At 33.3% G+C, this 72,089-nt stretch overlaps 2 protein-coding genes across 2 annotated transcripts; both read left to right on the forward strand.

Moving 5' to 3' along the window:
- Positions 1-11,636: 11,636 nt before the first annotated feature.
- FEZF2 (Fez zinc finger protein 2) lies at positions 11,637-20,280 on the forward strand (the record flags this gene model as incomplete). The annotated part of the gene is made up of 3 exons (XM_012940989.2): positions 11,637-12,440; positions 14,970-15,114; positions 18,790-20,280. The coding sequence occupies 3 exons, from the start codon at positions 11,637-11,639 to the stop codon at positions 20,199-20,201; spliced, it is 2,361 nt and encodes a 786-aa protein (XP_012796443.1). The 3' UTR covers positions 20,202-20,280.
- Positions 20,281-37,291: 17,011 nt separating this feature from the next.
- MS3_00001688 (uncharacterized protein) lies at positions 37,292-45,275 on the forward strand. Its single transcript, XM_012940988.3, has 4 exons — positions 37,292-37,360; positions 39,291-40,390; positions 40,984-41,751; positions 43,493-45,275. The coding sequence occupies exons 2-4, from the start codon at positions 39,311-39,313 to the stop codon at positions 44,429-44,431; spliced, it is 2,787 nt and encodes a 928-aa protein (XP_012796442.2). The 5' UTR covers positions 37,292-37,360; positions 39,291-39,310; the 3' UTR covers positions 44,432-45,275.
- The last annotated feature ends 26,814 nt before the right edge of the window (positions 45,276-72,089 follow it).

The following is a 72,089-nucleotide window of genomic DNA, read 5'->3' on the forward strand; positions in this document are numbered from 1 at the left end:
CAGGTTTTCAGTGGTGGTCTAGCTTAAATCTACTCATGAATTCAACTATTAAACTATATTTTACATTTATGAAAACTTTGGGACGATTTATAAATTTACAGGAATACATTGTTTTAACAGTTTCTAACGATCAGTTAGTAAAATATCTGATCAATCGTTTAATTGTGCTGACGATAACAATCACAGAATTATCGATTATTTTTCATTTTGTAAATTATCTAATATAGTTGGATTGAAAGCACTACTTTAGAATGTTCCCAATTTAAATCAGAGTCCAATGTGTTTTTTATAAACGGTCAAACATACAGTTTTCTACTAGTAAAGAGTGTATTCTTACTTAAAACATCACTCATGTAGTTATCTGTTCAATTTTCTGTTTAAAATGTGTATATACATTTATCATGTGAATAAACCTAAAGATTGGACAATTTTATTCATTTCAAGAAAAGAGAAAATCACCCGCATTCCTCTTATCTATAGGCTTTTAAACTAAATATGATCAACTTATTTCTTTTATTACGATAGTAATTCATCACAGTTCTCGCCCTTAGGCTTAATTTAATAATTATCCCACATACCATAACAATCATTAGTTTTTGAAGGCTACCGCCTATGCGTCTTTATTCACCATAATATCATTACTATTATTTCTATCATTACAAGCTTTCTACACTATTGAAATTCTTTTGTCAATCTATTTAACATTTAATTGTGGTAATGTAAAATCAAAAAAATATATGTAGATAGATGAATAAACTTTTTTTAAATTGCCGTGTTTCCCTTTATTTGTCATTTTAATTCACCTGAACCTTTTTCCTCCGTGCAAATTTTCCTCTTTCTTTCTTTCTTTCTTTCTTCCTTGTCATTACTTTTCACATCTTTATTATTAGCCTTCATTTTTCTGTGTTCCCTTTTTTGCCTGTTGCCACTGTCTTTATACAGAAAGTTTGCAGCTATATTGGTATTTGTATATTCCACCATATATATATTCGTTACTTAAAAATATCTAAATAATAGCAACAACAGATTTTGTTCCAAAATGCTTGTTAATAGGTAGTTGTTCTTCTGTTGATTGACAGCTCTGATCAAAGAAAACTGGTTGATTTGAAAGTGGCGCCGAACAATTTGTTGCATGTTTAGAAGTTTATTTTCTTTTACTAATAAATGAAGTTGTTGGTATTTAAGAGCCACATGGTGGTACTGATTATTTGTATGACAAAAGTCTGAAAATATGAACTTAATTAGCTTTGAAGTTGATCAAATATATAATCCTTAAAATGTCAATACAAACACAGAGATAAATTTGATTTGGTGCTTCATCGATCCGAAGGTTAGGCATTTATCGAGTGACCTGAAGGTCTCGGATTCGAGACCCGGTGGGGTCATAGGTACTTGCTCCTAAGGGTCGCATACTGGGACGAAACAACTGACCAGTGATCAGTGGTTGTCTAGCTCAGTTAAGTCCTTGCCGTAGACCATAAGATTCAACAATATCCATAATTATATTGACAATTATAACTTTGCCCTTCAAGAGGATAGTTTTATACCGTTTTTCAGGAGAAACAGACACCATCCAGGCTTTAGTACCACCTGAACAGCACAGCTCAGTTCTGTGGCGCAGTCATACATATTATAAGAACCCTGATGGCCATTAGCGCCATATTATTACTAATATTAAATATTATTTCCTGATGGTGATCACTTCAATAAATAATACACAACATAAACAGGCCAATTTTGACCTATCCCGTTTTCATGACTGTCAAACTCATTATTATTAGCAATACAGATATTCATTAAAAGATCCAATGAAAGTGACATTTGGGAACGCTGGCAGAAAACCACCAAGATCTGTCAAACCAGTCACCTAGCAAAACAATTTCGCATATGAATAGCTAGTAAAACCTATCACAGAAATGTCAAACCATCCTCAGTATTCGTAGTGAGCCTCCAATCTTATAGCATAGCTTAAGTTCTACATATCTATATAGCCTATTTTATATCCATCAAATAAGATAGGTTGGTAAGCAAGGCAGCCTAGATCGAAGTAATAAGTTAGAAACGCACTTTAAATTTATTGCCTCTTGTCAGTATATGATTACCAAACTACCAAGATCATTTTTACCGCATTTACGAAATTTTCATTACTCGAGTTTTTAAGACTTGAGCTAAGGTTAGTAGTATCCGCCCAGCTTACAAATCAGATTGTTTGTTCATGAAAGGAAGCAACAGGCTGAAGAAATAATAAATTATTCTGAATATTGTTGATTTTTCTTTCAACTAAATTAAGCTATGTTACGTGGATATTATAGTAATTTTAATAGTTGAGTTCAGGAGTTAGTCGAAGCTAGACCATCATAGATCAATCAATCAAAAAAATTTCATTTTATTTCTTTTGTTTCTTTGGTCATGAAGATTGACTTCAACACTTTAAACATTACTTTAAAAATTAACATGAAGTTTAATGTGATACATTTGAAAGTCATATTTGAAACGGCGCTGAATAATTCGAAGGCGATGTGCTGTTTGATAATTTACAGTGACTGATCTATGTTTTTTTGCATTACAAGCTTGCTTCTTACTTACTAAACTACTTACTCTTGTTTACTCTAAAAAATTATGTAACCACTGACAAAAAAGTAAGGGTGAAGAAAACATTTGAAGCAAAATAAATGAAAGAACTATTTACCAAATGGAAGAAAGAAGGGCAAAAAAAGAAAAAAACAAGAGGATTAAATCCTCAAAAGAAAATATTTGAAGCATATCAAATCTTTTAATTACTTAATAGTTAATTCTTTTTCATCTTTTCAACATGTGTTTATTTGCGTGTTTATGCATACACATATGCAGAATATTTATGCTTGGAAAAGACAAATGATGAATGTGTTACTGTTGCCAAGTGTAAATAAAATCTATTGTTCTTTGTCCGGTGTTACTTTATTGGTGCTAATAGTAGTAATAGTAGTTATTGTTGTTGATCTAAGATATTTTCGTTGTGAAGGCGTTGTTATTTTATTTGTTTTTAATGAAAACTAATCAACCACAATGTTTATTTTGTATAAGTAGGCTTTTTTTCCTATTACTTGTATACATGACTGTATGGTCCATTCTATTACTATTGTTATGAATGTAGAAACATGATTATCCACTTATTAAGACCACATTTAATGGTAAAAAAAATATTTTCGTGACTAATGTTTGAGTATATTGTCGACATAGATGTATGTATATGAATGTATGTGTGTGTGACTGTTAAGCTACTTTTTTGAAAGTTTATTGTTTCTGTAGTCATCAGATTGTTTTCATCATTAGGATGATAATTATAATATGTTAATATAATTTCAAAACTCAACAATATTACCTCAAAAAATTTCATTATACTCGTAATTAGCAAACAAAATATAAAATTGATAGAAACTAGAAACGTAAACCATTGGATTCAAACTTAGCGGTCTAAAGGTAAGTAGTTTACTGTGATATCTGAACGTCCTAAGTTCAATTTCTGTTAGAGCAGATAGTTGAATATTATTTGATTAATAAACTGGGATATGTTGAATGGAAGAATGATTATTATGATTCGAAGTGTATCACATTGGTTGACATGGAAAATAATGTATATCTCTTTCGTCCTTCCAGACGTTTTTTCAGTTGAATTAGTTAGATTTCTGGTCAGAAATCCTAGACTTCTAAATGAATTCAGATAGTAAACAGAACTGGGGACTGTTGGAGATATTGAATAACGAGGAGTCAATACAGTTTAACTAAAATAAAAAATAAGAATTATTTTAAAGGAAACTAATAATTAAATGGTATGATGTTAATTACGAAAACTGAAGATAATCAAATTCACTGACTAAATCAGTTTAGATTATCCACTACTGTTAGGTAATTCTAGTTTAAGAAGAAACAGTTACATCAATCCCCTTTGTTATTCAATAATTTTTGTAATTTCCACCAATCTATTCATTTTCATAATTTAACTTATGCGACTGCATAATTAGTCAACTGCTTTACTATTAAATAATGGCTGTTATGAATAAAGTGTACATACAATAGTTGGAATATAGCTAGCAGTTTAATCCATGATACACGTCTCGTCCTATTTGGGGCCCGTCAGCCAGATGTGCCTGCATCCCAAAGTTATTGTTCACTCCGGAATTCAAACCCAATACCTTTCGCTCCCAACCCAAACGCGTCATCGGGACTCAGTAGCTAAGTGGACTGAGCGATGGTGTTTGAAGCGAACAGTACTAGGTTCGAATCCCATAACGAATATCAAATCCAAGGTGCAGATGCATCCAGTTATTGAATCTGAAATACAACAAAACTTGTATCCTGAATTTCCTTGCCAGCCACATTCCATCTATCCTACATAGACTTGTGTCATAGAGGTTATATAGAGGTAGTCTACACCGGATGCACATATGTAAGCTAAGACTGATCAAATCTCAGTCAAAATATCAACATTGGGATAATACAAACCATTACAAATTAAGTTACTACAAATAAACTTTTGAAAGGTGGTAGATATAAACTTCCCAAATCACAAATATAATTATGAAGTCATATATAGAACAAGCACTTTCTCACATAAATGAGACAATATCGAAAGTTTGTGGAAATTGCTTTTGTGAAAGATAGTTTCACGCCACGTAATGGCTTTATCTAGACGACCTCTAAAAACTATAGAACATATGATGGTAAGTTCATCTCAGCTTGTCACTCATCAACAGAGCAAATGGATGCTCTCACTTTGGATAGACCCCAGAATTAACAGGTTTCATATCAAGAATGTTACCTCCAAACTCCTGGGTTGAAATCGAATGATCCTCATTTTCAAATTTAGTCAATTTGTGATATTACATATGCATTTGAAATTTGTACCGCTGGTCACTATTTTACTGACTTATAAGGGACTAGTTTGCAGTGAGACATGAAGGTCCTAAATAAATTCTCTTATAGGGTAGTACGTGACTACTACAACGGTTTTATAAACTAGGACTAAACAGCTAGTCAGTATTCCTTGATTTCCAATATTCATCTAGTTAGTTTCAATACTGTTTGTAAACTACAGTGAAATCTAAACAAAATACCAAGTTCGGCTAGTTTCAAAATAGTTCGCATTATTCATCAAGATTTTTTGTTGAAAATTCATGTATTGGTTTTACAATTAATCTGATAGACTTCTTATTGTTTGACTTTGTATAGTGACCCAATGAAGATGCATAATTTATGGTCATTTAGCGTATATAGTATCATATACTGACATTCTGTTGTGTCGTTAGCATAATGTTTCAAAGTACAATAACCTGTTGGATTAGCGATTTCTTTAGAGTGTATGATATTGAAATATGCTAAATGTATTTACTTTAATATAAACAGAAAATGAATTCGATAATAAATGCCATTCATAACTGTAGATACATTTGTTGTTCACAAATTAATATTAATATTAATAATGGCCTTATTCATTATTATATTTTTGGTACAATATAGAATTCTCAGCACAAAGTATTTCAACAAGTTTCCCTTTCTTATTTCTTGATCGATCCTTGAGATAAATATTGGGTGATCATCAGTTAGATGTTAGCAGTTCAGAAATCGACATTTAAATTCTATTCATTTTTTCTAATGCATATTACCAGCTACCATGATGTCTCTGATTGTGTATTTTTTAACTTGTACAACAAAAGTTTGTTAACTTTTCATAAACGCTCCTGAATAGGTTATTGGATTAGTAGACACACAAACAAAAACAGATAACTTGTGGAAACATTTAGATGGTAGGAACATGTAGCCCAGATATTCAAGCAGGCCACCAAAGTTCACTATGTATATGATACCAAAGCTATTTACAGCATCTGTTCTCCAAGATTTCTGCAAAAACGGAAAACAAGCATTAATCTAATACAACACATGTAAACTATTTTCATTATATTATATATTACTCTTCAAATGTTGTTATGAAATTCAAATTTCAAGTGATTTATGGAAATCTATTCATCTAGGAGATAATTTTCATCATAAGCTGATATCAACTAGAAAACAACTGATGATTAGAGATTTCTAAACAAATTATTTCATCCTAGTTTTTAACTCCTTGTGAATTATTTGAAGTGAGCAATTTGCATCATCTAATTTCTAATCAGTGGTTGAGATGTATCTTACTCGCTGATTAATAGATTGGTAGTGATTTTAACTGAACAGTATTAAGAATTTAATAACTAAGATGAAACGTATATTTCACAACTCCTGGATTTTTAGTTTTTATCCAGCTGCTTTTAGTCCATTATGAAAATTAATGTCTAGTATTATAATTATTCATATGATATTATCACTCTCTATCAAACAACCTAATCATGAATTAACTAACCAACGAACCTTATATCATTTCTATTCATTCTTATCATCAAAAAGTCAATACCTTGTTTCATCCATATATGTTACTTCAATTTTTTTCTAGTTTTGTTAAGAAATAACAAATGAAATTAATCATTTAGGTGGTGGAGACTACAAGGGTAATTCTTTAATTAACATCGCAACTAGAAAAAAATTTGTTGATTATATTGCACTGGCTGCCTTAGCAACTGCTATCTCTATTCTTTTCTCTTAACCAACTAGGATTAATAAATTTTTTTAAAAAATTCTAATGTGTTACAGTTCTATTGCTTACACCATAAATGAATTAAACCCTATAATTAAATCATCCAATGTACAATCTCATCAAATTATGTATGTGTTTGTGTGTATATGTCTATATATATATATATAAGTGTGTGTGTGCGTGTTAATGCTTGCATTCATGCATAAATGATTAAGAATGGGCATCCAGAAAGTGTTATTATAAGACACGTAAAAGGATATAAGATAGACGGTCAAATAATGGCCACTTTTTTTTGAAAATAATAATACATTAAATTTTATCAAAAAGAAAATTAATTATTATGATCTTATTTGATTTATTATTTCTTTTTCTTAAAATGAAAGTGTTCACTAATTCAGTCATCTTTAGATCACTTGTTACATTTAATATAATGTTAAACAAAAGTATTACTTAACCATGATAATTATTCCGAATTTTTGTTGTACTTATTTATTATCAGAAGGTGTTTTGTGACTTATGGCTGATGGTAGCTTAATTTCGTGGATTGGTTGAAATTAGACATTAACACCGTTGAATGCCAACCGGATCAGTGGTCTAATGGTTAAGCGCTCGCGCGTGAGACTGATAGGTCCTGGGTTCGAGTCTCATGGGGGGCGAGATCGTGGATGCGCACTGCTGAGGAGTTCCATACTAGGACAAAACGGTCGTCCAGTGCTTCCAAGTTTTCCATGGTGGTCTAGCTTCAACCGACTCATGTATTGATTTATATAAAATTCTCATGAAAATCTAGTATTGGTCCAATTTTTTTTATTGTGAGCTTGCTCTCTCATTCTCTTAGTCTAACTACTCCCATAAGGTTAACTGAGGAAAACTTTTGGTTAAAAAAATAATAATAAGGGATTACTTTTTTCACTCCTCTTATTTACGCTCGTTTTCTTATTTTAATCAATTAAAACACCCATACAAAGGAAATTTTCCTCACTAAGGTATCATGTATGATGTTAATTGTACAGTTCAGCAATAAAGTGGGACATAGAAACAATACTATACATGTATGTCTGTATGTTTTAATATAATATATTTTTCGAACAGCTTAAATTATGTCACTGTGACAAAAAATTACTCAACTAGTGGGTATATAATTTTGTTCAAAGGTTTGGAAAGATTAGTCTAATTTAAATATATTTTATTTTATGGATTTACGTTAACTGAATGATGACTGAAAACCAGAGGATACTGGATAAGTGTTTCATCATTATATGGGGTTCCGTAGTGATGTACTTACAAAACCTATCAAAAGGGGATCAAAACCAAAGTATTCAGACCATTGATTTGAGACTTAATGTTTGGCAACATTAACTTTAATCAATTCTAGATATAGTATGGCGATTATTCAATGCCTTTGCTGTGAAATAGCTTAAACCTCTTGAACTCTACTAGCTACTATACCATATTAGAAATTCAGGAAGTCATCCAGAAATCAAACATCAAATGAGCATGATATTGTAATTTACGTCAGAGGTTTATAGAAATTGCAAGAATTTGAGTGTGATATTAATTTCAGATTGATATTAGGGGCCCTATTCTGAGATAAAACATTTCTTTACTAGTATTTATGTCTCAGTGGTGCTTCATGTGATCTTAATCCGTGACGAAAGCTGTTTTCAGAGTAATTTCATCATACAGAAGAGGTAAAATAGTCATTTTCACACATTTACGGACTAAATTATGATAAAACATAACTAAAGTTTGTTATTGACCTTTGGGTTTTTGCAAGAAGTGATTGTCTCAGTGAGATATGATTTCCCTTGATTTAATCTTGTTTTTGAAGTTATGTCTAATTATTATTGAATCATTTCAAATTACAAGGCATAATATATCTATTAATCATTAGAATAAATCTATTCATTTCTCAAAGCAGTATGAATCTTAAGACGCTCAATCGTTTTTGACAATGATTTTTCAGTTACCTGGAGTTTAGAATGAATATTTCCTTCAAAATATAGTCGTTTGTTAGCCGGTAGCTAACCATACTGAATTACCTTTAAAAGCAAACTCATTTTCGAGTAATATAGAATATTTGTAGATCAGGTGGCTGCGTTAGGCGTCCCAGGGTTTTCCAAGATAGATGGTTTAATTGTGAAAATTCATCATTGCTCTTAACGATCTCATCAGTGCTTACCTCATGTTAACTTCTTGAAGTAAACACTGAAGACGTTAGCTAGAACAACAACAAAAGATCAACATTTAAACCATCCAACTCAGACAACTTGACACTTAAAACACTAACCCATTAATACGTTTGGATAATAATAACAAACCATAACGCTTCGTGAATAACTTCTTTTAGAAGAAACTTCATATATCTAGTTTTTGTTACCAGAAAATGACACTCTAACAACATAAAATCTCAAAGTACTAAGCAATTCTTTCATCACAATGTAACAACGATTATTAGTTCATTTATTCTGCCATAAATAATTAAATACATAATCTTCAGATGATTAAACAATACGAATTAGCTTGCAGATAACATATCGTGTTTTAAGAAAGTGGACACTCTTTTAAAAATAACTCAGTTGTTGATAATAATCTACAATAGGTTGACTGTGACTAGCAATGGAATTCTGTGAGCACATTTTGTTCTACTTAGAACTCGTCAATTAGATGTACCTTCATCTCAGTGTTGAAGTTCATAACTAGAATGGCTGACACTCAGGATCTTTCATTTCAAACACCTAACGCGTTATCTCTTGAGAGACTGAGTTACGATACTCACTAATCTGTCCAAGCGACTCGAATCACTTTGTTGTTGGTAATTGTAACTGAATTTCGGCCAGTCATTGTTGGTTTATGTATCTTGTACGAATTGCCACAAAATAGCTATTATGTCAAGAATTATTCAAATTAGATGGAGTATGGATAGCTAATTACTAATTACTAAAATTCTTTGTATCATCTTTATGGCTAACACTGGAATACGAGTTAGTTAATCTGACAACTAGAAATTAACATTACATATGACCTACAGAATTACAAAATCACGAGTTTAACTAACATCAATCTTAAATTATGTTCTTGACTGTCATTTGATAAGCATTTTTTTCATTTTTATTAGTAATGTGAAAGACCTCTGTGGGCGTTCCAAACACAAAGGATATTGACCTTAGATTATTTAGTTTTCCAGAGGGATAAATCTAAGTTGAACTAAATTACAGTGAAATGTTTAACCGGAAATCCATTATGACCTCAGGTACCAAGATGTAAACTTATTTATAAAATGATCATATTCTGATCATCGCGTAATTGCTACTTTACTGTGCTCACTTCGAAGAATTCTGTTTATTAATATTTATAAAGTGTTTTAATTTCACTAGAGTACTCCTATGCTTTGTTTAACAAAACAGTTATAAACACTTTTCCAAATGTTGACTGAGTTATTTAAAGCGTAAGGATTAAAAAAATGTTGTTATTCAGTGAACTGAACACTTTCCATAACAATTTCCTGTGTCCCTTTTCACATCCGGATACTTATTATCATATACAAGCAAAGTAATATAGGAAATTCATTTACAACTTCAACAATACTCGGGAAATTTACACCACAAATTTGAATGCATACATATTTACAGATGATTATAATAGTAATAATAGAAAAAAGGCAGACAATTTGGTATGAAAATCTGTTAGTGGGTATGGGAGTATTTCTGCTGAAACCTTTTCACTCATCTACAATTTCTCTTATTGGTCACATTAAGTTTCATATTGTATTCCATGCCTTTTATATTTTATTGGTAGCTTATTTCAATATATTTTATTATTGATGACGGTCTTATTAATTCCATGATTGGTCAGTTTACAAATACATAGCCTATTTCAGTCATAACATATTTATTTCTGAAGTGAAGCTAAAGTAACCAATCGGATATCTATTGATCACTTTTAAGGGGTATTATTCTTTCATCCATTTATTGTATTGTCTTGATTTGGTCAACTTTTAACTTTTGTATGCATATTCATCTAAGTTTCAGACACTCACATACTGACACTAGTGAATTAATGCCCACCCTACTCTATATTATATTAGAGAATAGAGAAGTTGAAAGGAAATAAATAATTTTAGTGTATTAAATAGGATGGATTCTAAAATTAATTAGTTTAATGGAATAATTATTAAGTAACGATCAAGAAGGTGTAAAAACAGGAGGCAAATTACTTACTTTCTGGTTAGTTGATTATTCTTAAACGTACGTATTATCAGAGAGCTGTATTAAACTTCATTTCTAATTTCTATAGTTTCTCAATGTCCATTTACTGTTTGTATCAATTAACTGTTACACTTGAATTAAAAAAAAGGTTGTGATATTAAATGACTTTAGTTTGGATCCCTCCTTCTTTTGTGTGATCGCTCAATACTGTATTTTATCGTTCAATATTTTAGGGATAACGTTAGTGTCTAGCTCAAGTATTTTGATTGTATTTTATATTAGTTTTAAAATAATCTTTTACAAACAAGTGGTATATAAAAACAATGACATATTGATACGTTCAGTCAACCCTCAACCATAGTATGATAGATGTAAGTTTATTTCTTAAAGCTTTTTTATTCAAGAAAGCAACTTATATGTCCCCAGTTGGTTTAACCTGTTTATATATTATTACTAGTAATTAATTACTTTTGAAGTAAAATATATCACATGACAAAATCTCTTTCAGAAAACATTCATCTAATCCCTAAATATCATATTAACTTAATTTATATATCGGTAGACTTGCTTTCTCTTCTTCACAACATTTAACAGTGTTAAATACAAACAATAACTTTAACATTGAATCGCGGTAAATTGTATGTATATGTGAATCCAAGTTGTTTGTGTTCTGAATGTAAATAATTATGTGAATACAAATTTACTATTCTGTGTATTACAAAAACAAATAGTGATTATGATTATTATTATTATCACCATTTATTTATTTATTTGTTTCCTAGAAAAAAAAGGATCTTTATATTTAATAAACCGATGTGTGACAAATGACAACTTCACTTGGAAATTTCTCTATTGAACGATTAATTGATCATTCACAATTAACAACAATTACCCATGTTAGATCGGCCAGAAATAATGATAATCAAAATGAATCGAATTTCAACTCAAAACGATTAAACAATAATAATAAACTAGTATCTACTACAACAGTAACGACAACAATATGTAATAATGAACAAAATTTATTTGTGCCAACTGGTATATACACAAAAGACTTACAAAAATCAACGACAACTGATAATAAAATGCTGAAATCACCATCAAGTCCTCCTCCTCCTCATCATAATAATAATAATAATAATAATAATACCAGGAATACTTCTTGCAGCAATAATGGCTTAAATGACACAAAAAAACAATCAAACTATTTATTAAATGATGTTATAGATAAAAATCAACAATTCTATAATTCTGTTTATTCAAATCTTGACAATTTTCATCAGGATAATTTGAATATAACAATGAAGGATATAAATCTAACTTCCAGAAGTTTTTCTGTTGAGAAATTGGATATTAATGATGATAATTACAATGTGATGATAAAAACAAATGAACAGAATAATGATGACATTAATGTTGATGATAATGGAGAAGAGGTAGCTGAGGAAGAGTTAACGGAAGATGATGAAAATGATGAGAAAAAATCTAATTCTGAGTTTAACACATCAGATAATACGTCAACAAATAAAACATATACATGTCCAGAATGTGGTAAAGTATTTACGGCTCATTATAATTTAACAAGACATATGCCCATTCATACCGGTGCAAGACCTTTCATTTGTAAAGTAAGATATCAGATAGTTTTGGTTATTTGGTGTGTTGATGAAAATCAACATAAAAATTTAGTTTAGATAGATTTCAAAGTAGTTTTTAATCATAATCTGTATTAGATAGAAGATCAGTGAAGAGAATGAAGTATTGAGTAAATCTTCTTGCTACCTTCTCATTTGGGACTTCTTCACACGACACACTAGCTTCATATTAGGCTGAGCTTAAGGTATATACATTACGTTGGAATAACCAGTCCAAATTTATTGATCGCAAATTTCAAATTTAGTTAATCTCTAATTAGGTACAGTTCTAATGTATTCTCTTCGATACATAACTAGATAATAATAACTTATCGTGAAAAACTTCATAAACTGCATAAATTTAACGTTAGAATCACTCAGATATGTTGCATAACTTTTTTATGTCTACTGTTAACTTTTTTTACTTCCAGTTTAGCTTAGATATTATCTATTTGTTGAAACTTTAGGTGATTGGATGTAGTTGGTAGGAAAACATGAACATAGATTTTGCGTTGTTTGACACTTTTCGGTAAGATGTACTCGTAATCCTGAGGGAGCTGACACTCCGTGTGAAGTCTGGATCTTCATCATTCAGCTTCATTCTGTAAGACATTACCACTGATTTATTGAAGCTCCGACTAACTTCCTTTCATTGTATAGCCATTACCGGATTAATTGGAAATCTACTGAGAGTTTTTTTCAACTAGTTCATGAGAAATCTAATTTTAATAGTTGAGATCATTGGTCAATTGTAGCTAGATCACCATTGAAAACGTGGAAGCACTGGACGGCTGTTTCGTCCTAGTATGGGACTCCTCAGCAGCGCGCATCCACGGTCCCGCTCCCCGCGAGATTCGGACCCAGGACCTATCAGTCTCACACGCGAGCGCTAAACCATTAGACCACTGAGCCGGCATCCAACAGTGTTAATGTCTAACTTCAACTAATCCACGAAATTGAGCGACACACCCACCAATGTCTTCAGAAATTTAATTATTTGAACTATTTACAAATTAAACTTTCTTGCTTTCATCCACTTCAGATGAAATCATTTTTTTATTCGTTATATAAAAATGTGCTCATGTAATCTGTATTATGTATTGCATAACAAAATAAAGTATAGCATCTAACTTTATTATTACTAATTAAGTTTACATTATAGTGGAAAAAACAGGTCATTTTTCTTCCTTATTGTTCTCAAAAGACAGAATAAATCATAATAACATTATTGACTAGTTATGAAATGGATTATTAAGGGATATTAACATACAACAACTCGTTTGTAACGTTTAAAATCCATTCACTCTGATGTGAAGTTTTACAGAAGTAAACTCTTGAATAACTGCACAAATTTTAATTTAAATGTGAACATTCAGAGTAAATAGTACACAAACAGTAAACATTGGTATTGAAATGGTATAAATTAATATATTTCAGTTAATTCCTATGATAGTAACCATATCTTTTTAATAGGTTTTTAATCTGAATTTGAAGGGTTTTTTTTCATGAATTGATATCAACCAAATGAGTGTATATGGTCAGTAACAAGTGATTACTCATAGTATTTTAGTGATCAAACTAAGTATTTGAATCTCTTTGAGAATATAGTACTTTTAATGTATTCAACAACCCAAATATTCTAATAACAATTAAATCAAATTGAAGAGATCGTTTGAAATCACTTGAATAACAATGAAATCTACCAATTCGCATTTATTCTTTACCTTCTTTTAGTAACCAAAATTGGATTATTAGTAATTATTCAATTTTAGTTTATGCATACAACTACGCCGTAATATAGAATAGAATACTTACTACTTGTACCATTATTTATTAATGATTAATTAAGCCACATTTACAAAAATTCTTAAGTCTGTACGTACAAACACGATCATATTAAATTTTTAGCAAAGGTGAATTATTATTATAAATGTCTTCAGAATTAATATACAGTATATTTATGAAGAATGTTCAGGAAACTTATTTATCCAGTATAGCATCATATAAATGTTTCATTGAGCCATACTTTATATGAAAACTAATGATACTATCAAGTTAGTAAACTCAAAGTAGAATGAACAGTTTTCAAACTTTGAACAAAATACTTTATCCATTTAGCTATTACTCACTTACATAACTTTAGTAATAACAATTCTGTTAGACTACATTTCAATGTGAATCTGGACAGTGATTCATTTCTCAAAATGAATGTTTGTTATGATCATTGAATAACCGATATTGGATTTAGTCATTAGATGTTAGGTAGTTGTTTTTTTTGTTGTTGTTGTTGCCAATTTCTATTCGTCTGTGAATACTATTAAAATGTAACATGATGCCTGAAACGTCATGGTATCAAATTTCTTTTGAAGACCAATTTTTAAAAGGTGTTAAGAATAAAATTAACGTATCATTTCATTGAAAATTGTGTTTTTTTTTTCTCATAAACGTGTGACTGACACTTCTATTCCCAGATTAAGTTTTTAATATCATATGTTAATATTCTTTTTATTTTATTCATAACAGGTTTGTAATAAAGGTTTTCGTCAAGCCAGTACTCTATGTCGTCATAAAATTATTCATACATCAGAAAAGCCACATATATGTTGGATATGTGGTAAAGCATTCAACAGAAGTTCTACATTAAACACTCATTCTCGAATACATCAAGGTAAGATATTATAATTACTTTGTTTCAATTACGTGTGATTAATTATCTTTTTGTCATGATGCCACCGCATACGTAATATAAAATAAATAGAGAGATTGACTGATGATAGTTAATGGTGTGAACTAACTGACCATTCCGTAACATCATTGACTTCAGTTGTGGTTAGCGTTTTTTTAGCGATACAGCACAGCATGCACCAATCCAGTCACAATTGACGGAGAAGATTTGGAAGATCTAAAAACCTTTACATATTTGGGCAGCATCATTGATGAACACGGTGGATCTGATGCAGATGTGAAGGCGCGGATAATATCTGGAACTCAAAACAACTGTCAACCAACACTAATGTCAGAATTCTCAATACAAATATCAAGATAGTTCTACTGTATGGGGCGGAAGCTTGGATAACTATGAAAACAATAATCCAGAAGATACAAGAGTTTATTAACAGTTGTCTACGTAAAATACTTCGGATCCGTTGGCCAGACACTGTTAGCAACAATCTATTGTGGGAAAGAACAAACCGAATCTCAGCGAAGGAAGAGATCAGGAAGGAGAGCTGGAAGTGAATAGGACACACATTGAGGAAAACACCGAACTGCGTCACACGGTAAGCCCTCACTTGGAATCCTCAAGTCCAAAGGAGAAGAGGAAGATCAAAGAACACATTTCGCCGAGAAATGGAGATAGACATGAGAAAAATTAGTAACAACTGGATAGAACTAGAAAGGAAGGCCCAGGACAGAGTGGGTTGGAGAATACTGGTCGGTGGCTTATGCTCCATTGGGGGTAACAGACGTAACAAACAAAAACAACAACTGACTTCAGTACTAGTCGAACAGATTTGCATAACAAGAGCAATTTCACTTTATCCAATTATGAATGTAACTCCTGGAGCTGATGTCAAATAAATACGACTTTTGTATACGACTTTTGATTTTCTCTAATCATTAAAAATCTGTGTTGTATCTAATCTACATCGCTGTGATTAGACAAAAAACATTTTTCTTAAATAAATGATTAACTAACCTCAAAGAAATTAGTAGTTAAAATGGTATATGAAAATATGTAATGGCCATCTGATAAGTCTGGGCACTGAACCAGTAATTCCCAACTCTGACCTGAAGATCAATGAACAGTACTGGTTCTAATCTTCATCTTTTCTAAGCGCTAAATAGAAACGAAAATTTAAGCTTCTTTAGTAGATTTACTGAGAGCAACCCAAGAAGATGGATTCATGTTTGAATTAGTTTCATTAGAAATAAGTAATTTAATAATTATTTAGTTAAACAAATTATTAAACTTAACAATCGTTATACTGAATTAATTAATAAAACCGAATATTATACTAAACAAAAGTTAATTTAAAAAAAACAAATCACATTGTAGTAATTGATGCAGATTAATGTTATCCCATGTAAAACATAAGCTGAATTAATTAATAAGGTAAATGAATAAAAATCATACTGAATTAATAAGAAAATCAACTGAATCAACATCATATTTGGATCGATGCATAATTTCAGATCTAATTTCTTGTTAATCAGCTGATAAGAACCAAACGACATAAAATGAATTCATACTATTCTACTCAATTCTTCGTTTTTGCTCTTTTCAAGATGATAAATAGAACTATTTATATGAAATTTCTTCTTGATCGTTGTATATTGGCGATTTGACATACTTAACACAATCATGTTAGTATGTTGAATAAAAAATTCAGGAAAATCACTCTAACTATTCAATGTAGTCTCAAAGTAAAGTTATCCAAACGAGAAATGGAGAATAACTATATTGTTAACTATATAGTTAATTATTTAATTCTGTTGTTAATTTTGTTTAATAAACAATATTAACTTGTATTTTCATAAAAGGGAATGTTTAAGACCGTATAATCACCTAAACATTCATATGCTTTAAGCTTTCAAACTATATAATTTGTAGATCTAATAATACTAGAGATTATTCAAAGGTTCCTTCAGTTTATTTCATTGATTTGTAATGAAAAATCCATTTATATGTTTCACGAAATAGGCCAGTTATTTTAGATTTTATAACTTTTTAAAGAGTTAAGATTGATTATGATGGCTGATAATGACAGGAAGTCTGAAGGCCTAGAATTCGATCCTGAGTGGTGGTTGATTAACACTACTGAAAAATTCTAAATTAGCAAGGGATGACAGTTTTATTCTTCATTTAATATTAATTAATAATTGAAATTTTTTTATCAAATTGGATCGTCATTCTGTAATACATTACGAACTAACCTCAGTTAAACAATGAGTGCACTGGGAAACTGTTTGGTAGTAGTATGAGTATCCACACCCATATTGGGATTGAACCTAGGACTTTCATGTCTCGAATCGAGTGCCTAACCTATAAATAAGTGAATCGACAACTAATAGTTGCTATTTTTGGTGAATAATCCCGTATCAGAAAGAAATATATATCCAATGTTTCCTATTTTCAACTGGTTTTCTAAAGTTGATTGGTAATGTTAAACTATAGAAAAAAAGAAAATTTCCACAAATCTCTTATATTATTATTTGACTTAATTAGAGTTATCGACTAGAAATTCTTATCATTATCTCACAACTATTAAAAAAGATCAAAATGAGCAATTTTTGGCGACTTCAGTATTGCAATGGAATCCAAGCTTTGCTAATTCTATTATCTTTCAATTGATGTACGATTATTCCCCAAAGTCTATGGCCTGATATTTGTATATCTGTATATTCTTCAGTATGCTATACTGAAAAATAAAATGAAGTAGAAACTATTCGTTTGTTTAGATATATAAAAGAAAAAAAGGCAACATTAATTTCAAACTACTGAAGTGAAAGTGATTTTTTTGTCCAGAATGCAGAATGAGTATATTCTTCAGCAGCCAGAATACAAACAAATAAATTACTCATTAATTGAAGCTATTGAAATAGTTGCTTTCAGTTTGAATTTCTCTGAGAAATTCAAATTCTTCTATATATTGTTAGCATTAAGAATGATGTTTTTCGTATAGTTTGATATTTTGATCCTTATTTACTATTGGATTATCTGGTGTTGACTCATAAGAATATATATATGTATATATATATATATATAATATATATATATATATATATATATATATATATATATATATATATATATATATATATATATATTAAGAATGAGAATTTTACTTTAGCTTATGAATTAAACGTCTTGACTCCTATTAAAAACACACCGATCCTACGTTAATTAATTATGATCAGACTATTGATCTATTCGACTCTTCACAATTGTCCAATATTGGGAAATATTATGAAAAAATTAAGGTTATCCATCTCATCACTCTATGTGCTGCTTAATAAATCTCTAGAAGGAACTAAATACAAGAACAAATAGGTAACGATCGATTTACTAACTTTTGCATTAGGGCATCGTCAAACATAAAATGCAATTTCACTTAAGTTATATTATGAAGTAAGTAGCATGTTATTGAACAACTCATTTTCATAAAAAAATATCAACGTAGTAGACCAACTGATTTTGATATTTTATCTTGCTGATAAGCCCCGGAAGGGATGAAATTTTCTGTTTGGATTCCACTGCCAGCCAGCATCAAAAAACCCAATTTTCGTATTGTTTAGGAATCATCTTACTAATTATCTCCTTTTTTCTTCTTTTACTTTCTAGGTTATAAACCATTCACATGTGAAGTATGCGGTAAAGGATTTCATCAAAAAGGCAATTATAAGAATCATAAATTGACGCATAGCACAGAGAAACAATATAAATGTCATATTTGTCATAAAGCGTTTCATCAAATTTACAATCTTAGCTTTCATATGCATACACATCAAGCAAAAAAACCATATATTTGTAATATATGTGATAAAGGATTTTGTCGTAATTTTGATTTGAAAAAACATATCAGGAAATTACATCCGACTAGCATTATTAACGATGGAGCAAATTGTAAACTTGGGGAAATAATTAGAATTAATGATTTGAAGGTGAGCGCTAGTAATGATAATGTAGGCAATAATTTAATCAATATACCAAATCACACCTATTCTATGGATTATGCTGACAATATCAAATTACAAAGAATGAAATATATTTACGAGAATGGCAATCATACAGATTGTAATATACCGTCTATGGAGTTTGATCCAATGCAACTTATGGTCACATCACCATCCTTATCATTGTCATCACCATCAAAGTTGACATTGACATCAACAACCTCAACATCAAATTCCAAAATGATTACTCGATCTGCAATAAGACGAAATAATATGAACCACTTCACTTGCCATGAGACAAGTGTTAACCATACGTTAAATGACATGAAGAAATCAATTCATTTAACTCCCGTAAATTCTAGTGTTTCTCCGATGACATCTGTAAGAAATAGACTGAATTCATCAAATAAAATCGAATTAGGTGCTCAATTATTCAGTGATTCAATGTATCAACTAACAAATTCTATCAGTGATCAACCAGAAATACAACAGTATCAGTTAAATTCGGGAAAAAGCAATATCGACTTATCAATGAAGTACTTACAAAACTTATATCCAGATGTACAGGTTAAACAATTCTTAGAAAAACTGATGCCAAAACATTCATCCCCAATATTAATGAATAAGTATTCTGACTGCACAGATTTTTCTCCTGAAATAATTCCGTCATCATCCTCAACGCCATACTATCCGTCAGTATGCCCTTTATATTTATCACCATTATCCTCATCATCTTCAGTTGATTTATTACCAACGATATGTAAAATGAAATTGACAAAATCGGAACCACCGAATTATTCCAACATCAACTACTCAACTAATTTACAGTCAGTTAATGCTTACAATACAACTAACTTAACTCCACAAATGCCACCTTCTATCTTCAACAATCGAAATATACGAAACTGTCCAATCAATGCTATGCAACACAATATAGAGTTAAAAATCCAAAACTCCGAATCCAATTTACCGTTTAATTCGAATTTAATTCCTCTTCAAAGCCCATCTCTAGCTAATTCAGAAATATTTCGAAAATTTATACTTCAAGCATGTTTATCATTAAATCAACAACATATGTAACTATGTTACTTGTTCATATACCAACCTTTATTTCTAATTTTAGAGCACATTTGCACACACACACACAGGTACAAATCATTTATTGTGACCACTTCTATATTATCTTTAAATTTTATGATAAAACTTAATACAATGCAATTTGTGATTTCCAATATTACACTTATATAACTATTACTATTACAATACTACAATATTAAACTAACAAAACTATCGCTGATAAATTTGTCCATAGTTTGCTTTTATTTATTTCATTTTATTTTCATGAAAGAATATACATTTCAGTCTATGAATAAATGAGTTTTCTTTTATAATGTTGATAAAAGTAGTATCTTATTAACAAGTGGTAGTCATTCACTTTCTCTATTTCGATTAGTCTATGATTAATGGAACTCTCAAATGAAACAATCATATATTTTAAGAGTTGATTTCATGAGTCCGTTAAAGCTAGACGACCAATGAAAACTTGGAAGCATTGGGCAGTCGTTTCGTCCTAGTATAGGACTCCTCAGTAGTGTGTATCAACGATCCCACCCGCAGAATTCGTACCCAGGTCCTTTGGTCTCGCTCACGAACACTTAACCTGTAGACCCCTGAGTCAGCATCCAAAGGTGTTAATGTCCAACTTCAATCAACCCATGATCTTGCGTAACCCAATGCTTCCAGGTTTTTAATGGTGGTCTAGCTTAGATCAGCTCATGAATTCAACTATTAAAATTACTACAATCTGCACAAATCCCCGTTCTGATAATTATATATTTCACTATATGACAATATGAATAGTACAATGTAGGTAATATAGCTGATTAAAATATCTACTAGTAAAATAATCCAATCAAAACCTACAATATATTAAGTTAATTGAGCAGTATGATCAGTTCTACTGATATATTAGTTAAATTGATCATTGAGATCAATGCACCATAAAGGAAAAATTTAACGAACTACAGCGTTAATAATATATATATATATATATATATATTTAATGTTTCACCTATTAGTATACATCCTTGTTTACTAAAATGGCTCATACGATTGGTGAATATAACCTTTTTGCGTACTCTTACCATTTAACATGTTTAGAAACGAACTATAACTGATCCTAGTATACCTAACTTTAGATCTCTTATCATTAAGTAGTGTATCTGAAAACGTCTTTTAGATGAAATGGTTGAATAATTTTGTTTAAAAATAACCAATAATAATTTTTAGTGTAAACAAAACGAGTACTGAAGGAATTTTCGCAGCTGTACTGTGTAGTTGTATATATGAGGTTGTATAACCTTAACTTTTAATCTGATAAATTTACTAAGTAGACTGGTTTCTTATAGTTAAATGAATCAGTAACAATCAAGGTATCAGAAGGGGTTTTGTGGAGATTGTAGTAATTTCAACAGTTGAGATCATGAGTCAATTGAAGCTAGACCACCATGAAAAACCTGGAAGCACTGGACGGCCGTTTCGTCTCAACTGTTTAAAATCAAGGTATCATTTTATTGAGATAGTGATTCGAACATGTAGTTTTTTTATCTTTTTTTAAACCAGAAAATGACATAATAATAATAAACAGTTAATAAATACATTTGCGATAAATACTAAACCTTGGAAAGATCATAAATGACGATCATCAAGACATTATTCGTGCACCCTAACAAGTTAGCTGTGATAATCCACTTCTAACCAGATCTCAGTTCATTTATTGAACAGTTGTTAACTATCGCAACGATGAGAAACATGCTTCTCAACACTTTTTCTCAAACCCTATTACATATGTGGCTTCTGACCGATTTACTGGTGAATACGAATGTGGTTAGTGAGACTTAGGCAATACAACAGTGAATGTATTATTGCTTTTAAAAAATGGAGTCGTTTGATCTTGCTTGTTGTCTTGGCAACAAAGCAAAATATCCTTATTGTAGCACTAATTTCTAAAGACTTTTTAAAAAATATCAATTTTAATGCAATAAAACAGTTTTGTTAGACACGAAATTTGATAAAAGAATCACTCAAAGTTATCTGTCATTGAAAGCAGTGTTTTAAATTAACCACTATAATGATAACACGGTATGAATACTATTAGTTCTCTTCTGACATTTGATCCACATAACTTTGTAATTAACATAGTAATCATTATAAACTATGTTTATTATTATTATTATTATTGTCACTTATGAAATATTGATGAGAACCTTCAACGTACTGATTGACAGAAAATCACTTAATTTGTATACCATAAAGACTTATTCATTCATAAAGACAAAAGTGTTAACAACAATTCAAGCTAAAATTATGTTAATAATAAGCTTTTACTGTTACGTCTTAATAATAAGGAAAAACAATTCTAATAACAACTGTCCTTTAAAATCTACGTGAACGTTTTCTTATTCTCTTCCATCACTTTCAATAATTCCGAGAAAGTAGGATATTTAATGCAATGATTAAAGAATGTTTATTGTGTGAGCCACTATTATATAAAAATATCCTTAAAATGTTTAAGGATAAGGGGTGTAAAATTAGCTTGTTAAAATATTAGCAAGTTAGGAAGGATTATTTGTCAGCTGTATAAATGAACCATGTATAGTATCAGTATTGTTGGCTAGAAATGGCTAATTCAAAAATGTAAAGAATCAAATAAATACTAACTAACCGGTTTTTAAAGAACAACCCATCCCTAGGTATTATATCAGTAGTACTGATCACCAAAATTGAAAAAAGTAAACTAATGGATTACAGATTAATGGTCTAGAAGTTGTACGCATGCCACAGTATCTGAAGGTTAAGGACTGGATCCCTGACTTATGAGAATTTGCATTCTGGGATGAAACAGAAGTTTAAATATCCCTTCTTTATACCGGCTCTCTGTTTAATGTCATTCAATGGAGAGAAAGTATTTCCCAAAATAACACTTAATAAAAAAGACAGTTTTATGTAAAATATTCCATTCATAGGCCGTACTTAGTTGACCTTTGTTGAAAGGTAATAAAAGGAAATATAACACAAAATCGTCGTTAATTAAAAAAAATATATTTTTTATTACTATAATCTAATTTAGTTTAGCGATTTGTGAAGCGTTTACCTCATCACAAGTTGGCATGGTTTGAAAAAACATTAAAACCAATGAGTAGTTAATAGTTATTTTGTCGCAGTTTAAGTTTTCTTAATGATGCATATACACGACCCAGTCATAGATATAATATGTCTCATGGTTGCTAGTACAATCCTCTTGGATCATCCAGTTAACAGTCCGTTTATCCATATTTCTAACTTTCATCCATTCCTCATACGATGTAACCGTCTTTCAGAACCATTTGTAAAATATCTTTCTTTTGAGGAAGTTAATTTGATTAATTAATTGATCAAAAGCTTTTTCCATTTTAATTGTTCAATTTTCTGATATTCAACTACACAATTAAAAGGAAAATACTTTGTTCAGTTATTTTCCTACATGAATTATAGTGTTATTATTATTACTATCATTATTATTATTATTATTATTATTATTATCAGTAGTGGACCAATTTGATGAATTAATAAACAAATGAATACACGCAAACCCGCATTAAACAAAATAAATAAAACAAACATTATGGAATGAAACAAAACATCACAATTTAATATTATACAAGTAGCCAACATTTTAAAGGTGTAGATCTGCCATCTTGAAAATATTTAAATTCAATAAAAGTTATTACACCAGGATTCTATATTATTATTATTATTATTATTATTATTATTATTATTATTAGTAGTAGTAGTAGTAGTAGTAGTAGTATCATTAGTAACTTAATAATGACTAGTTTTGTTTACAGTTATGGTCTTTCTTGAGAAAAGAAACTTATTATCTTTTTAATGTTTACATGATTGACTACAAGTATTGTATGGTGTTTTTTTTTTGACCGAAAAAGAAATTTATAAATGGGATAGAATGGTACAAACTACTTGACCACCAAATAAATTAACCCACATACTTCAAAATGGACTTTATTTTTTATTTAAAAGAAAAAAAAACAAACAAACCTAAAATCACAAAATGTCGATTCAGCCTTATTATGCATACACACATACATACAAATAAATATCATGAAATATACATGTACTCATACATTTACACGCACATACTTATGGTTATAAATTGACCATAAAAAATTATCTACTTATTGAATGGTTACAGTAAGCGTTTTTAAAAAAAAATAATTTATTTAATCATAAAGTCATCATCTATACAGACTCCTTTTTTATTCTGTGTATTTCAAGTACTACTCTTCATAAATTGTTCATGCATATTTTCTTATTGTTGTTATTGATAATGGTGTTGTTGTTGTTGTTGTTAGTCTAATTACCCAAGATTTTGTTCCTAGCTCTCATACCTACTATCTCTTGTATACTACTGTCTGAATTCAATAGTTTTTTTCTTTACGAAAAAAATAGGAATATTAATCTCAATCAGATAAAATCGGACACATAAATATTTATGCTCAAATGCAAACTGTTCGGGGTCACTATATAAAAAAAGGAGATAGAAAGAAAAGTGTAAATGGTCTGTAAACAATAACAGATAAAGAATATATATATCGATATTGGATGGTGGAAAATAGATTTTCAGTTGAGAATAAATATCTACCTGTTCATGTATATGAGTTAACACTTTCGTAAGATTTATATTTGTCATAATTTTAGAAATAAATAAGAACATTCTTTTCTCCTAGATTTGTCTTGTACATATTTATTTCCAATTAATTTGTTTTAATGAATTCAATCATCTGGTAGGTAAGTAAAGTTTGTATTAATAATAATAATGTTGTTGGTGGTCTAGCTAAAATCACTTTGTGATTTAACCTATGGAAATTCTACAATCTCCGCAGATCTTCCATACACTACTACTATTGATAGTAATTATCATTACTGTTATCGGTAGCAGTCGGTGTAATAGAAAAAAATTGATGAATTCTTCATACCTTAACCATCTAGCTCAGAAAATGTAATATATTTGAAATTACGCATTAAGGAATGCGATTTTTAAGGACTTCCTTCTAAGAAGTCAGAACTAAGATCCATGACAATAAATACACCATTATCAATCTTCTTTTTCTTTCTCTTCTTCTTCTTCTTCTTCTTCTTCTTCTTATTATTATTATTATTATTATTATTACTATTATAAAAATGCTCACGTTATGTTAAAATAGAGCCAAAATTAACAGTGGAACTATTCCTGAAGTCTCAGCCGTATAACTAAACAACGAAATAATCTCCAGAAAATCTGAATAGTATTATTATGATTTTAGAAGAATATTAGGTCATTTAATCTAATAACAACATGTACTGAAGGCATTTTTGTATTAAAGAAAACAACTACCTAGTATTGAGTTATCTTCAGTTCGAGAAAATTTATTGTTAAATAAGGAAAAGAGTTATTGAAAGTTCAAAACCTGTTTTCATCAGTTTTGAATTAAAACAAGAGATTTCAAGTAGAATTTGTAAAGGAATTAAACAGCACTAGAAAGGAGCTACCATTTAAACCAATTGGCTTCAGAAATACGATGACAATAAAAGGTTAATCACTATTTTTCTGAGGCCACTTTCAATTACATTTACTTTTTTTCCTAGCAAATCGTGTACAAGATTTTGGAAGGGATACCTGCAAGATTTTCTGGACATATACATTGAAATTCATATTTGGAAGGAAGAAAAGTATTCAGATGACAGATGACAGAAGATATATATTAAGTATATAAAATAAGCTCAAAATAATTAAAAAGCAACTAATGCCTTTTTTGCTCCACTATGAAGAGGTAGTTGGCATCAAGCAGATTAACCTAATCTTTGTATATAGAAAGAAAGTGATGGTAGATAATTTTAGCGATGTACCTTTGTTTTATGCATACCTATTTTACTATCGATTTCAAGCATTCTACTATCACTCACTCACGACGTCAATTTTATGTCGGTTGTGCCTTGATTATATAATCGCTCATTTGTTAATTTTTCCTCTTCTTGTCACTCACTCAGTATTCATGGTAGGACCCCTTACTTTCTGTGACTTCGTTTTCAGTAAATCAATTTAAATTGATCTTGAGCACTATATGAAATACTTTTTGACTTCTCAATGTTTTCACGATTATTTTGTGGCGTTTCGAATTAACCTTCATCGATTAAAGTATGTAAAACTGTGTTTATAACAATATCACTAATAAATTTAGACATTTTTCAGTTGATGAAAGGTATCGAAATAGAATAAATTCACTTTTATTCTGCAAATCTTGTTTTTCTAACCTTATTTAAATTTTCCTTTGACATTTATTTTTAGTGGAAACCATTATTATTTAGTCAAACTTATGCATGATCATCGTTGATTTAATGAACTGGTCGCTCCTTTTTATATCAAGTAATCGAAAACGTTTGTGCAGTTGAGTTGAAAGAATAACAGTAACCTCTCATGTACTAGGATTTAGATTTTATGTACACCCTTGGGGCTTAGTGAGGAATTGTAACTTATGGTAATTCTGTCGCAGTAAGGAAAAAAATAAAAATAACCGACAGCACTGACTGATGGTTGTGTCATACCGACGACTGACTAAAGTTAATGATGTAGACTAGAAGATTTATACTCTGTGATCTGTGTTTGTTACCCTTACCGTTGGATCTGAAGATCTTGCGTTTAGATCGTCTAGGCGTACTTCATAATCAGTACCGAACTATGATAAAGCAGCTGTCTTTTAGTCTCTGGCATTTGATAGTTCCCATTTCCGTGTCGTGTTTTGATGGAAATAATTTTCAAATGTCATAACGCAATCATTATTTCAATAAAATGAATCAAAATTATAGATGCAATTATTTACACGTTAGATCTGGTGTAGTTTTTAAGAGCTTATAGTTAAAATAACTAGTTTGTATGCTTTTTTTAGGATAATTTTAACGCTTTTTGTTTTTCGTCTACCGACCCACTTTTTTTCTGAATCACTTTTGAAATAGTATAGAGCTAATATTCTACGAATGACTGATTTGTATGCTTTGTAAGTGACCTAACATAAGGTGCTGAAACTTTAGTAAACTATATTATCTAGAAATAAATTATCTGTAGTGAGAAATCCTTAATCAACTATAATTTTTAGTGAACAAAGAAATAGAGTTATGATACTATTAGTAAGTACTATATTATTATTAGAAAATTATTCAAAACACTTAGTGTGTCAGTGTCAGTTCTCAAACTAGACACTGATATTATCCAAAGGTTACTGAACATGTCAGCTGATTTTGTCATCGTTCTTTCTGAGTTTAGTTTGTAGATGAATTCAGACAATGTATTTGGAGTATATATACATATATCATATCCCTTAATCAGTTACATCGTCTTCCTTAGATGTCTATTTAAAGATCAATTCTAAGAAAAGATATATAATGACCTATATACATTCCATAAGTTGAACTGCAAATACCTATCAATTATCTGGTTGATCCTTTATTTTAGATACTTGAAAATCTATTGTATTTAAAAGATTAAGCTATTGTTTTATTGGAAGTTTACTTTGCCTACCAACTTTCTTTTATGCTAGATATAATGAAGCGTTTGATATTCCTTAAATAACCACAAATCTTTAATTGAAACTATAATTAATAACATGTTAACAGTTCTGTAGTGAACAGAAAACGAGTGGGGACAACCGAATGTATTTGACGCAAAATTACAGGACATGTTAATAAAATCTAACAATCAAATAGTAAATACGTAATTAGCAAAATGTCCTTCGATTATCTCAAAATGACTCAGATTTCATTATTCTTGCATTTTCATACAAATTGCATTCTGTTCCCATTCCTTACTATTCGATCCTCTTGTCTCTCTGCTGCCAGACATTCTGTCCCTGACTAACATCATGTACTACTTATGTCGATATAAGTAGCACACACTACAGTTCTAATGATAACAAAAAGAAATCCCAGACTAAAATATTTGTCAGCTATACTAACATTGAATATAGTGGTATTCATTTAGTACCAATCAATTATATAGATTATTATAAATTGTTTCTGATGCTTAAAAAAATATACGGGTTAAACAAAATTTCAGTTTGATTCTTTGTTTAAATAATAGATCTTGTTTGTAAACAAATTTTCTTCATAGTAATTGTTGACTATATGACTGTATTTCAATCGCTTATCTCTGAAGGTAATAAGATCATGCTAGTTTTGGTTGTACAAAATGGATTAAATAAGTCTATATTGCTCTACTTATAACTTTCAAGCAAAATAAGACATAAAGAGGGTTTTAAGATGTGAATAAATGATTTTATGACTGATGAAGAAAATGAATTGAAAGAGAAGTTCTGATTGTTAGTTAGTTTGTTTTGTTATGCTTCTAGGCAATTTCAATTATGAAAAAAACCGTTTTGAATCTAAATTTTTAAACTCTCTCTAATTCCCAGAATTACATTATATTAGAAAGAAAACAACTGACATATAAACAGTCAAATTCATTCTTTTAATGACTTCAAAATTGATGCTTTTACAGATAGCTGAACTTATTTGATGACAACATGGGTTAATTAATCCATTAATATTTGTAGAAATATTATTTATACAAGAATAATTGGATGTGTAGATGTTAAATACAATTTTTAAGCAAAGATGGATAGTGGCTAGCAATAGAATATAGGCCGTGCACTTCTACCTAATAGGGACTCGTCAGTTGGATGTACCTTCAACTCAGAGTTGATATTCACCCTGGGACTCAAACCAAGTACGATTCAGTTCAAATGCTATCGCACTATCCAGATAGCCATAGGCTTGTAGCGAGGTAAATTTTAATTCATATATATTGATTGTTTGAATCCTCTATATTGCTGTTTAGGTCTGCAATCGATCAGGACAAAACGCGCGTCCCGAATCCCACTATTAGCCACTATCAATTTCTGCTTAAAAATGCTTGTGACTTAATGGCGATATCGAGGCAATCCTCACATGATGCAGACATACCGAAAGCGAATGATCGATTACAGCCCTAAACAACAATAGAAAAACACAAATAACTAATATATGAACTGCGCATAACTGTCTTCAAAAGTTAAACTTGAAATTTCGAATACTGTTTACAAAAACTAATATGTTTCATATTCAGTAAGAAATATTAGTGGTTGGAGAAAACTATTCAGTTTAGTGGAATGGTATATAGTCACCATAATAGAAGCTAATTATTTTATTTACAAATTGAAATATTTTGTTTCAAATCTCATGAAAATTGATATTAAACATGAATCCACTTTATAGAGATCAAAAAGTGTTCTAATTTAGATAGCCATTCAAAACCTAGAAGCACTCGACACCCGTTTCGTTGTGGTATGAGACTTCTAAGCAGTGACCACCTACCATTATTTTAACTGATGAAATGTTTTTATTTGGTAAAAAATTTTTCGCGCTGTAAATTGTGAATTTCACACGAAGTAACATTGAAATACTAATGAGGTAGCACGAATCCATTTTAAGTTGTAAATATAGCATATATATATATATATATATATATATATATATATATATATATATATATATATATATATATATATAAATGTTTTAAAGTGTTAACTTCAAGTTTAAAATGTGATTATAAACACTAACCCGTTAGAATCCATATGTATCTATTTGATATTGATATGCCGTATATAATTATTGCCGCATGTTATGAAAGCAATTCGTTGATTAATTATATTTGAGGTAAAAAAAAAACATGGAAATTTAGAGAAGAAAGGATACGTATGTTTACAATAGTTACATAAGCTGAAAGAAAATGGTCTCATATAATATAAATCAACGATACAATAAACACAAAATATTGACAAATAAAGTTTTTTTTAATCACCTAATATCGTACAAAGATTTGAAGAAAATCAGATTTTGTGCAAATTTAAAGGGTTGAAGTTAGATACTAACATCGTTGGATGCCGGCTCAGTGGTCTAGAGGTTAAGCGTTCACGTGCGAGATCGATAGGTCCTGGGTCCGAATCTCGCGGGGCGAGATCGTGGATGCGCACTAATGAGGAGTCACATACTAGGATGAAATGGCCGTCCATTTCTTCCAGGTTTTTCATGGTGGTCTAGCTTTAATCGACTCATGAGTTCAACTATGAGTATATATAATTTTCATTCAAATTTATACTAGATTAAGAGGGAAGTATTCACTAGATAATATTTTCTATTTCTAGGTAGTTTATGATACAGTGTGATTATATCACTCGATATCATCAATGTAAATCATCACTTAAAGTATGTTGTTAGTTTTCACAACGATGACATCGAATAAGAATATTAATATATGTATTACTCAAATTACTATTTATCATTAAGCATAAGTCACTTACACATTTCTAAGAAATATTTAGTATATTTATTTGAGTATAAGTGGTTATTTAAGTTTATAAATATTAATTTTTAAACAAGGCTATGACAAATACTTATAAACATTTGCATAATAAGTGTATATATACAACTGAAAGGTGAGGATTAAAGGTAGATAACAGTAAACCCTTAGATTAGGTTTAGTGCTATTTGGTTCTTGTCAGCAAGTTGTACCTCAAATATTGAAGGACTTGATATTATATGTTAGGTTCCTCTTAGTGCTGATCGAGTTATAACTACAACTTAAATTACACAACTAAATCATATTGTAATAAACGAGAACTCAGGTGAGGACAACTAATTTATTTTATAATACAAAATTACAGAATATGTTGGTAAAATATGAGAATATTAAATGCTTCATTTCCAAATCTTCTACCAATTGTACCTGACATTCTGTATGATTCTTCCGATTCACAATCCCTTTCTGTTACCGTTTTCTTTGATTCGATCCTCTCAACCTTCTGCTGCCAGGTATTCAACTTCTGATTGTTGTTACATAATACTTATATTGAAAGACATAAGTAGCATACACAAAATATAACAGTAACAACTTTAACTGGTTGTGTATTTACACTTCAACTTGCAATTTATGTATTTTTCTATGAACTCATTTTTATAACAAGAGAATTGATGTAGAAATTTTGTTGTATATATTTGTGTATAACTAATTTACATACGTCTAATTGATTGTGTTGTCTCATTTCTAATTCAGTACTTTAAAGTGGATTTTTCTGTGAATGAAAATAAAAGGTGGCAAGAGGGTAATAATATACGAATACAAGTATGATAAAAACGGCTAGTTAAAGTGTCTTTAAATATCAATACTAAAATATTTACTTACAAATATATGTACTTCACACACGGTTGAAGGAATTTAACGTACCTGAGGCGACAACTGATTTAAGTGGATCATGAGTCAATTTATTTATGCATATAAACTGATCTAACTCTAAAAAAAAAACTCATTGCTCAAATTTTATGTTAGTTAAACCGAAAAAAATTCTGTTGCATATTCAACTTGATTGGGCAGTGATGTGTGCATTTTGTATGCCATAATGTACGTATATTTCTATCTGTCTGTCTGATTATTTGTATGTGTATTTATATATATGTACATATGTAGGTACATTGTTGTATAAGAGAGCTCAATTCATTATCATATAATGAACTGACTGATATCACAACAACTAGAAACGATCAAATGAACCTGAGCTAATGTTCTGGAGCTTGGTTTTTTTCATTCTTCATTTCCCTATGATTCTTCTCGCTACAGAAAAACGATTTAACATAATTATCAAAACTATTATAATTGCCTTTAATAATAATAATAATATCGGAAAACACTTCTTAGTCTGTAAAATAAATCAAGTGGTTGTTAAAATTCTTAGTAAACTCACTCATGCAAATATTGGAAAACATTTCTTTTTTGTAACGCCAAAGATTGTGATATATGTATATGCTTATGAATTTTATTTTAAAACAGATAAAACACTACAATTTAATATTTATTTACATGGACATATTACCATATTTGGACTATACGGAAATAATATTAAATTGAGTTAATATGCTTCTCTAAATAAATGGCAATGTATTTGTTTAAATAAACTTCATATTATTATTAAGTCACAATATCAAAATCAGAATATTCAATACGAACGTCAAGGCAGTTCTACTGTATGGAGCTGAAAATTGGAGAACTACAACAACCACCATCAAGAAGGTACAAGTATTTATAAATAGCTGTCTACGCAAGATACTCAACATCCATTGGCCGGATACCATCAGCAATAGCCTTCTGTGGGAGAGAACAAACCAGCTTCCAACTGAAGAGGAAATTCGGAAAAGACGATGGAAATGGATAGGACATACATTACGGAAATCACCAAACTGCATCATGAGACACGCGCTAACTTGGAATCCTGAAGGGAAGCGGAAAAGGGGAAGGCCGGAGAACAAATTACGTCGCGAAATAAAATCAGATATGAGAAGGATGAATAACACTGGAAAGAGCTGGGAAGAATAGCCCAGGACAGGGTTGGATGTAGAATGCTTGTGTGCGGCCTATGCTCCTTCACGAGGAGTAACAGGAGTAAGTAGGTTGATCAACCTCGGCTTAACAAAAACGATAAACATTACGAGTTGATCCAAAATAATTGTTTTGCACAACAAACCTTTTTAAGACGAGAGATGGATAGAGTCGCTAAATAATGGAAAATCAGTGGATGTTGTCTACATAGACCGGGAAAGCATTTGATAAGGTGCCGAAAAAGAGACCACTCTAGAAGCTGGAAGGTGGATCAAGGATTTCTTGGTGGGTCGTGTACATACTGTAAGGATAATTTCCAAATGCTTCTCACGGAAACCAGTACTTAATGGAATACCGCGATGCTCTGTTTTAGGTCCTCTACTTTCTGTGATATGTGCAAATGAGTTCCCGAGCATTGTTAAGTCCTCGGTGTTGATGATGTTAAAAGTTGAGGAGAAATAAGAGGAAATACCGGCACACACTCACTTCAGGCTGATTTGGATGTTCTGGTTAGTTGATTTAAAGTCTCTTCAATGTCTATCAACGCGTTCAAGTGTGCCTGCATTCATACTGAAGATACAGAGACAAATAGCTAGAGGTTTGGTGAAGTACTGGTTCCCATAGTCCTGTCTCACAATGACCTTGGGCTAACAGTGAGCCAAAGTCTTAGGACCACGCCTCGCCGCTGTGCAGTCGTAGCTAAGGGGTTCAGTATCGCAAGAATTTTAGATATATATTCACAACGTTGGACACAGGCATGTTCACTAAATCATACTCAAGGTGGCTTAGATACAGAGGTAAAAAATACTCGTGTAATACTGGAATTCTGAAGTTTTCCGTGTACCGGTGGACTCGGAAAGTAAGATATTTTTACTGTGTCCCATCATAAATTAAAAGATGATCTGATTTTGATGTATAGAATACTAAGAAATGGTTTTAAACGTGACATCTTTCTTTTTCTTCCTGCTAGATCTAAACAACTAAGAGGATACAAAAAGACGGGCTAAATGTCCAGTACGAATAAAGTGAATCTCAAGTAATGACCTAGGGCGGGTCCATGAGATAACTTAGATACAGTAGTCTACGGAGACGAGTGTTAATCTCGGCTCGATTTCAGAGACTGTAGTCCTAAGTTGTCTCTCAATATTTATTAACCTCAGCAATCTGTATTAGTCATGGAGCATTAGAACATGTAATCTCCCCCAGTACATATATAGTCAACGTAAGCGTCTGACCTAATTTTGAAAGGTACAGAGGGCCGTGGAGTTATGACTCCCCGTCGTAGGCCATTCAACAACTTACTGATTCGAACCAAGAAAAAGCTTGCTAAAATTACTGTGGGAGCTGCTTTTCGTTCCTTATAGAACGGATATCCATTAATACTTAGCTTGGTACCAAACCGCATAAATGATCCTAGGTGCAAGAGGATCATGAGCCACATATTTAATTATCACCACATCTCTCTCCGTTCAGCCCTACTTCACAGCCGAGGAACTCGAATTCGTGGAACTTAATATTCTGGAAAGAAAACCCAGAATGTAGTACGCTTTATTTTCTCAAGAGTTTCAATTAGAAGCGACATTTAGAGTGTTGCCTATACTCTCATCTATGTTGGGAAGGGACTGCTGAAAGTGTTCATAAAGTAAGAGGTATATGGGTCACTACCGATAAGGATTAACATTTCATTTGCAGATACCTTAACAGGAAAAAAAGCTTTCCATAGTTCAAAATCATATCATATTGAAATATTAAAAAGAAATCGAAATGTCAAAGAGACCTTGCATATCCTTTCAAGTTTCGGTGTTATCCACTTATTTCGAGAATTCACATTAGGAGGTAATTCGTCAATGAACAATAAGAGTACTTCAACGATAAAGCTTTGTGGCGCTTCGGTTTATACTGTAAGCTATTCAGACAGAGTGATCCCTGACAGATTGTGACCTCCTTCAATGAGAAAATCCTGGAGCCAATTCATCATGCACACACTGGTAGCACATAGTTCAGTTTCTACAAACGAATTCGATGAACGGCTTCAGAATGAAGAATAACAGAGGGCCTGTTCTCACATATTACTGCGTCCCACGAAAAAGATTCACTAGTTCCAGGCGGTCAGTAGATATTTATTGTAAGACCTCCTTGGAAGAAATCCATGTTTAGTTGCGAGTGAGATAGACTTATTGAGAAGAGCTTTTGAGTGCGACTCACGATCAATCTTTCCGATAACCTATTTAAACACTGAGAGCGGGGAAGATGATCAGCCAAGCAGAACTGATAGTTATTAAGACCAAATTCCTCGTTGGCTACCAGATCTGCGTGGGCTCAATAGTCTCTTAATCTCTTTGTTCCTGGTAAGTTTTAACTCAAGAACTCTTAGTTTACTATGGAAATAATTAGAGCGGGCTCCAGGGAGGGGAGCTTATCTCTACGTGAATAACTAGGTTGGAATTCCATAACTAGTGGCTTAGTAACCTGGTTGTTTGAGCGATGTATATCTTAAGAGCCCTGATCCAGTGCATTCAGTGCGAGACTTGCACTTTACTTCGTAGGGCTACGCAAAACGCTTACTTCCCAAAGAATGTATCAGACGAGTTTGAAAAGCTATTACGTCCCGTTTGAATCCCAGGGTACATTCGTTGCATGACACGTTATCAGATGTCAGTTTACCTATATTGTCTAAAGGAAAAAAATTGTTCAAATCACTAGGGTTCACGCCAGTGATTTCGAATGTTGGGGCAAACTAATCCCCAAAATAAATAGTTCTGTAAGTCTTTGATATTGGTACTGACCTCACTGGTTTTACTAGGCACACCCTAGCTGAAAACGCTCCATCACACACCCGTACCAGATCATGAATGGGTACGCCGTGCTGCTCATCCATTACAACTGTGAGCCAGTTTAGACCAAACACATTTCGATATATCGATAGCTTTCCAAATATATATTCCAACCCCTTCATCTCTGACTTCTGATTTGACTTTGTTGGAAAACTTTAATTACAAAGCTGTTACTTGTAAAGGCGTTACCAAAATGTGGATACCCGGAACATCTTTACGACTATTAGACTTTAACCAGGAGGAGGACGTAAAAGCCTTTTCTCTTATCTGGCAAACGGCAGTATGGAATCGACGGATTGCTCAGCGGTGTCCTTAATAAAATTCCGTCTTCCATTTAGTTTCACCCTGTTTGAAGGGTTTGAAAAATCAATGTACTGTGACACAGATTATATGCTCGTATACAAAGTGCAGCTGGCGTCTATAAACCGAAAATAATCACAAAAAGTTTCTGACTTCAAAGTACAACTGGGTGCATGTCAAAAGTTGTTCGACTAGGCTTAAAGAAAGCAACAACCACCTTTCCAGTTTTCAAGGCAATGGTGTCGAATTGAGTGGCACCATGACTGAGTTTAATGCCCTTTGATGTTAGATCACTTAGTTCAGAGAGTAGAACTACTGAAGTTGACAGAAATAGTAAAATGAATGGATTAATTTAAATGTAATTTATGGGAGGGAAGATGGTCTTCTTGAAGATCTATTTTCAAACCACAAAATTAAATGTTTATTTGACACAAAATGACTTTCCTGTAGATGCATTGCATAACATTAGAAGTGCGTTAAGTTTCTTCCTACTTTGATGAGTACTGAAAGCAGCTCTGATGACCGGTGAAAACTATGATTTCAATTCTCAAGGAATCTACAGTCGCCTAATTCCCCTGAGAAACAAAGCTTGTGTGTTTGTAGTGAGCTTTCTCTCTCCAAATCTAAAACTCTGCTTCATTGGTGGTTTGTATCAAGGCTTGAACAAATGACAAGGAGTGAAGTAGTTGAGCACGGCAAACATTGTACTTACTCATGAAGTTTCATCAGCTTCAATCAGTGTTTGACAAAACCTTAGTACGAATTAAGAGAGTCTAATTTTTTTAGCTGAATTGTGTCACATGTGGCGTAGGTAGGATGGCTGTCTGACAATAAAAGTGCGAGTTTAATTAGCAGCAGTCCGCTCAGTTCGTCATTATAGTTATTGAAAGTGGCTCTCAAAAATAAAAAATATCCGTAGATAACTTTTATTTCATCATAGATTCCTTTATAACATCGCTATTGGACTTGACTACTTGGTTGTGATACGAGTAGCTGTCGTAATCAGTGATCAGAAACTTCCTTTATTTTAGTGCACTTGCGTATTACGGTATATAATTCCACTTGTGAGATACGCTGAAACATGTTCACTGATCCTAGGTAAAAATACCTTATTTCAAGGGCAGTTCTAATTGAGAAGAAATCTCATTTTTCGCTCAGGAGAATTCAGACTTTTCCTTCAAGTGGTTTTGTGTGACTGGCTTGGAAAGTTCTAGAAGCATCTGTCCCCTAATGATTCTCAACATTTCGACGCATGTCAGCTGAGAGTCATTAGTCATAGCACAAAAGTCATTGCATTTAACGACTTCAGGTGTTTTGAGAACGAGTAACGACTCTCTAATTAGTGATGACCCTATCATGTTCCTAGGGTGAAACTGCATATAAATGCATGTGATATATTTCCAGTTTATAACCTGAAGTGCGCATGAGCTGTCATAACGATGATAGTAGAATTATTCACAACATAACGGAAAATCCCTAATTTTATTGCTGCTGTAAACTTGAACATAATATAAGTTACCATGTCTCTCTCTTTTAATCGGTAATGTCATTAGCGGCGTTTTCGTAAACTGTTCGTTTTCTTAGTTTCTGTGCTGAAACCTATATTTCTGGAAGTAAGTGTGTTGATTATAGTTTACTGCTCATAGTTATAGTTTAATTGACTCTTTCAACATCATTTTGAATCATATGGATGTGATGCTATATCGTAGCATCCTTTTAATTTGATTGGTTACATGTACAATAATACTCAAGGGTACCACCACCGTCTACTTTTGAAAATACAATGTATAAGTAGTTATTTCTTTTCTCCAGGATTTTCCATCACGATTGGTTTGCTTTCTGATATTTTTAGAAAAAAAACACTTTTGAGATCGTTATACGTAAAAATACTTTTGTGACATATCGACACATATATGTACATACTTGTGTATGTTGAAACCCTATCAAGTGTGTGGATTTTGTCGTTTATTCCACTTCGAATCAATGTATTGGGCCCGGTGAGCTATGTACATACATACTGACCTTATAGAGTCTGTGGAAGATACATCAAAAGCCTGACCGTATTCCAAGTTGTTATGAGTTCTTTTAGATATTATCAGTGGTCAACATTCGAAACACCATTCGCACTAAATTTCCTGCTGTGTCTTGCGTCATCGACAACATACGATACTTTCAGTCTTCAGTAACAAGTGTAGGAGGTCTATCGACCTATATCAATCATTGCAACTCGTAACACTGTCTCGTTCTGAATATACCAACAGAAGGTGCTGATATCATGTGTTTTGGTGGAGAATTCCAGTACTTCGCTACTCGGCAAGAGAAACGAAACTTTAGCGTAGACTACTTGGTCTCTGTTTTCGAACTTTCTTAGAATGCCCTCTCAAATAATCAGTCCTAGACGGAAGGACAAGAATAGACATATTAATATCAATGTTGTTGTTCAGCATACGATAAACCAATATTGGTTAACCCCATAGTCTGCGGTAAGATAATCGAAATAGGTTGAGGTGTCGCAATCTGTCTTCATAAGATAGGCCAGAGAGACCTTTTACCATTTTTAGTCCTTCGTCGTTGGACTCGTTCCAACATATCCGTCTCATACTTGAAACAAGGAATCACTGCTCGAATCCTATATTCCAAATGCAGGCTCACGAAAGTCGGGTATAATACTTTAAACATTCCTTCGTCCAATTGCTGAAAGACCTAAGAATAACCTATAATATTTTGAAGCCTTCGGCAGCAGCAGCCTTGCAGTTGTTCATAGTTTCGAGGTTGCTGCTTATTATGGCTTCTAAATCTTTATAGTCCATTACTTTGAGTAACACAACTACACGTATTACATAGTGATACGAGTCATCCTAGGCTTTCATCGTAAGGTTTTCTTTATCCTAGTAATTTGTTCTTAGTTAGTGTTCATAGAAAGTAAACCTATTTGCTTTATTCATCCATAGTTTTTTTTGTTTTTATGTTTTCTTGCATTTATTAATATTACATATTTTGTACTCCAAAGTGTAAAAGCATTGCTTTTTTTTCTAAATATATGTGCCATTTCATACCGTTTAATCTTTCTTCGTTTTGATGTGTTAATTATTATTATTGTCTGAACAATAGTCTTAAATCTGTTGGAGAGAGGTTCTAGTAAACAAAGATTATTTTTTTACATACATTAAGCTTCATTGGTTATAACTTATCACCTGGATTCGTATCCCGGTAAAATGTAGTCTGAATCTATTGACGAATTATTTCTATTGCCACACTCTAAAATTACTGTCACGAGTTGAGAGTTGTGAAGTTTTTCTGTAAGTGTACAACAGATCTTTTGTACTTCAAATTATCATGTGTTATCAGTCTGGTTTTAATGTAATTTTGACATAATAATGGACCATGTTCTAACGTGAACAAACCAATTTTCAACTCATTGATCCAGTTAAAAAATAAGGGTTGCAGACTCAAAAGCTTAAATTGGTAAAAAACTGTATGTCTTGCCTGGAACATATAAACTGTAAATTTTTCTACCAAAATTATCAATATCTTTACTTTCAGGTTATGTCTTTGGGTAATGAATGGCATCCGTTGGTGACACACAGATCCGAAAACAATTACGGGCTTGTAGGCGCCGTCAGAGACGTTATCTAAGTTTGAAAAGTTCTAAATCTTCCAACAAAAGAAATTCTAATCTTGAAAGCTCTGACACAAACTCGGAGAAAGTATACATTGTTCAGAGTATTCTCGATGAAAGAATTATTAAAGGACAGAAATACTACAAAGTGCGTTGGGAGGGATTTCCACCCGAAGCAGATAGTTGGGAACCAGAAAAAAATCTCACTAATGTATTAGGTATAATTTCCGAGTTCCATAGTGGCTCAAAAAGTAGAATTTCAGAGAACTTAGATATACATAAAAATTGCCACACAGTTTTCGAAAACTCTCCAGCTTCCGTCCCAACGCCTCCTGCTACACCATGTTCAGTACTTCAAAACTCACATAATCCCTTGAGAGGCTCTAGTGAAGAGCGACAGTTGAATAAATCCATGAAACGTAAGCATTTTACGAAGTCACGCACTGGCGGGAGATATGAATATGTTCCAAAACATCAGTTAGTTGCTTCAAAGACGAAATATTTCGACGATATTCGAGATGGAAAAATCGACCTGTGTTCGAATGATCTTTATTCACGTGTTAAAACCCGCAAGCGCTGCGCTGCTGAGTCTGCTAGCAACTCCGTAAGCAATGAATCTACTCAGAGTCGAAATGGCAGCCTTCAAGGGGAGATAGAATTAGAATGTGATACCTCTATGGAGCATTTTTCAACATGTTCTCCGAAACGTGACCCAGTATCACCATCATTTTCATGTTTCGGTACAAACGAATCCCTTCGAGACTTCAGCTGCACACTTCATAATGATGAGCAGAGCCAGCCCATGTTTTCTGCAGGAGGTTCTGAAGATTATCATCCTGAAATAACCAAAAATCTAGTTACCACAAATGTTTCTCCACCGCATCAGTCAGCTATTTCGAAGTTTGATAGTAAGGCTGTTCAGTCAGACTTCCATCCAAATTCTTCAAAAGGGATATCTTGTAACCTTTATCTCTGTGATTCCATATCCAAAGTAGATATTGGGTTGTCTCCAATATCTTCACATGTGAGTCTATTGTGTATTTTGCATAAGATTTCTCTAAATTGGATTAGAGATGAATTATTTGGAATCAATAATTCATAGGTTCTAAATTTTTTATACTGAATGAAAGACATTATAAGCCGTAGAAATAATCACTTTAGTTAAATTTAACTGTGAAATTTAATCACTAATAATTAAGTTTGGTGTATACAAATGTTTATTTTTGGGTTGTGCTCCAATGATATGCATTAGCTGTTGGCGTTGATTCAACTGTACTACGAATTTTCAACGAATATATTTGTTCCTGAATCTGGTGGTTTGATTTTAAATGTATCAATAAGTTATTAAAGTGCCTTAGAAAGTGTAAGTTTGAATCTTAGACTGAAAAATCTTAACTAAACAACGTAAATTAAAAACATACAGTTTAACCGAAACCCGTTTTGTATATAAAATAAACATGTACTTTATAACGCTAAGCTCTGTACATTTTTTGTTTTGATCACTAGTCATAAAGATTATGAGAAAAAACTGTTTATCTGTTGTTTACGGGTTCATTTTACGCCAGCACTCATTTCTAACTTGAATTAAAACAGTTTTCTTTTCTTTTTGTTTATTAGCCATTAGATAATAAACCACTCGGGGCGTTTGAGAGAGAAAGTACCTCTTATTTTAATGCTGTGGAACAACCAGGAAATTCCCACAACCTGTATGATAAACTATATGAACGGAGCGTTTCATCACTACGCACACTTGTAAATATTTATTTTAATTTAATTCTATCTCATATTTCAAATGAAGATGAAATAACCCATAGTGAACAGCCAACCGACTTTCATCATGAGCTTAGATGTCTACCGCACTTATGTGTCTATAATCACTTAACCTCCATTCAGACACCCGGTGAATTCCTAAATGCTATCAATAACCAAAGATGGAGTCTTATCGCCACTATGCCCTCGAGAAACTTGTTTTCAGAAAGCTCTCAAGCTCAAAAAAGCAGCACTTATTCGTTGTCACCAGAAAAGACGCCTGAATCTCGCAAAAGTGATGACAAACCGGATTTAGAGGAAGATATTCGTTTCAAAGAGGATGCGTTATTGGCATGTATCACTGGGGGCGCAGGTAGACCCTTAGTTTTAGACCGACTGCTTACTTCTGGATTGGATCCTAATAAGGTTATTGAACCTAATTCTAAATGGCCATTATTAGCTTTAGCGGTTTGTTTGGGTCGTTTACATGCTGCTCAAGCATTACTTGATGCAGGTGCTAAGCCTAATTGTGTTGAACCCAACCGTCGACAACGATCAGCTCTTGGTTTAGCGATAGCAGCAGGAGATGTTGATATGGCTAACATGCTTATTTTGTCTGGAGCGAACTTTTACGAGGTATGTCTATTTTAAGGTATTCATGCATTGGTTAGGTCTACAGTTTCACTTATTTGAAACCTATTCAGCATTTTACTAGTTTTAAGGAGGTTTGTTAAGACTTATGGTTGACTAATATGGCGTATGGTCTCACAACTATTTCTTGACTCCTTTTGTCCCTTTTCGTAACAACATACAGAAGGTTGATCGTTAGGAGAATATGATGATTATAATTCAAATTTATTCAGTTCAAATAATAATATATAATCCAGTGTCTAATTAATCAGAATAGTCAATATTTTAATACTTATTACGTCCCTTATATTCTGCATAAACGGTTGGTTTAATTATTGTTGATTTTAAGCTTGTCGCTTGGAGCTGTAGGTTTAATTCCATTTCAGATCTTGATGAAATAAAATACAGTCCAATTGCTGCAAGAGATCAATTGAATCCCCTTTAACGGCATTTTTTTATCATTTAGGCCACCTGTTTTAAAAGTACATCACTAAATTATCTTAGTACTACTTTGATTAACACTTTCGGACGTCTACTTGTCAAAAAATATTCAATTAGCCAATATATACAAACTTATCACGTTACTTCTCTAATATCACTAGCTTATTGACTCATCACCGTTCACGATTGCTGATCGAGCTTATCTACCTGACTTCAACTACTTTTCCACCCATCTTTTCTTGCAGATTGTAGAAATGGTTTAAATACTCGGCTTCCAGCCGTTAATTGATTCATTAAGACCCACTTCATTCACTTAAGTATAAGTTGGTAGCTAGTATCCTTTGACAACATTGGTAACCCTCAAAAGTACTTGGTAGATTGGTATGGTCAATTCAAGTTTTCTTAACATCACTTATACGCCATGCTAAGGTGTCAGTCAGTCAGTCAGTCAGCTACAACGTGGGACCAGGCACATATATGCATCGGTCCAAGTTGCCATACCTCATTAACACAACAAGATGGACACCGGATTCATAAAAGTAGTTAATTCAGAGGTGGTAATATATAAAGGAAAGATTGCAATAAGGATATGGTACAGCAAGAAAGAATTAGTTCGTAGAATAATAATCAATGTTCTACTAAACACCTGTCTGCTAAGCATGCATATATATATACTTTATGACTCCTGTTTTGTTCTCGAAGGATTTAGTTTTGAAATCGTAGTCTCGAAACAACTCCTAGATGTATGAAATATGGAATGTTAGTTAAGTCATCAAAGAGCGAGCTTAGGCTTACCTGAAATGCACGTCGATACACGTACCGCAAAAATTATGCATAGCCTCATAAAATCTAGTTGACCACTTTTCTTAGCAGCAAAAAATGAGGTCAAGAAGAAAACGATTACTCAAACGACTAAGAAGGTTATCATTAAACCTGGAAATAAAAAAATATATAATGATAAAGTACTCAAAATAGTGAATGTACAAAATCATAAATCAAAATGGCACTGATTTGAATTCGATCACAGCTTAAATTTCATGTCAACTTTGGATCTATCAGTATGACGATTTGGGAATAGGAAACGTTTCATCCTTATTTTTATATTAGTAGTTTGGATTTCTGTCATCTTACTCTTTCGAATTCTGTTATTACTGTTAATAATCAGTAGAAAATATAATAAACTTTGGGTTTTATTTCGAGTGCCATTGTTATTTTTTCTACAGCTTACTTTACTTTCCTATCTGTTACTGTGCTGTAAATTTTCATTATTATGTTGTGAATAAAAATTCTGTGTACAACTTTGCAGGTAGAACCCGGGACAACTGCCCTTAATCTGATCATGAAGTTATTAAATGCCCATTTGTCTTCACAACAAAATCCAAAAATTAACTATCGTCAAATAAATAAGTCATATCTTGCTCTTGCAGAACTTCAAGATAAACTACACAGTATGGATAGTCAATTTCCTCCCGTTCCTTCACCTTCCCCACCTAATGGACTCAATGTCCCAAGCTTACCTAAATCCCACATTTTTAATGCACTTATAAGTTCAAGCATGGGAAATCACTACGACTCTTCTCAGTTAAATAATATGGATAGCAACATTTCTAAATCCAGTAATGCTTTACCGTCTGTAGACAGTTTACGCAGACTTCATGAACTTATTGTGGCGCACCATGCCCGTTTATCAGTGAGTGTCACTAATTTAGTACGAACGTGGCTTACCCGGGCTGATCTTGTCCAAGTTGGATTAGTGTCACCTTGTCAGTGGATAAGCGTACGTCAGTGTTCTGCTTCAGTAAAGTTTTCTTGGCCAAATGAATTAAGCAATCCAAAGTTACAACCAAGTCGTGTAGTTGCACCCATCTTGATTTTAGTTCATGGTCGAATAGCACCTCCTGCTTGTTACGATGTTTGGATGGATGATGATGGGCCTTGTGTTATAGAACGCGTTTGTCTTGATCAAACATATAACCAGAGGGCATTAAATCGAATGCTGTTTGTAACTACGTTATATCCACTTGATTGGAATTCATCAAAACCTCAAGAACACGAAGTATCAATCGACTTCAAACCAGACAGTATTTCATCCATTCATTCTACACGTCCGACATGTGTTGCAATTATGATTATCGCTGCTGCCCTATCCCAATCCAATAATAAGGAAAAAGTATCACAACAGAATGGAAACGTGAATGCTATTCAACCTTCACGTTCATCTATAACTAACAGTCAACTGACTTAGAAGTAATCAAAATTCATTTGTATATGCACCACGTTTAATTAATTTAGCCTATTTCCTTTTTCTTCTCTAAAAATACTCTCAGCGAAACTAGTCAAATATATATTTTTATTATTATTTCACTCTGATTGTTTGATAAATTTAACAGAAACTAATTTTGATTGACTGTTTATACCATATACCTATGTGCTTTCCTATATATTTGCTCGTAGACATCATTTTATTTACCGTATACATTGTATCAATAGGAAATCATCAGATATATGTTACTTATACACTGCTAGTAATACAACGTTCTCCAGTTGTCAAATGTTTTGTGCTTACCTATGAAATAAGTATACTTGTATGCGTATGTCAATACTGTGATCTATACTGAGATATGTTCTTTTTCTTTCTGTTTACTTCATTTAATTTAGTTATTTCATGGAACTACTGGTTTTCTTACTGTTTCCTATTGATATACTCAATCAGTTTATGCTTTGTTTAATATATATGTCAGATTTTGCAGCTACTACCTTTCCCAGAGTTTCTCCTGAATATAAACTGACCCCACTTTTTCTCCTGAACTCAAACCTGTTTTTTTTGTTTTCATTTCAAAAATACTCACATACACACCTTAAGAATAAAGGAATCTTTTAAAGTAGTCTTATGTGGGTTTGTTCATTAAGTGAAAAAAATTAGTGGACATAAATTTTAATATTCTAGGTAATCCGTTTACATAATATTTTTGTTTTTGCATGAATCAATTCAATTACTTGATATTCTATTCTGTTACTTACAAAAGTTGTTATTGTTATCTTTGTTACTAGAAATTATTTCTCGGTTAATCGTTTTTCTTCTGTCTCTATTTTCGTTTTCTCATATATAATATATATATATATATATATATATATATATATATATATATATATATATATATATATATATAAACAACAACAGGTCAATTTAATCAGTGCTCAACTAGTTGTGTTACTTGATTTACTCACGTGTCATAGTTTATAGAACGCAATGAGATGTTTTTTTTCGTGGTTTCTAATATATAGATGAATATCTTGTAAACATTATACACTACATACTTCTGCAAATGCTCGTTTCTAAGCAGTAATGACATGGTTGTTACTCTCTCATCTCTTTAATGTTTCACAGTTTATTGTGTAGTCTAAATATGATTCTCAGTGTTCAGTAATATAATTTATTAGGACTTGGAAAAATTAACTTGGTGAGGAACGTTGGTAGCGTTCTTGTGAAGAGTATCAGTGACGAGTTTTACACTCGTAATGAAGTAAAAATATTGAGTTGGAGATCAGTAGATGATGATTGTTTTCTTTGGGGGTGGGGGTCTGCAAAATAAATGACGCACCTGGTTCTACAGTTTTCCGTCATTGACTTGTAACAAAACTGTTCATAGAGTAATCTAATGAATTGTCCTTAATAAAATCATAAATTTAGTTCCCTTTATTATCTTGAAAAGAGCAAGAAAGAAGAATTTGACAGAATAACATGAATTCATTTTATTTCGTTAGGTTCTCATCATCTGCTTACGACCTATAATATTTAAAATCGAAATTATTGTAAGGTTTACATACTTATAACAGTAAGAATGGATTTCTATCATAATGGTAAAGTATTGAGTGTGAAGACAATGAGTGCTGTAAATAAATATAATATGTGAGGGATAATTCCGGATCTTTAGACATAGTAACAAATAATTAATTGACTATACAATGAAGTAGTTGAACATAAATTAATAGCAATTAAGAATAACATGAGTTGAGATTAGTCAGTTAAAAGACAAATAATAAGGCTATAAATTCGAAACGAGTGATGCAAATAAAATAGGAGAGAGAGAAGAAAGTTGCTAAAATGATGTGATAAAATGACGAAAAAATCACCGTGGTAAGGATTGACTTGCAACATAAGTTCGGCTTTAGTCATTTAATAGCTATGACCTCAGGTCAATGACATTTAGGGCTTCTGGCAGTGCTATTGCAATCATCTCTGTGACACAGGACATCGGGTTAATAGACTAAAATCATTCAGCATCAGCAGTTGACAGTCGACTACCGCTCTCATTCACCGAAGCCATAGCCATTAAATGACTAAAGCCGGACTTATGTGTCAAATTGTCTACGTCGATTGTTGGTCTTTTGGTTAAACAAACCTCACAAGTGTTCAATTTAAGAAAATTTATTCAGTTTGAAGAAATTCTATAAACAAACCACTTGAAAAATAAACTTTGTAGATAGTAAAATAAATTAATTGTATTCAGTATAAGTTTAGTATAATTCTTATTGGCATAAATATTCCAAATCGTTGGGTATGACTACTATCGTATTTGTATAAACTGTGTGCACACTACAAAAAATTGATGATTCATCAATCATCAGGGTTTTATGTGAATACAATTGATGCTAGTTTCATGTTAGATACTTTATGGCAGTTAGGTAGAAAATTTAACTTTAAAATGACCTACCAACAAATGTTTGGTGTTCAGTAAAACAGCGTATCTGTTTTAAATACTAAATACTCGAAACTAAGTGAACTGTAGACATTATTGTTAGGTCTTACTATTAAATGATATAATTATTATTTCTATCGACATTACTCATTAGATCTATTTAAATAAGTAAAATAATTCGGCTCAGAAATCAATAATTGTATATATATGACGAGTTGACGTTTTTCCAATAATCAAAGCTCGAATCCCGTTACATCGAAAGCCTGTACATTCAGAAATGAAAACACTGTCGAAGTCCAAATGGAAATCTATAATATCCACTTTGTTACCACCATTAATCTTTCCTAGAGTACCATATATTGAATTTTTACCATCTTTAGGGATCCATTTAGTAAATGCTAAGATTACTTTACTTCTGTTACTCCTCGTGAAGGAGCATAGGCCTCACACAAGCATTCTACATCCAACCCTGTCCTGGGCAATCCTTTCCAGCTCTTTCCAGTGTTATTCATCCTTTTCATATCTGATTTTATTTCGCGACGTAATGTGTTCTTCGGCCTTCCCCTTTTCTGCTTCCCTTCAGGATTCCAAGTTAGCGCTTGTCTCATGATGCAGTTTGGTGATTTCCGTAATGTATGTCCTATCCATTTCCATCGTCTTTTCCGAATTTCCTCTTCAGTTGGAAGCTGGTTTGTTCTCTCCCACAGAAGGCTATTGCTGATGGTATCCGGCCAATGGATGTTGAGTATCTTGCGTAGACAGCTATTTATAAATACTTGTACCTTCTTGATGGTGGTTGTTGTAGTTCTCCAATTTTCAGCTCCATACAGTAGAACTGCCTTGACGTTCGTATTGAATATTCTTACTTTGATATTGGTTGAAAGTTGTTTTGAGTTCCATATGTTCTTCAATTGTAGGAATGCAGCCCTTGTTTTGCCAAGCCCCGCCTTAACGTCTGCATCTGAATCTTCTTGCTCATCGATGATGCTTCCTAGTTATGTCAAGGATTCTACATCTTCCAGAGTTCCGCCATCAAGAGTGATTGGATTGGTGTTTTCCGTGTTGTATTTGAGGACCTTGGTTTTCCGTTTGTGTATGTTGAGGCCTATTGATGCTTAGACTGCTGCTACACTGGCTGTCTTTATCTGTATTTGTTCTTGTGTATGCGATAGGAGGGCTAGGTCATCTGCGAAGTCTAAATCGTCTAATTGGTTCTGAGCTATCCATTGTATTCCGTGTTTTCCCTCAGATGTCGAGGTCTTCATAATCCAGTTAGTCACCAGAAGAAAGAGGAAGGGGGAGAGTAAGCAGCCTTGTCTGACTCAGGTCCTCAATTGGAATGCATCTGTCAGCTGTCCTCCATGCACGACTTTTCGCTGTAGTCCGTCGTATGAGTTCCGGATAATATTGACAATTTTCTCAGGAACTCCGTAGTGACGAAGAAGTTTCCATAATGTCCTCCTATCTACACTGTCAAATGCCTTTTCATAATCAATGAAGTTGATGTATAGTGATGAGTTCCACTCAACTGATTGTTCGACGATGATCCGTAGTGTTGCAATTTGGTCTGTGCACGACCGATCCTTACGGAATCCAGCTTGTTGATCTCGAAGTTGGGCGTCTACTGCATCCTTCATCCGGTTCAGCAACAATCTGTTGAAGACTTTCCCTGGTATTGACAGTAGTGTTATGCCTCTGTAGTTTTCACATTTGCTCAGATCTCCCTTCTTTGGAATCTTGACGAAGTATCCTCCTTTCCAGTCCATCGGCACTTGTTCCTCCTCCCAAATCTTTTTGAATAGAAGGCAAAACATGCTTGTGGTTGCTTCGATGTCTGACTTCAGTGCTTCAGCTGGTATATTGTCGGGTCCTGCTACTTTCCCGTTCTTGATTTGTCTGACGGCCATTCTAATTTCTTCCGTCGTTGGTGGGTTGACGTCTATGGGAAGATCTATGTGTGCTGCTTCGATGTCCGGTGAATTCATTGGGGCCGGCCTATTCAGGAGTTCCTCGAAGTACTCCACCCATCTATTCCGCTGTTCTTGGATTTCAGTGATTGACTTGCCTTATTTGTCTTTGACCTGTCTCTCTGGTTTACTGTATTTCCCTGCTAGTTTCTTCGTTGTATCGTGAAGCTGTTTCATATTTCCTTCTCTTGCAGCTTTTTACGCCGTTGTTGCTAGTTCTTCCACGTATTTCTTCTTGTCGGCTCTAATGCTCCTCTTCACTTGCTTGTTCGCTTATGTGTATTCGGCTTGTGCTTGGACTTTCTCTGCTCGTGTTCGGTTGTTGTTAATTGCTGCCTTCTTGTTCTTCCTTTCTTTGATCTTGTCCAGAGTTTCTATAGAGATCCACTCCTTATGATGGTGTTTCTTTAGGCCCAAAACCTCTTGACACGTTGAAGTTAATGCTTCTTTGATACCTTTCCAGTTGTCCTCCATAGTAGTTTCTTCTTCCTTCAGTAGATTCTTTAAGGCTTGGAACCTGTTGTTAAGAGCTATATTGAATTCGTTGAATTTGTTAGTATCTCGAAAGAAGGCTGTATTGAACCTTTGTAGTGCTGTTTGTCCAGTTCTTCTTTGGCTTCAGTTTTAAATTGGCCACAACTAGGTGGTGATCTGAAGCTATTTCAGCACCTCTCCTGGTTCTCATATCTTCCATTGTCCTTCGGAACTTTTTATTGATGCAAATATGATCTATTTGGTTCTCTGTGGTGTGGTCCGGTGAGATCCATGTAGCTTTGTGTATGTGTATGTGTGGAAATATTGTGCAGCCTATGACCAATTTGTTGAATGCACATAGATTTGCAAATCTTTCTCCATTTTCGTTTCTCTCTCCCAGTTCATGTCGTCTCATGATATCTTCATATCCGGTGTTGTCTATTCCGACTTTAGCGTTAAGATCTCCAATCAGAATGGTGAGGTCCTTTCTTGGGCACTTCGCCATGATTGATTGCAGCCTCTCATAGAATTGATCTTTAATGTCGTCGTTGCTATCATTGGTGGATCAGTCAGTCAGTCAGCTACAATGTAGGACCAGGCACATTTATGCATCGGTCCAAGTTGCCATACCTCATTAACACAAAATGGACATCGGATTCATAAAAGTAGTTAATTCAATGGTGGTAATATATAAAAGAAAAATTGCAATAAGGATATAGTACAGCAAGAAAGAATTAGTTCGTAGAAAGAAAGATATGAAGCAATTTTAATCTCTTAGTTTAAGGGAAGATAGAGAGTGTATACACCGACGCCATTGTGATCGATTCTGAGCCATGTCACCCACAGTCTCCAACCATTGGTTACGAAAGTCACGCGGACCCCAACCAAGTAGTCTGCATCTACCAAAATGACTCAGACGAGAAGGAAGTGACTTCAAGCACTGATACAGTGTTTTGGTTTGGCCGCCCCTAACTTTCTTCCAGCCATCCCCAACTAATCAGCATTACAAGTCGTAGTAATCGGTGTTCAGGCATACGTAAAACGTGGCCCAACGATCTCAGTCGATGAAGATTCACAACCTCATCAACTGATTTACCATCATTTCCTAATACCCTGCGTCTAACCTCACTATTACTAACCCGGTGATCCCAGCAGACGCCAGCAATATTTCTAAGACATCTGTGGTCAAATACTAGTAGCTTACGAGTGTCTTCTACTCTTAATGGCCATGTTTCGCTGCCGTAAAGTAAAACAGAACGAACTGTCATGCAGTATACTCGTCCTTTTATTGATAGACGGATATCTCGCCTTCACCGCAGGTGACGTAAGTTGGCAAAAGCCAAACGAGCTTTTCGAATCCGTGCTGAGATTTCGTCAGACACCAACCCATTAGGGCTGATCAGACTTCAAGATAAGTGAAGTTGTCAACACATTCCACTACTTCACTCCCTATCCTTAGTTCAGGTGTTGACTCAGACCAGTCCTGAAGCAACAACTTGCATTTAGAGGGAGAGAAGCGCATTCCAAACATTCTGGCATTGTTGCTCAGTGCTACCAGAAGACTCTGCATTTTATCAGCGTCTTCACCAAACAGGACTATATCATCTGCGTATTCTAAGTCGATAAGTGGACCTCATGGAAGGAGATCAATACCCGAGAATTCCGTCGACGAGAATGTTATTTCTATCAATAGGTCTATGATGAAGTTAAACAAAAATGGAGAAAGTGGACAGCCTTGATGGACACCGTTTGAGGTTGCAAAAGTAGATGACAGTTCGCCATAAGCCCTGACTCGACTATTAGTGTTCGAGTAAAGAGCCTTCACAAGGTTTATGTACTTCTGAGGTACGCCTTTCAATGACAGACACTGCCACAGAATCTCGCGGTCTACCGAGTCAAATGCTGCTTTTAATTCAAGAAAGACCACCATTGTCGGACGTCGATAAGTATGCCTATGTTCTAGAACCTGACGAATGGTGAATATGTGGTCGATGCAGCCACGACCAAGTCTGAAACCAGCTTGATTCTCTCGTGTTTGCAGTTCACGAGTCTTAATTAGGCGTCTGATAATTATCGAGGCTAGTATTTTAGATATTATATTAGTTAAACTAATGCCTCTATGGTTGTCACTGGATGATTTTAACCCTCTCTTACATATTGGGACGATAAGCGATTGTGACCAGTTAGATGGGATAACGTCCAACTCCCAGATCTTAGCTAAAATATTAGTCAACCTAATCGCTTAAATTGGACCACTATCCTTAAAGACCTCTGGAGCCAATTCATCTGGACCAGCTGCCCTCCCTCGTTTCAGATTAACTATAGCCTTTTGAACTTCAGCAAGAGTCGGGGGACCTATTTCAATGTTCCCTTCACACTGTCTGGGAATGGAGGGTAGTTGTAGAGTAGCTGAAGGCCAGCTGAACTGTTCTCTGAAATGTTCCGCCCATCGTTCTAAACGTCTGGACTGGGAGCAGATGAGGGTGTCGTCTTTTTCCGATATAATCTCACTTACACTTGACTTATTAATTCCAGTTTCCTTTATTAGTCTGTAGAGCTGTCTTGTGTTACCTATAGCCGCCGCCTTTTTCATCTCTTTTGCTTTCGTTGCCCACCACTGCTCACGGTCGTTCCTTAGACTTTTTCTTAACCTAGATCTGATTTGTTGTCGCTCTTCATCGTGTTCAGAGCCTGATGGGATGAGTTTACGAGAATCCATCAGTGCAATAGACCTAGAGGGAATCCATTGGTTCTTTGTAACCATGTGGCTTAAATCACTGATAGATGTCACTGCTGTTTCCACAGCTGTTTGTATAGCTTTCCAAGCAACATCTGGGTCAACCTCGTTTTCAGAACTACCTAAGTGTGACCTCAGTTGTTCCTGGAACCTACTTTTGGTTTTCTCGCTACTCAATTCAGTTCTAATGGGCCTTTTTACTGAGGCTTTTTTGAGTCCAGTGAGGCGCAAGCAGATGCGTGCCCGTATTAGGGCGTGGTCGGAGTCCAAGCAGGTACTCCAGAATGAGCGACAATCTTCTACCGAACCTCTCCAACGATGACTGATGATAATAAGGTCTATTTGAGTCCATCGTTGGTTTGGTGTAGGGGGTCACCATGTTAGACGATGTCTCTCCTTATACTTAAAATTTGTGTTTGCTAAAAATAAACGATTATCTGAGCACAGTTGCAGTAGACGATCACCATTATCTATTCCTTGTGCCGGAATACTAAAATACCCACCTAAATGCCTTTCTGTTTGGTTTAAACTACCTATCTGGGCATTAAAGTCACCTGCTACGAGTACTATGTCTGAACGTTTAGCTTTCTGAAGAAGTTCAGATAGCTTTCTGTAAAATTCATCTTTCACATCATCTGAGCTGCAGTCGGTGGAAGCGTAGGCAGAAACGACGAAAAGGCAAAGACGTGTGTCCCTATCCTTCCGAGTTCTTACGGAACCGTTTAGCCGAACAGCACATAAAAGACTGTTAACGGGGATCCACTCTAACAGTGCTTGTTCCGCCTTCATACTTAGTGCTATCCCTACTCCTGCCAGTCCACGAGAACTGACCGTCGCGTCACCAGATACACGGAGGGTGTATCTCGTTGGCTCTCCGTGTTGCCGAGGTGAGGTCCAGTGAATAACCACACTGGGATCCTGTATGCGTGTTTCAGAGACACAGCATACATCAATGGTACGAGATTCTAGGGTTTTAGCCAAGGAAGCCTGTTGATCGATTTGACATAGGGTGCGTACGCTGAAGGCTCCAATGTGTAGTTTGGAGCGAGGTTTCAGTAGACCTAGGACAGTGTTTTGAGCACTAGAATCGTTGGCTATGGTGACATTTGAGGAGGAAGCCGAAAAAGGAAGTTTAGAGGGGAAAGTCGATGTAGGAGGAGTAATAGGAAGTGAAGACGGAGGTTGATTAGGAATACAGTGGTCTTGGGTGCTGTTAGAGGTATGAGGGCGGTTATAACTTCCGGTTGCCCACACCGTGGAAGGGTTGTTCTGGAAGTACCTGAAAAGGAAATTGGATTAGAGGTGGTCTTAGTGACCTGAGAGCGTGACCGCAGCGCCCAAGGGACAACTGCTTGAGGTCGGTCACACACGACCTTTTTATGGATGATTTTTGTGTTAGCTCCGTACTTGTTGAGACCTTACCGCCGGAGACGGATATCCGTGGGATAAGGCGAGGTGTGCATTTTTAGGGTCGGCCTTTTCTAACCCCACCACTCCTTGTGGGAAGGCAGCATCGCTGTCATGCTGGTTGTCTGAAGGAAACACCTTACTGCTGTCACACCTCTGTACAGTCAGCAGTACGACTTCGCCTTCGGACCTTGGGTTCGTTGCTTTTAGTCTTACCGCTCTTCAACCGACCTGTCTGACATGGTAGGACCTTGAGGAACGGTTGTTCCAGCCAATATATTTGACTGGTCTTCCTGGTCTCCCACATTGTCCGTACTTTCCATGTACCTATAAAAATTGTTGCTCTGGTTGTTAGAAGGGGCATCGGCCTCGTGGCTTCCGAAGGAACTCGGCTTTCACCATAAGGCGTCATAGTTCTTCTAAATGTAGATCTTTTAACTCACATGGCAGAGTTTAAATTGTTTGAAATTTTTCTAATCAGCGTTTTTTTAGCGAGTTAGTTTTCTACGGGATGGGGTCGCTAACCCCATGCCCAACCCTCCTCTTTTACCCGTGCTTGGGACCGGCAGTAACTGAAGATTATTTTACTAGGGTACCTATTTCTGGTATATAATTATGTTTCGTCTATCACACTTGTTTCGTGGTCAGTTAGATTGGGTAGTAAAATTCTTCAAGCATCAGTAAAACTCAACAACTTTGATTATGAACTTTTGTTAGCGATAATCTGTGAACATCTACTTTTAGTCTAAAAATCACCTCAAAGTGTTTTATTCCCTTGGTTTAGTGGAAATAGTTATAAACAAAAAGCCATTTACTTCACCTTGGTGATCTCATTCAATTTCATCCACAGCCCGAAAGTTTTGCAAAATAATAGTCTATTGCCTTGATCATAGCTACAGATTATTCTAATTGTACGTCAATAATTTCAATATTTCTGTACGCTTATTGCATTTATAGCTATATCAGTACCATCGAGAATATAACTGTTCTTATCCTAGAAAAAAAAATGATTCAGTCACTGTTAAATAAAAAGATATCTTTTTAAAAATTACTCAGTGTATTACTGTGACAACATAAAGGTCTAAGTGTTTTAAATTTTCATAAATCTTTACTGAAGAAAACAGAGACATTCATAATTTCTATATCCTCAGTGTTTCACATATATCACATAGCTCTTTAAGTGAGAATGATGTTGATTGCTCAACGATTATCTAAATCTATCTTACAAACATATTCAATGCATTTTACTTATCACATTTATACCTACAATACTTTACAACTGAATATTGATTATTTTCATGAATGGATGAACCTTTCTATTCAAAAACAAAGAAACTTATATGGCTATATCTGAGGTAACCAAAGAAATATAATTCCTTATATAACAACTTATCATAAGAATTACACAACGTAGGATGTTTGAAATTATACAATGAAAGAGATTACAAACAAACCTGTTAATCATACTATAATGTAGTGTGATGATCTCTTATAAACGAAGGCACGGGCAAACTAGAATGGGTTATATAAAATTAATATCAATAACATTCAATAATTTTCATAAAACCTCTATGCTGAGAAATAGATTGTTGAAATTACGTGTGTAATAAGTAGAGGAAGTCGATCTGAAAATTGTGGTTTATTTTCACTGTACTGTTGAAACAATCTGGTCACATATATACTTGTCAAGGCACCTGTATTAGAAATGTTGATGAATTCGATGGAAATAAAGATAAGCTGGCATATATATTAATTCAGAAAGATAGTTAGGATCACAGTAATAGCAAAAGTAATGAATATGAACATCTAATCAGATGTACATGCGTTTATTTGAATACTTTGAAACAAAGATCATGAGTGACTTAAGAAAAGAATGAGTACATAAAAAAGCCATTCCAATGTCATTTTTCACGATGAATTTTTGTTAATTTTCTTGTATTGTACCAACGACGATACGGTACATTTGTAAACTTTTTAACTAATCACTATTTTGATAGTTAAAATCATAAATCCATTGAAACTAGACCACCATGGAAAACCTGAAAGCACTGGACGGCCGTTTCGTCCTCTTGTGGTACTCCTCGGCAGTGTGCATCCACGATCCCGCCCCGAGAGATTCGAACCTAGCACCTATCAGTCTAGCGCCCAAGCACTTAACCTTTAGATTACTGATCCGGTTGGCATCCAACGGTATTAATGTTTGACTTCAACGCTCTAAATTTGCACACAAACTGATTTTCTTTAAATTTTCATATGATACTAGGCGATAAAAAAAACTTTGATTGAATTCCGGCTCAGTGGTCTAGAGGTTAAGTGCTCTTGCGCCAGGCTGATAGGCACCGGGTTCGAATCTCGCCAGGCGGGATCGTGGATGTGCACTGCGGAGAAGTCCCACAATAGGACGAAACGGTCGTCCAGTGCTTCCAGGTCTTCAATAGTGGTCTAACATCAATCGGTTTAAGATCTCAATTAATAACATCTATTTTTTCTGATTGTAATATTGATAAGACGAATTCACACTTGTCTGACATACTTCACAGAACGTTGACATGAAAACCATGAATTATAACAATAAGTTGAAATTTCATAAGCACCGGGTGATATGTTTATATAGGCATCTGTATCATGAAAAATGACTTCATTAATTCTGTTGAACAAGGATCTTCTGAATATTAAATAAATGACTTAATTCAATATTAAACTATTATTACTTAGAAAAGTCAAATAATAAACTATAAATATAATTTATCACACTGTTAGATAATTATGGTCTTTTAAAAGGGAATAAGCTTTCAAAATAATACAGTAGTGAATGATTATAAAAATTGATGAAATATAGAATCAAACATTCTAATTAAACAGATTTAAAAAGCTAATATCTTCTATTCCCATCCTTAATCATTGTTCTGCATTAATGTGTTTTGATTGAGTTTAGGTGAGTTATAAGGTGTCGTGGTACTGATACTTTTAGGAATCTTCTAATCCATATATTTGTGTGTAATCAGTGATGATATGAAAGATTTATTAACTTACTGCTTCAATTTATTTTTAAAGGAGGAAATATTATCTCTACAGTGTTGTATCATAACGAAGAATGTTCTATTACTTTCTATCTTTAAAACGAGTTATTCTCAACACAATATTTGAGTTTATTTTAAAAAAAATAATTGTGATTCTTATTATATCAATTTTAAGGCCGAGTTTTCAAGCCATAACTGTTTACTGATATGGTTATACAGTATATTATCGTATACTATGAAATTAGAAATAAAGAGTCCAGTTTATATTTGTAGTTTCTATTACTCCGTATTGTTAAACACGATGTTTAGAAAAAGTTGAATGACTTCATTTTTTCCACGTCAGTGAACTATCAGGTTTTTCATGGTAAAAAGTCAGCTAATAAATGAATAACTAGACAAATATTTAATCGTAGAAGCAAATGATATGACAATGATTAAAATGGTAAACATCTTTCAAACAAAAAATAACTTAAACATCATTATTAAATAGAATTGACCTAAACAAATTGACAGATGATTGAGCAACTTATAAATAATAATATAACAACTATTTTCATATGATTTTAGTAAATGTCAGAAAGGAGCCTATATATAACTCAATAGTTTGGTTAAATTTGTAAGTTAAGCACTTTAATTTATTAAGGTTGCAAACTGATTGATTTACGTCAGTTACAGCCAAGTTCAATATATTCAAATTCATCAACTGACTAGTTAGGTAAATCGTATTTAACTGAGTGTAATTTTCTTGTTATAGTGTTTGGGTCTGTTGTTAGTGAATAACAAATTCTTCATCTGTGATCTAACCTTTTACCTTGTGTCAAGCGTATCGGTCTTTATTTATAACAAGAAACAAGTAGTGTAATGAAAGGAGACTTTGGCAGGGGGAATCAGTTTTGCTTTCCCTTCCTCTTATTTTTCTCTTCCATCAGTAAGAATCCTATTTCTAGTTCCAGATACATACTACTTGTGTCTGTCCTTATAAGTAGCACACATCACAGTGGTAATTTCCAAAGTTACAACGAGTAACAATATCAGTGTTTTGTCCATTTACAATGGTGAACTTTACTACAATTTAGAAATTTCAAATTAAATACGCTAATACATTTTCATTAGTAATAAAAATAATAATCATGCAAGTGACTGTAACCGGTGTAGCCCTAGTCGAATCTCTGTAACAGATTTTGTTCATAGTGTTTAACTAAGTTAAGCACTTAATCTGAATTTCCAATTGTCTTATTCATATTTATTTATTCCATATCTTCCTAGGTAAATATTAACAGTTAATTAAATACAGCTGAAATACTTATGTTATTATAACAACATTGTGTTATCCGTATTGTTTACTCTTTATTGTTATTCCTGAAAGTCTTACATGATCAAAATTTAACGTAAAGACTCCTGATATTGTTCTGGTATTAATCAATATTGTATAATCTTAAACATAATTAAAGATAGGATAAATCACTTATCTAGTTTTTTTTTTGGCTGTTAGAAGTTTTAGTGAAAACAACCTTTTCTGAAATTATCAAAATTACCCAATATGACAGACAAAAATGTTATTAATTTACTGAAATATTTGTCAAGAACTGATAGGATTTTTTCCACAAATTACCGGACTTGATTTTTAACTAGTAAACTAAGAAAAATACAAAGTTTGACACTTTTACTGAATATATTAAGAGTGTTTTATACCTATGAACATTTTATACGAGACTACGGATATTGAAAGCATCTTATTCAAATAAAAGGTGGTATATGGTTACATAGGAACAAAAATTTTATGTTTACAGGTTGTATTAGCTGGTTTCGTTTCTTTTACTAGTTAAAATAAATAAAATGTACAGAAGTAATAGAATTCTCCCGATGACAGGTGAGAATTTAGCATGCATCAATGTTCCTAAAGGTTAAAAAGTTTATCTTCTTATTATGTAACATTATTCACTTTCCATTTATAATAATAGCCGGAGATAAACCGTCGACACAGAGTATCTGCATTCTATAGGCTACGCTCTAAGTTTTTCATGAAATTCGTATGTAAATCCCATTTCTATACAGTACTATTGTTTACTGAACTCTTTTTATTTATTTCAAGAGCATAAGTGCACATTCACAAACTGTGTGAGAAATAGCAATTTCAAATGAATATTGCTCGCAAATTAAGAGACCTATTCTTGTATTTTTGTGTATTTCATTTACTAAAGTAATTTGAAACAATCACCGATTCTGTTAACTATTGATTTATAGGTTTAGTCAATAAAGTGATGCTATATAAACTTATTTTTAAAACTATACTTTATCACATCATTAACACTTTCAAGTAATTATACTGTAGGCTATTCTAGCATTCGGACAAACCAATCTATTGGTTCTTCTCAAGCCACATCTTTACCCTGTCACTTATTCGCTTATCAGCCTTGACTGTCTTTATGTAAGCATATATGTGTTCATTTCTTATCTTACTCATCACATGTCTCTAACTTATTTTTGTCTGACTATAAATATCGATTCACGTTTGGTTAAATCGAGTTGGTTCACACACCTCCGTCGCACGTCATTTTGTTTTCGCTTTCTGATCACCGATTGTACGAAATATACGTTTTCAAAAATCCATTCTCGAATTTGACTTATTTTAATTCCATCATTCACTATCGCGAGTTAAATTGATAATTATATACGAGGATTGGCGACATGTATATTTCGATAACTAGCAGCAAATGATCTTTCATGAGTCAGATCTCGGGCCACTAAAATACTGTTAATGTCCATGGTCAATATCTTCAGTACTGTTGGGCATTTTCGTTACATAGACACTGCAGTCAATTTAAAGACTGGTAAAATACTAGCTAGATAGATTACTAGATAATTAACTTGTGCATCGAGCTTTCGGAGGATTATTTTGTTAAGTACCTAGGTAATAACTGGTCACCGACATCTCCAAAACTTCGACTCAACAGGTCAACGTATTAATCTAATTAAGCCAAAATCCACTTATTAGTTGTCGTTTCAGGTATTCCGGCATTCAAAGTAAGGATATTTTGTATTTAACCTGTTTTAAATATTTGAAAGTCTGTTCGAAGTTAACGACAAAGATATTACTTTAAACTGAACAGTCAATGCAAAAAATAAGCTGAAATTATGAGTACTCAAGAAGAAAACTCATAAGGTTTAAACGGAAAAAACAATGTTGAAATATTTGATGGCATCAGTAATATTTTAGAGATGAAGTAAGCGGAAATTTATAAAACATATCAATATTATTAATTTCGGAGTCCCATTAAGATGATCTTCGAAGCTTATAAGTGAACAAAGTCTAGAGACTGATTCCGGTTGGTATCAGTTGTGACTGAAATAAATATTTATCAAAGATCTCACAGTTTGAGAAATTGTGCTGTTTGTATGAACTAATGATTCCTTTGTGCTTGTTGACTGCTTGGTTTCGAATTACAAATACAGTACTTTCGTTTGTGCCTATCTAGTACTTCATGATTAAACTGCATTATTTCTTGGATTCTTAGTTTGTATTATAATTCAAATACTTCTAATTGTCACATTTGCGTCGCGATGGAGCCTTTGATGGAATGGTTGGACATACATTCAGATTTTGATGCTTTTGAGGATTACTTGGAAAGGTTCGAAATCTGGGCTATGACCAAGGAAGACGTTGAGGATGTTAATATTATGGCACATTTCCTTACATTCATCAAAAAAGAAGCATATAACTTATTAAAAACTCTGGCTTCACCAGAAAGGCCTATTTCGCTTCCTTATGCAACTATCAAGGAACTACTACTAGACTATGTTAAGTATACAAATTTCGAATGCGGTAAAGGGGGAGGATTTCGTAAAATGATTCATCAGGACATCGAAAATTCCAATACATTACTACGTCATCCAAATCCAGTGCGTACTCAAGGTTATGCAGATAATTCACTGAGGAGTTGCGATGGAGTTCACAAAGGTAGGCACAAGTTTGGTTAATGTTTGTCCTGTGGCAAGTTCCACTCATTTAATTCATGTAAATTTCGTAATTCTAAGTGCTTTAAATGTGGTGATATTGAACATATTCAGTCAGTTTGTATCACTACTGTTCATCTTGCTGCAACTAATATTAAGTCGTGTAATTCTGATTCTATTAAGTCCAGTGTTCCTCATGATCATTTATCCTTATCAACGATTTCAAAAGACAGTGTAGAGTCATATAGCAGTTCAGAGTTAAATAAAACTCAGAATCACTGTGAGAAAAAAGTTTCTAATCAACCAACTTATCAGATTTCTTATATTATTGTATCGGATATGGTTTGTCCTAATGATTCACATATTTCTGATGAAATTCCTTGTAAATCTGAGGAAAATATGTTGAGTGAATCAAATCATGATCGAAAACCTGATACAGTTTTGATAGGTGCTGATTTTTCTAATGATCCATTATTCTTTAATGAAATTCTTATTAAATTTGAGGAAACTACTTCAGGAGAATCAAATCCTGATGTTATATCATATATTACTTATCCTCATAATGCATTTGCTTCTTGTGGGAAACTTCTTCAGTGCGAAGCACGAGTACTAAACGAACTCAACTATGATTACATTTCGGATGATTTCATATCAACTGTTGTTTATTCTTATCATGAAGTAACTTCTAATGAATACTTAAGCCAATGTACGAAATATGTTTTAAATGAAGCCACATTATTCATAACTTGGGGATATGAAGATCCAACGTTATTTCGTGGGGGAGGTTAGTGCTGGAAGATCTATGATTCAAATTCTAGATACCAGTAGTTTCGCTACACAACCAACATGGTGATTGTATACAATTCCAAGACCCAGGTAAGTCCGTTCCAGTTGTTAATCCTAATAATAATGAGTACATTCTGGATCATCCAGATTCTTCATCCAATACACTGTCGCACAGACACAGGATCAACATAAGGAGAAGACGTAAATAAATTACAGACAGTTAGACTGCAATTTATGCTGTGGCGGATGTAGTGTTTGTATGAACTGACGATTCATTTCTACTTTTTGAATGCTTGATTTTGAATTCCAAATACAATACATTCATTCGTGTTTATCTAGTATTTCTTGATTAAATTACGTTATTTCTTGGATTCTTAGTTTGTACTATAATTCAAATACTTTTAATTATCACAGAAATTTAAGAAAATTCCACAAATGATCTTAAATTTATAATGTAAATTGGTTAAAGAATTGAACTTAATCAAAATTCCACAAAAGAACTTCTAATCATGGTGGAGAAGATTTGTAGCTCAGGTGGATGATTTTGATGAAGTTTCGTTCTCTAAGCTGGATGGTTTGGTCGTGGAAGAATGATGAAAGCTCCATGACCAAACCATCCAACTCAGAGAACAAAACTCCATCAAAAACTTTTAATAATCCTCCCTGCACCCTTGTATAAATATTCTTTTTTTTTCATAATCAATAAAATAACTTCGGCTAATTTTACATCTATTCTTTTGTCACATAAATGCTTAAATGATTGCACAATATTTTATTGATTTTATATATATGACAAGTTATTATTACATTCTATTATTGTTATTATTATTATTATTATTATTATTATTATTAGGTAATCAGTATTATTTATTTTATCGCATAACTTAACCCTTAAAATTATTTAACTTTGGTAGAAAATATTCATTGAAGAGTCATTGCTTGCTTGAATTTTATGCCTTTTTTTTCTTTTGCTTTATATTTAAGCGAACTTCATTCATCACAATAAATTTTGAATAATGATTATTTATATACATTAAATAATAATGCTATCGATAATCAATATCGATCAGATGTGATATAGATAACTTGATGTTATTGATAATCAATACTATTTTAATTTGTAAAATATCAATCACAAGGTACTTTAAAAGTGCTCTTTTATTAATTTTTTTTTTAGAAAAAGAAAAACACTATTACTGCTTCATATCTGTTGTATCCATTAGATGTCAATAAATATTTACGTATGTATGATGCTAATTGATAAAATTGTTTTTTCTAAACTATGATAGGAAAAAAACAAAGCATACTGTCAAATTACAACAAATAATGCCAAATAGATAGTTGTAAAATTTATCACAATAAAAATATGATAATTATACTAGGATGTGACTTCATATGAGGATGATGATGATGATGATGATAATAATAATAATAATAATAATAATAATAAGTTTTTAGAATAGAAATAAACAAACATTTAATATGATATAGTGGAAGATAGTTGATGTATATGATCCTAAACTTTCTTCATGTTTATTGATATTAAGTTTAAAAAGTTTACTGATGAAATGAACTGTTTAATAAATGTCACTTAAAACTTTTTTATAATTAGGTTCTTCTAATACAAAATCATGGGATACGAGGTAGTGAAGATAAAAGTATTTAGCTGAACAACTACATTTTTATATTTTCAAAATGAACAATAGAAAAAAATAAGTACCGAGAATCAATTCACTTATCAATAAATTAGACAGAATGACCGATTCATAATTGTTTTAATTTATAGATAAAGATGTAAATGGTTCAAATTTCAGGTAAACAACACATTATCATTACAAACAGCGTGATTCATACAACAATACTATGAACAATTAAATCTATCTATTGTCTGATGAAAAGGTTTATAAATGTTCTATATTCACCCCCACTTCATATCTTGTAAGAACATTAAAAAATTTATTTATCAACTATATTCAATATCCAGAGCCTTATTCAGTCAGTCAATCAGTCAAAACTGAGAACTTCCAGTATATTCTAACCATGACATAATCTATTAGTTTTCATCAGAATGTTTACTTCATTGAAAAATTTTGAGAAATAATTGTTTATCAGTAACATTTCCTAGATCAGTGAATGATAGATCGGTTCGCTGTGAGATTAATTAAATATCAAAATAATAAACTAAGTAATACCAATTAAAGGAAACTATATCTCAACATTTCCATATTCAATGTATGTGTATGTATTTAGATGAAATAACTAATTATATTATGAAGTTTGCTTTTCATTAGTGGTCATTTATGTAAAGAAAGGATGAAAAAGAAACCTCACAACATAAGTAGTCCATCATTTTCGTTAAATATTAAACCAAAAACCTAGAATTTCAAGTGACATTTTCTGAAGGGGATTTTTAAAGATTTATATAATTTCTAGATAATTTTTTAATAAAAACTGATGTGATTCAACGACATAAGATATTACATCGACAACAACAGTTAAATTTTATTGTTATACTGTAACTTCAGTCTACGTTAGTCAGCTATAAAGTAGGACCAGGCATATATTTGCATCGGTCCAAGTTGCCATACCGCATCAGCACAACAAGATAAACACCGGATTCATAGAAGTACTTAATTCAGTGGTGGTAATATATAAAAGAAAGATTGTGTATAAGGATATAGTACAGCAAGAAAGAATTAGTTCGTAGAAAGAAAGATATGAAGCAATTTTAATCTCTTAGTTTAAGGGAAGATAGAGAGTGTATACACCGACGCCATTGTGATCGATTCTGAGCCATGTCACCCACAGTCTCCAACCATTGGTTACGAAAGTCACGCGGACCCCAACCAAGTAGTCTGCATCTACCAAAATGACTCAGACGAGAAGGAAGTGACTTCAAGCACTGATACAGTGTTTTGGTTTGGCCGCCCCTAACTTTCTTCCAGCCATCCCCAACTAATCAGCATTACAAGTCGTAGTAATCGGTGTTCAGGCATACGTAAAACGTGGCCCAACGATCTCAGTCGATGAAGATTCACAACCTCATCAACTGATTTACCATCATTTCCTAATACCCTGCGTCTAACCTCACTATTACTAACCCGGTGATCCCAGCAGACGCCAGCAATATTTCTAAGACATCTGTGGTCAAATACTAGTAGCTTACGAGTGTCTTCTACTCTTAATGGCCATGTTTCGCTGCCGTAAAGTAAAACAGAACGAACTGTCATGCAGTATACTCGTCCTTTTATTGATAGACGGATATCTCGCCTTCACCGCAGGTGACGTAAGTTGGCAAAAGCCAAACGAGCTTTTCGAATCCGTGCTGAGATTTCGTCAGACACCAACCCATTAGGGCTGATCAGACTTCAAGATAAGTGAAGTTGTCAACACATTCCACTACTTCACTCCCTATCCTTAGTTCAGGTGTTGACTCAGACCAGTCCTGAAGCAACAACTTGCATTTAGAGGGAGAGAAGCGCATTCCAAACATTCTGGCATTGTTGCTCAGTGCTACCAAAAGACCTTGCATTTTATCGGCATCTTCACCAAACAGAACTATGTCATCTGCGTATTCTAAGTCGATAAGTGGACCTCCTGGTAGGAGGTCAATTACTGAAAATCCAGTCGAAAAAAATGTTATTTCCATCAGTGGGACTATGATGAAATTGAACAAAAAAGGAAATGGTGGACAGCCCTGACAGACACTACTTGAGGTTATAAAAGCAGATGACAGTTCTCCATAAGCTCTCACTCGACTGGTACTGTTTGAGTAAAAAGCCTTCACAAGGTCTAGGTACTTCTGATGTACGCCTTTTAATGACAGACACTGTCACAGTACTTCTCAGTCCACAGAGTCAAATGCTGTTTTTAAGTCAAGAAAGACCACCATTGTTAGACGCCGACAAGCATATCTGTGTTCTAAAATCTGACTGATAGTGAATATGTGGTCGATGCAGCCACGACAAGGTCTGAAGTCAGCCTGATTTCCTCGTGTTTTCAGTTCACTAGTCTTTGTTAGGTGCCCGATAATTATTAAGGTCAGTATTTTAGATGCCATATTTGTTAAAATAATCCCTCTATGGTTATCACAGGATGATTGTGACCCTTTCTTATATATTGGGACAATCAGTGGTTGTGATCAGTCGGATAGAATTACGTCCAACTCCCAGATTTTAGCTAAAATATTAATCAACCTAATCGATAAGACTGGACCACCATCCTTAAAGACCCTTGGAGCGAATCCATTCGGACTAGTTGTTCTTCTTCGTTCCAGGTAAGCTGTAACTTTAATTTATTTTTATTAAATTAATAGAATCTTCTTTAGTGAATCATTTGTTCTCGGACACATAGCTTAAGCTTTTATTTTAGAAGAAAAAAGTACAAATAGGTAAACAACAATAATTTAAATGGTAAACATATGAACTTATTCCGTATGATCATCACAAATAAAATGTCATTAGTTCAACTGGCACAGAAAACTCAATAATAATTCTTTAATTAATTATGATGAGTAGCTAGAATCTATAAATAACTAAATAATTGTAATGATGAGAAAAAACAAACTTTTATAGTCAGTTAGATCTTGCGATACAGGTAAACAATCGTATATAGTTGTTAACAAACACAACAGAAATGAAATTCCTTTGTTTCTCTTTTTTTTTCTTTTTTCTTGAATAAATAAAACAAGGTCAACTGAATACTGGTCTGTCTATTCATAAAGAAAAAAAACAACTCTTAGTAAATGAAATTATAAGATATTTCTGAACATTACTTAGCTTCATTGTTACCACCTAACTAACAACCAGTTTTTAAATTGTATTGTTTTTATCATAATTCACATGTAAAGCATTAAATAGTATAGATTATTATCATTATAACTTATCTATGGAAAAGTGTATAATTAAATCTTCTAACATAACAAATCTATTGAAACAAACATAGAGAAAGTTAGAATATTAAGGTATAATAAAAACCTTATTCAATGTGTTGTCCTGAACAAAATATCACTATGTGAAATAACATCACTATTCATAAGTACATTTATTTTCATGTTTAATAGTGATTTTACAGTAAATAAAAAAATACGATAATTATCAGAAGGGGTTTTGTGGAGATTTAAGTAATTTCAATGGTTGAAATCATGAGTCAATTGAAGCTAGACCACCATGGAAAAAATTGGAAGCACTGGACGGCCATCTCGTCCAAGTATGGGACGCTTCAACAGTGCGCATCCACGGTCCTTCCCCCCGTGAGATTCGAACCCAGGACCTATCAGTCTCGAGCTCGAGCGCTTAACCATCAGACCACTGAGCCGGCATCCAATGGTGTTAATGTCTAACTTCAACCAATCCACGAAATTGTACCACCGTCACCACTGTCTTCAGTGAGCTGGGGGATCGTGGATGCGCACTGCTGAAGAGTCCCATACTAGGACGAAACGGCCGTCTAGTGCTTCCAGGTTTTCCATGGTGGTCTAGCTTCAATTGACTCATGATTTTAACTACTGAAAATACGATAAGTAACAAAAATTAAGAATTTCACGACATTTCAGGAAAGAAAAAATTGTGTTAACCATAGTAGATGCAAGCAAAATATAGTACTAGGAACAGCTTTAAAGATAAAGGCAAGTAATTACAATCCATCAATTAATAATAGTAATAATAATCACGTTCTCACTAATGCCCAGTTATCAGTTGGATTTTCTTTTTTAAGTTCCGATGAGAAACTATAATTCATGAAGTCAACAAATTCAAAATCGAGGCAGTTTACTACTTAGAATACTGGATAAAAATTGATCAATGTTCTTAACTGATTGCACCTTTTTTAATATTGTATCGTGTTATTTATGAGATGTGAAGTCATTGGTCTTGACTTCACAAGTTACGGGTGTTGAGACTCGAATCAGAATTAGACAGTTATCAAATGCTTTCTTACTTTTGATATTTCTTCAGTTGATATCTGTTTGTGATTAGGACTACATTCAAATCAGAGAAATTTTCACATACCACCTACTTGAATAAAATAAGGTAGATTAAATATATTGCATCATTTTGAATATACGTATTATTAATAGATTGTAAACATATAATTAATATATCCTAGAGGCATGTACATAGAACTTACCGGTAATCTCTGTTTTTTTTTATCGTAACAACAAGTTTTGATCCAACAAAATAAATCCCATAGATATTTTTTTTAGAAACCCCACGTTATTTCACCAAGAATCATATTCTTCTATTTCTGATCTTCATGTCACTAGTTTATTGTATCACAAACTATGACATGAATCTCTGAAACAGTCGTAAATAATTTGATATTACTGATATTTATTAATAATACATATTTTCTCAACAGATAACAGTAAACTAGAAAAAACCTTTTACTGATCATAAGTATCTTTGATCACTTTCTAAGGGCTTGACATGCATGGAAATTCCTCTGCGTCATATAATTATCAGTCCTAAGAATAATTCTACCAAAGAAGAAAGATTATCTTGTTCACTTAACTATTGATTGTTATATCAGTTAACTGTTCACATAATACAAACCTTTCCCTACTTCTCTGTAAAATTGTATTTCCTCTTATTTTAGAATAAAAAGTTTTATAACTCGTGGCCTGTGTGCCCTGTTAATGTATACGTAATGATACCGCCAAATAGACAGCAGTGAATTATCGGTCGGACCAACGACCAATGAGCAGTCTAGAGTCCTTATTGGTCCTGCTTCCAGCCTAGCCCAGCCAGTTAAGTCCGAAATACCAATCTCAGCCTCCGTAATATGAAACATTATATTTCAAACATACTGGATTTATATACCAACTAGACAGACCACATCGTATCATAAAATGGAAAATAACGTTTGTACAAGATTTAGCCTATTGTGGCTGTGAATGTGGGAGGTAGTAATGAATAGACAGGGCATAATTCAAGAATGGTAAATCGTATAATAATAGTTCATGGGTCAAAATAAAGCTCATAATAAGAGGGGCATGAATATGGATAGTTCAGTTATGTAACAATTATACGATTAAAAATGTACGCATAGTATTGGTCCATAAAGGGATCCCAAAAGTTACCATTCATTATGTTTACCTGGACCTAACAAAAGTCACCAACCACTATTACTACATCAGGGCACCTAGCTTTTCGGAGGTCGGAAAGCTTTCTGTAAAGCTCATCTCTTACATCATCTGAGCTATATTCAGTGGGAGAGTGGGCAGAGACGACGAAGAGACAACGACGAGTGTCCCCATCTTTCCGAGTCCTTACTGTTCCGTTCAGTCTGACAGTACACCAACGACTGTCTACTGGGATCCACTCTGAGAGCTAGTTCTGTCCTAGGACTCAATGCTACACCTACACAGGTGAGGCCACGGGAAGCAGGATCAAGGCTACTAGATACACGACGTGTGGATCAAGTTGGTTCTTTATTTTGACATGGTGAGGTCAAATGAATGACGCTACTCGGATACTGTATGTGCGTTTCGGAGACGCAGCAAACATCGATGGCGCAAGATTCTAAATTCCTGGCTTAGGAGGCTTGTCGTCCTATTTGGCAGTGTTCGGACGTTAAAAGCTCCTACGTGTAGTTAAGAGAGTGGTTTCAGGAGACCAGGAATGACGTTCCGCGTACTTGAATCGTTTTCCCTAGCAGTGCGAGGTGATAAACAGACGTGAGAAGGGTTAGTCGTGGAGATAAGAGAGGTATTAGGAGGTGTAGGAAGGATTTGAATTTAACCAACTTGGTCTCGTGTGCTGTTACGGGTATGAGGGCTGATGTCACTTCCCTGCTGCCCACACCGTGGAAGGGTATTTCTTGAGGAACCTGAAAAGGAAGTTGGATTAATGTTGGCCTTAACGACCTGGGAGCGTGACCGCAGAGCACAAGGGACAACTGCTTGGGGTCGGTCGCGCACGACTTTTTTGTGGGAGGTTTTTAACGTGTTAACTCCGTTCTTCAAAAGGCCTTACCGCTGGAGACGGAAATTCGTGAAGTAAGGTGAGGTGTGATATTTTCAGGGTCGACCTTTTCTAACCCCTTCCTTTCTTGTGGGAATGCAGCATCGCTACAGATGCTGGTTGCCCTTACTACTATTACACCCCTCTACAGTCAGCAGTATGACTTCGCCCACAGACCTGGAGTTGCTACTTTTAGTCTTACCGTTCTCCACCCGACCCGCCTGTCATGGTAGAACCTACAGGAACATATGTTCCAGCCAATATAGCTCGGTTGGGTCATCACGATAGGCAAGCCCGACCACCACATTAAGGTAGTAGCTATGGTCGGGCAAGGTTAAGTCAAAAGAACAGTTATGTGGATTTCCTCACGTACTTATGGGAAGCCGCGAACTAGAATTAATTAAATCTGAAAGGAATCATTTAACCACCAATCAAATTTGATGTAGATGATAATATGTCGTGAATTGATCGCACTTGAAGTTTTGGAAATCTGAGCATTGGCTCGATAGCTTAATTGCATCATGTCAGTTCTTAAATTTCTACCGCACGCTGAGCCATAGATGTTTTCTGTTGTGGAGTCTTAAACTAAAACACATCAGCTGTCTAGTGCTTTTGTTTTTTTTCGATAGCACTCCATATAATTAGAATTTGTGGTGAAAATCATCTTCGAAATGTATAAAATTACCGAAGTGGCTACTACTCACATTTTTATGGATAGATTAAGTGATATTCAGTAACCATTGAGTAATTATCAACATAAAAGTCTATCAAATATCTTTGTATCTTTGCGACAGACTAATTTTTGAAACAAATACCACAATATCCTCGTTAAACCTATTAAATGAAGACATGTAAGCATACATCTACTGGTAAACTATATTCTACGTAAAGATCTATTCAGTAAAATCATTTTTAACCTATATAATTGTGCTAAAAAAGCATTGAATTTAGTTGGTGATAAGCGAATATTAATTTGTATGTTGCGACAAAATCTTCGTTTAGACTAGATTGCAGATGAGTATTAATATGTATGTATTATGAAAGGTGCTTTTTGATAAACAATATGTTGCGAATTAGAAAAACCTATGGGCAAAGTATTATTATTTTTTTCAACATAATCCACCAGACTACTTTCATTTCAAACTAATGAGCTGCTGGTTAATATTAAGTATTGTTTCTTCATTCAGTTCATTTTTACTTGTTAACCTTTTCACTCAACCTTTAATATTCGGTTTTGAACTCCCCTAACTTCCTCAATCAAGTGAAATTGTAGGAAACCTACAACAAACTAAATAAGAACTTTCGTCTAAATTTGAACGAATAGTTTCACAATATTTGGGCGCCGAGTTAATTTGAGACATTAAACTGTATAAATCTCGAATAATGACATGTTCAATATATATATATCAATAGCCTACGTAGTAGGATGCTTAATAAAATAACACTAAATTCCGAACGATAGTTTAGTATACCTTCTGTGATTAATTATTAGCTTATACACCAATTGTGGTTACGCTAGGAGAATATATAATATTTACGATTTCTTTGACTTTAGCTTTTTGTTTTTTATAATCCAGAAGCATTAGATTTATTACTGTTTATCTATTTACAAATATTAAGTGAATATTTAAGCTGAAATTACATCGACCAGTGGAGATAAGAAATGAACTTTTCCTTCCGGCTTGTGTAAAACGGAAAGTTGCACGCTGTTAACTTTATTACTTGTAAGTAGTTAATGACTTTAGGGAAAGTTTTTTTCATGAAAATTGATTAGTAAATGAATAGATCTATCACTTTTTTTAACTAAATAACATATAAACAATATTTCAGTCTGTTATAAATGATCCGTTTGAGCGAATAACAAGGATTACACCGTAGAGGTAGTGATATATGAATTAAGTCAGCTATAGAATTAGGAAAAAACACTTACCAACAACACATGAAATCATGTTGTTTTCTAACTTACTATTGAAATTCGAATAATGAATTTGATTATCCTTTATGTTTGCAGAATATAGTCGCTGAATAACAGTAATTTCCCCACCTTGTGTAAATACTGAAAACTTTCTCGATTTTATACAACGCAGATTATTTGAGTGGTTAATAATCCTTTGGCTATAATTTAATCATTGTATTTTAAGTTCTTAAAATATTATATCATAATTTTGCTGCTGCTCATACTACTAGAAGGATAATTAATCCATATGGATTTCTTAGGTTACTGAAATTACGAATTCCGTTATCAACAAAATATTAACAGTTCCATACGACTGAATTTGAAGGTATTTTTCAGTGTTGATATAATGACACTTGTTTTAACGGTGATTGTTAATTTCATGCGTCTAACGAAAATTGCAACACATTTATTTTGATACCTAGTGTCGAAATCTTCGTTTCTAGTTATTAATTCCAAGATAATGTTATTCAAGTCCATGGATCCCGAATATAGAAAACATTTGCACTAGACGGTACAGAGAAACGCCCCCAAATGCCCTGGTATGGCCGAGAGTGGGGTGGGCCCGCCCTCCCTCTCGAAATGCTCTCACATGGCCACGCGTATACAACCTCTGCCAGGGAAGTCCTACCCAATGTCTTCTCGTGGCGGGGTGTTGTTTACGAAATTGAGAGGACGAAAAGCGAATGTCCGGCGCTTTAACCGGACTCTAAACCGATGTTGCACATGGGCTCGAGTATCTTGCGGGAACAAATGGCGTATGAACCAATCGTTGGTCACCGGCTAACATAGGACTGCATCTCCTCACGATGCTCCACTGCCTTGTGGGTCAGACTTCAGGTCAAAGGCTCGGGGTGTTGCCCTCTAAGAAAACTACCTGCTTCGGTCTGGGCACCCGGGCAGTATCACAGCCCACACACAAACAGAATGAAATGACGATACT

The sequence above is a fragment of the Schistosoma haematobium genome, chromosome 1 (assembly GCF_000699445.3).
Source record: "Schistosoma haematobium chromosome 1, whole genome shotgun sequence".
Classification (NCBI taxonomy): domain Eukaryota; kingdom Metazoa; phylum Platyhelminthes; class Trematoda; order Strigeidida; family Schistosomatidae; genus Schistosoma; species Schistosoma haematobium.

Excerpts from the sequence above, each read along its gene's own strand:
- MS3_00001688 (XM_012940988.3), top strand. The coding sequence starts at position 39,311 with ATGGCATCCGTTGGTGACACACAGATCCGAAAACAATTACGGGCTTGT. Across the intron at positions 40,391-40,983 it reads TGTCTCCAATATCTTCACAT|CCATTAGATAATAAACCACT; the intron begins GTGAGTCTATTG and ends TTTGTTTATTAG. Across the intron at positions 41,752-43,492 it reads CTGGAGCGAACTTTTACGAG|GTAGAACCCGGGACAACTGC; the intron begins GTATGTCTATTT and ends ACAACTTTGCAG.